The sequence below is a fragment of the Danio aesculapii genome, chromosome 17, assembly GCF_903798145.1.
Source record: "Danio aesculapii chromosome 17, fDanAes4.1, whole genome shotgun sequence".
In the NCBI taxonomy this organism is placed as follows: domain Eukaryota; kingdom Metazoa; phylum Chordata; class Actinopteri; order Cypriniformes; family Danionidae; genus Danio; species Danio aesculapii.
The window spans coordinates 14,725,159-14,797,247 of record NC_079451.1 but is presented as its reverse complement, the minus strand read 5'-3'; the positions used below and the strand labels follow the sequence as shown (position 1 = coordinate 14,797,247).

The window sequence follows — 72,089 nt, the reverse complement described above, 5'->3', positions numbered from 1 at the left end:
CCGTATCCTGAGCAGCTACTGTGGTGGTCTTGGAGAAGTGGAGAACATGAGACTGATTCCTGTGACGCTCCAAAGACAGACGAGTCTTCGCTGAGGCCAGCTTCCAGCCTTTGCCGCTGAGACTGCAGCTCTGCACAAGACGTTTGGCCAGCGGAGAAATTAAAATGGTCATGCCCAACTGAGTCTGTTTTTTTTTCTTCACTTTCGCCAATTACTGAAGTTTTTTTTCCCTCTCCGCTGTCGCCACTAGCTTGCATAGTTCGGGATCTATAGAGCTGCGCATCGTTGGTTTTGCTCTTCAGTGTTTGGACTCTCAGTTGTGATTTTTAAACCACACTGAACTGAGCTAAACTGAACTGAACTTAAACACTACAAACTGAACTACACTGTTCCAATTTACTATGACCTTTTATGTGAAGCTGCTTTGACTCAATCTACATTGTATAAGCGCTATACAAATAAAGGTGAATTGAATTGAATTGAAGTGACACGCCTTTGCAGTTTAACAACTAAGTTTGCAGTTTGTACTAATTGTTTTGAGAAATGCATTAACTGTTGTGCAAATGTGAATAGTGTTGTGAGAAATGCACCAAAGCCACTGAGAAAAACTGTAAGTTGACTTAATTTTTATAATTATGCTAATTTACCTCACTTTTTTAGTCAACTAATCCCTTTTTAAAGTGTCAGACTACTTTAGCACGCCTGTTTTCAAATAATTATTGTAATTATTACAATATTACATATTTGGTGCTTCATTAAGTTTATAAAATCTACAATTATAGCCTGTATGGAATTTAGAAGATACACTAGAGTCTGGAATAGCAGATTTATTTTACAGTATGTCCCTTTGCTAGATACAGAAAAACAAACAAATATAATAAAGGTGTGTTATAAAAAAGTGATTAGTTTACTTTTATTGTTAAATAGTGAGTACAATTAGCATAATTACAAAAATTAAGTCGACTTAACAGTTCCAAGTTACAATGGGTTTGCTCGCTTTAAGTAACTAATCACTTTTTACAGTGCAGATAGACAGACAGACAGACAGACAGACAGACAGACAGACAGACAGACAGACAGACAGACAGACAGACAGATAGATAGATAGATAGATAGATAGATAGATAGATAGATAGATAGATAGATAGATAGATAGATAGATAGATGAAAATCTTTAGTGTATATAAATTATGTTATTCTGCCTAAACTTTCTGTTCACAAACAAGTATTGCATAAAAAATATGTATTGCGAGTCTGTCCTTTTATTAGAACCAAATAAAATCTAACATGCTGAATTCAATTTTAAGACGCAAGTGTTATTTGTGCGGTAAAATTGCATGGCAGGCAATTCAATTATTCTCACTCACCACCGAAATACGAAGCGCCTGAGAAATTTCAATGCTTTCCCTCTCTACTAATCACATAACAGAAATCGCTCAATTTGCCCCAATGACTGAACTAAACTCAACATATCTGCACTTTTTTTGTTGAGCGGCCACTGAAAGCAATGAATTGTCCATACTGAAAATGTTTAGCATAAAAAAAAGCATTCTAATTCTGTAGAGGTGGATTTCTTCAAATATGTTTAGAGGGGACTCTGAAGTCTTAGTTTAAAATGGAGATAAACTATAGATCGGGTTTTTAAAAACTCTGCACGTTTCCTCACAGTTGGAGACAGAGTAATATATTCTATTGAGCTGGAGGGAATCTTTTCATGTGACAGGGCAAATCATATGCTTGTTATTCAGTGTTTGGTCATTTAAAGTGGTTTCTGTTGAAGGGGGAAGCTGCTTGTAGGGTTAAGAATATGTACTTGGGAGATTTGCACAAAAGTGAAAAACTTTAGAGTATCAGGTCTACGTTTTTTGGTAAAAATTATGACAATATAGTCAATCAAAGCAATATTTGTAATAAAACTGAATCTGGGTGTATACATAAATCATGGAGTTAAATTTAAAAAATTTGAACGACTCATACATTCATTTTCTTTTTGGCTCAGTCCCTTTATTAATCTGGGGTCGCCACAGCGGAATGAACCAGCAACTTATCCAGCACATATTTTACACAGCGGATGCCATTCCAGCTAAATGGTGCTCACTGCAGAGCCACTTGGGCAGAGCTGAGCTCCAGCAAGTGGGAGCTTAAGCTCCAGCTCTTCCTTCCTTGCACTTCTTCTACGAGTGATGTCACTGGGGGTTGGGGTTAGGGGTGGGGTGGTTGTACGCATTAAAACAGCTTATAGGAGGAGTAGCTCAAGCTCCCCCTCGCTGGAGCACAAGTGGCTCTCACTTGTACACTGCGGACAATTTAGCTTACCCAATTCACCTGTACCACAGGTCTTTTAACAGTGGGGGAAACCAAACACAGGGAGAACATGCAAACTCCACACAGAAACACCAACTGACCCAGCCGAGGTTCGAACCAGCCCCCTTCTTGCTGTGAGGCGACAGCACTACCTACTGCGCCACTGCATCGCCCTGACTCATACATTTTAGACCTAATCACCTTCTAACTGGTTACATCGATTAGATTCGTAATAGCATTTTTCAATTCATACGTATTTGATTTAGTGGCTAATAGGGCTGTGTGATTAATTGAAATCGAATTGAAATTCTCCTGCAGTATGCTATTTGTACCAATCATAATGTCATACCTGTCAACATTTGTCTCTGAAAATCTGGGAGACTGGGGGTAGGGGGTGAGGTCTCTGAATAACACTGTTGAGAACCGGGACAGGGAAGTAACTGTACTGTGTTAGTAACTGTGTTATGCAGTGGGTTTTGGCAATAATATCCAGCTGCAGCCCCGCACACGTTTCAGGCACACACAATCCAGCACACACGTTCTAGGCAAACCATATATGGTTACGACGGATGTTAATGTTATTAATGTCTTTTTGGATGTTATATATATATATATATATATATATATGTTCTTAATAAATATTGTACACTATAAACAATAGTGTATACTATTTCACAAATATGGCGATCGAGATGGGCGAATACGGAACATTTTTCCCAATCGTAATTCAATATAATAGATGGAAGTTTTCTATCAGTCATCATAGTTGATCAATCATTATTTATCTGACAGAGTCAGTATAGTAAATTCTAGATTGCTGGCTTTGCTGAAATATTTTTTGAGATATATATAAACAATCTGAATTGTGCAGGTTTAATTAATTTAATGGATTCATTATAATGAAGGAAATAATAGCAAGTTCATATGTATAGGCTATAATACATATTTATATGTATCACAATTTTTTTTACATTTAATAAATAACACTATATTAATAATCACTCCAGCGACTGAATAGTATTTATTTGCTTAATTTTCTAATAACTTTTTGCTAATGTATTCCCATGTTAAATACTATAGCAATTTATAGTAAGTAATATATTGTTTTTATATTATATAGTGTTTTAAAACCATAAAGTACTGGTAATATTATTTATATATATATATATATATATATATATATATATATATATATATATATATATATATATATATATATATATATATATATATATATATACATATATATATTACTAACAGTTGCTACAGTTTAGCAAAAGATAAAGTAGTTTATCAGTTTAGAACTATATTAATTTGAAATTATTAACTATAGTAATTAATTTTAATGTGACACATTCATTGTTTGTTTTATATATTTTACAACAAAACAATTTTAACTAAGTATGACAACATTAAGATGCTGAAATAATTTATTTTCTTAATCCTACAATGGGCAATATGCACTCAGACTTTTAATTTTCAGCCAGGCAGCCTGGTGGGTTTACAAAATTGTCTTTCCATTACAAAACTGTCAAGTTTAAGATCTGATTTCTTTAAAAACCAGTGATCTTAACTGCCTGTTAGACATTTGATATGAAATGGGTCTCAGATCAGACAAGAAGCACTGCATTAAATTCCATTTCCCCCCGCCATGTCTTTAAAATATGACAGTTTATTTTACCCCAGTATATTCAATGGAATTTCTGCACTAGCCTGTTGATACTGATGACGCTTGGTTGGTGCTCCATGATGACGGTCAGTTACAACGGTTACAACGGTCTTTCGTCTCGTTTTACGCTTGAACAACTAAATGATTGCTGAAGTCTATTTAACTGAATGTAATTAAATTACAACGTTAATGCTATAAAAAACAACCATGCGAAATTGAAGAGTCACATTAAGCTTTTACCGGAAGTTTATAGTTGGCTTAAAAACTCCAGCTGTGCATAGAGCCCATTAGACGGTCTATCGTGTTTTCTTTGTGTATGTGGATACGTGAATAAAGTCATAAGTGTTTAACTAATTATTTTTATTTACATACTTTGAGTTCCAAAACTGCACATATGTTAAAATGATTGTTACGATATCATAATGAAATAATGACTGAAATAGGAAACCCTAAACTGTTCACAGTCTGAATGGCAAGCGTAGCACAGGCGGTCTCGATCACCATATTTGTGAAATTCAGTAGGTGGCGCTAATGCTAATAAGCAGTTAGTCTTCATTAACCATATATGGTTTGCCTAGATCGCATGTGCTGGATTATGTGTGTGCCTGAAACGTGTGTGGGTCTGTAGGGCTGCAGCTGGATATATCTCGTTTTGGTCAGCCGATGCGATCGGATACTGTACCAAAGTTGGCGACCCGGGGGTGTTACAGACTGTACCAATAGAGGGGGGGGGGGGGGGATGTGAAATTACGGGAGTTTTCCGGGAGAAATAAAAAATTGGAAGGGTTGCAGGAGATTGGTCTGAAATACAGGAGACTCCTGGGAAAAACAGGAGTGCTGGCAGGTATGTAGCGTGCCTAAACAGAGCATGAGAACAGGAGACTGAGCTTAATGACAAATAGCCTGCATAACAGGGATGATGAGTTCAGCACAGGAGGACTTGGTGCCCAAAAACGTCAATATCTGTGATGTGGGAATACTCTGGGTACAGGAAGTCTGATGTATCGCAAAACCAGGTCATTTGTAAGACCTGTCAGTCACATATCATGTCTAAAAGCGCATGGAAATCACAAGCACGTGGCTTCTTTTAGCATTTTCAACGCGCTTTGTGCTCTTTTGTCATTTCAAGGCAACCATTAACTGTTTTCTCAGAGGATGACAAACTAACGAAACATGCTGCAGCTCTGATACAAGTTTTATTCAGGGAGAGTGCTGTGTTTGTCAGAGGTAATTAGTCTACCGAAAGGTCTTCTACACAAAGTATGAAGCTAATCGGTCAGTTCTTGTTATGTGACTTGCGGTGCGACATGAAAAGTGAAAAGTTGAGATGTTTACAACTGAGTGCACCTGGAACACACAAGTCAATATGTGAGCGCAAGCCCTGCTCCTCCATTGGAATTAACGAACTTGTGCTCGTAGAAGACATAAAAGAAATGTGAACGGCCTATTTCAATGCAGTGTCACAAAGAGGTGTATGATCTATGCATGGCAAAAATCTGCAGACACGTACAAAAGCACTACTTCTGATATGTGGTCAAGTAGAACATCAGAGCCTTACTTGAGTTTGACGACGCACACACACAGTAGCCTATTTATTTGTTTTGCTATAGGTCTGTTCTAGAGATAAGTTATTACACCTTTACTAGGTGAAGGTCTGTTTTAGAGACCTGTTACAGGTCTTTGATAAAGATCTAATTATTTACCTTTGGATATATGTTTCAGATTCACACTGTAAAATGTCTGTGTGTGTCAAAATTGCAATATTGTTCAAGAAAATCATTACAGGTTTATTTTTGTTTTGTTTTTTCCCCAATTTCTGTTTAACTGAGAGATTTTTTTCAACACATTTCTAAACATAATAGTTTTAATAACTCATTTGTAATAACTGATTTATTTATCTTTGCCATGATGACAGTAAATAATATTTGACTAGATATTATTAAAGACACTTCTATTCAGCTTAAAGTGACATTTAAAGGCTTAACTAGGTTAATTAGGTTAACTAGGCAGGTTAGAGTAATTAGGCAAGATATTGTATAACGATGGTTTGTTATGTAGACTATCGAAAAAAATTAGCTTAAAGGGGCTAATAATTTTGACCTTAAAATGGTTTTTAAAAAATTAAGAACTGCTTTTATTCTAGCTGAAATAAAACAAATAAGGCTTTCTCTAGAAGAAAAAATATTATCAGACATACTGTACTGTGAACATTTCCTTGCTCCATTAAACATCATTTGGGAAATATTTAAAAAAGAAAAAAAATTCAAAAATTCAAAAAAAAACTTCAACTGTATATATTATTACGGCGTAATGTCTTGCCTGTTTTTAAAACATGGTGGTTCCTTTGTTTTCATTCTGGCTTGTTGCACAAGCGAGTGGCATATCTCTATAAACCAACAGCATTCAGCTGCTTGTCTAGCTCTGCCTTCTGTTACCCTTTTGTTGTGCTAGGTACCCTTTGCAAAGGGTACCCAAAAAGTGGTACAGTACGGTTCGCTCTTAGGTACCTTTTGACAGTGGAAACGGCCATGAAAGTGTACTGAACAAAATCATACCATACCGTACCACTCAATGAAAATGGGACATAAAAGGTAAAAACAACAAAATTTTTAGAACAATCCATTCAAGTCTTATGTCTCTATGTGCATGTCTTTATTACAGTTCCTAATGCAACATAGTTCATAAGAGTGAGAACAAAATCACAAGAAAATGAATTGAGTGACAAACCCAATGAAAGTATAATAATAAACAAGAAACAAGATTTACTCCAATAAAGCAGGGCTTAAGCAGATTCCAACTATTCACCTTGATTAAACCTCTACGCATAAAACCTCTTTTGAATATACAGTACATATATAATAAAAAGATTAAACAAAATTGAATAGCCTTTGAACCCTTTTCATAATGTCCATATAAAATTAACCATTTAAAAAATGAGAACTTTAGTTCTGCTAACCGTTTTTATGAAGAGCGTCAACTTACAATAAACACTTTACTGCAACTTTGCTCTAGAAATATCAGCTACGTGGAATCAAAGTTACAGTGCATAGTTCAATAAGAAGGCAGAAATACCTAGCGCATTATGACCTTTTGTCAGCACAAACGAAGGCTTTTCATATATTTTTTTAAAGGTTAAGGTTTGTGATACTGCCCTTCAAATACAATGCAGCTCTACAAAAGAAGCCAATGAAGATGTAACACAAAGTGAGTAGAAAACCTTTAAGGTAGCGAACAGCAAGAGTGAAATCTTTTGATTTAAAATATACACAGCCCAAAACTGTATCGACGCTGAAACTACACTCTAGAGTTTAACATTTGGGTTTTTTAATGACACTAAATTATTAAAAACATTGTAAGTTCATTTAGAATCCTTTTTGAGACAGAAAGTTTCAGTTATTGGTTGAATCTCGCATCAAGTTCAATACATTGATGTATGCATACAGAACAGCCATAAACTATAAACCCTAATACCTCCACTTAAGCCGGATGAACACATTGTGAATGCTGATAGTCATATGTCGAATTCTGGGAGGTCATATGCACACGCACACGTCACAAGTGAGTTTATGCAAAATTTGTTCTGATGCAGTGATGGAGGACATGATATTATGATTTCATGCCAAGCAATTGTATGAAATTCCACACCAAAAACAATAATAGGAAAAGATTTTGCTTTCAGAACAACTTTCACTGGATCTCTCTATCCTTCTTTCTCATAAAAGCTTAATAATGAGACAAGCTGCATTTGCTACACATACAGGCTATTTTTCAGCACTGGGAACCCACGTGTGTGTGTGTGTGTGCGTGTGTGTGTGTGTGTGTGTGTGAATTTTAAATCATAGATCGCTGTAAACTATCATCTCTGAAACATCATCCCACACTCAGAGTATGACATGGTAAAAGTCCATACGAACATCAATCCGATGGGAAAAACTCGCGCGAACTCACGAGGAAACGTAACAATTTTATATATTGTCCAAAAAAAGGCTAATTTGTACAAGTTCATTTATATGAAAATGTACATTTATAAAAGGGAGGCCCTAAAACCCCAACTCTAACCAGTGTTTAATTTGCAAATGAATAATTTCCAGAACAAAACTAGCCAATGTAGTGATAATTGGATTTATCACAAATATTAACATCAATATTTTAGTATTGATATTAATATAGATATTTTAGCCTCATACGTGGGCACCAATTAATGTAGTGATGTAATTGGATTTATCACAAATAACACATAAATAACTCCTTTTAAATGGGACACCAGACAACTTTGACTGTTAAAATAATTAACAAAACAATATTGTTAATTGAAATTTACAAATGTAAAGGTGTTTATTGGCCGATTCTGAAGGATTATAAGATTGTCTGACTTGTAGAGCCTTTTACTGTATTATCAACACAAGAATGTGTAATAAATTTATATTTCAAGAGTTCACACTTAGCTGATGATTGATAATAAAGCTTGTTTGGCATGCTGTCCCGGGAGAGAGCCCTGAGCTTATAAGATCCTCGAGGCCTGGGCTCCCTCCTGTTGCAGGGCGAGAGGGGAGTTTGAGCACAGGTAGATCTCGATGATTCCCCCTTGTTTATTTGTAGCTAAGTGTCAGATATGGATGGCTGAGAAGAGGTGTACTCAGACCTTGGCTGTAAATATTTTGGATTATTTGTTTAGGGTGCTTGTTTTTGAACTGTGGGAGGAAACCGGAGTACCCGGGGAAGACCCACGCGAGCATGGGGAGAACGAGCAAAACTCCGCACAGAAATGTCACTAGGGAATTAAACCAAGGGCATTCTTGCTGTGAGGCAACAGTGCTAATCACTGGCCACCGTGTCGCCCGTTTGAAAGGAGGGAAAGTAGGGTTGGGTGTGGGGGGGTTCTTCAAGACGAGCTAATGCTGAAACAGCTGTGAACAGTCATAAGCACGTGAACCTCTCGAAATTTGTTTATAAATAAACTTCACTTATTAACAAAATAATAAACAAGGGTAACTAAAATGACTAATTGTACAATAAATGAAGTGCATAGGCGAGTCATGGAGGTGATTAAGGATTGTGATTAATAACTCTGTTATCTTTTCTAAAGACAAACTAGAGTCTGATAAGGTAAACCATATTCTAAAATTAGATTAGATTAGATTAGATTCAACTTTATTGTCATTACACATGTACAAGTACAAGGCAACGAAATGCAGTTTAGGTCTAACCAGCAGTGCAATAGCAGCAAGGGCAGGATACAGGTATAAGTTAAAGTGGTATCAGCAGTGCAATAGCAGCAAGGGCAGGATACAGGTATAAGTTAAAGTGGTATAAAGTGTAAGTATAAAGTGCAGTTATAGAAAAACTATGGTGATATTTACAGATGGATGTACTATAAACATTGTATACATGTTGTATTAGCTATGAACAGAGATTTACAATAAATTAATATATGTACAGGTTGCTATTAGTAATTAGAAGTGTGCAGATAGATAAACATTTACAAATGTATATGAACAGTGGGTGTGTACATAATTAGAAATGTCCATGTGCACTGGGTATGTACAGTTCAAGTAAATGAATCAGTGGAATGTAGTGCAATGAATATGTGCAAATTTTAAATGTGCAAATGTTAAACAGTGCAGTGATTGTGAGGAGTATAAGTTAGAGGAGTGTGGGGGGTGTATTGGAGGGGGGGCAAAAGAGACAGTGAGGGGCAGAGTTTAAAAGGGAGATAGCTCTGGGGAAAAAGCTGTTTCTCAGTCTGCTGGTTTTTGTCCGGGGGAGCCTGAAGCGCCTGCCGGAATGCAGGAGTGAAAACAGTCTGTGAGCAGGGTGCGAGGTGTCCCTAAGAATACTGCGTGCTCGGCGCAGACAGTGTCTCTTTTGGATGTCCTCTTTGGCTGGCAGTGTAGTCCCTGTGATGCGTTGGGCATTCACCACCCGCTGCAGTGCCTTACGCTCCGCAACAGAGCAGCTTCCATACCAGACTGTGACGCAGTTGGTCAGGATGCTTTCTATTGTGCAGCGGTAGAGGTTCACCAAGATAGCTGATGAAAGCTGGTTCTTCTTAAGTTGCCTCAAGAAAAATAGGCACGGGTAAGCCTTCTTGACCAGGCTAGAGGTGTTTGTGGTCCAGGAAAGGTCCTCTGAGATGTGGGTCCCCAGGAACTTGAAGGATGAGACAGGCTCAACGGCCATCCTATTAATGTGGATGGGATCATGTGAGCCTGTTCGTCTCTCTTCCTGAAGTCCACAATGAGCTTCTTGGTCTTGTTGGTGTTAAGGAGCAGATTATTGTCAGTGCACCAAGTGGCCAGATGCTGTATCTCCTCCCTGTAGGCAGTCTCATCATTGTTGCTGATTAGACCAATCACTGTGGTGTCATCTGCAAATTTAATTATGCTGTTGTACCTGTTCACAGGCCGACAGTCGATTGTGAAAAGGGAGTAGAGGAAGGGGCTCAGCACACAGCCCTGTGGTACACCAATGTTGTGTGTGATGGTGGTGGAGCAGATGTGGCCTGATCTAACATTCTGAGGTCTGTTAGTCAGAAAGTCCATTACCCAGTTGCAAAGAGAAGTGTCGATATCCAGGTCTGTAAGTTTGATCATTAACTTAGAGGGTATGACAGTGCTGAATGCTGAGCTGAAGTCAACAAACAGCATTTGTGCATAAGTGTTTTTGTTGTCCAGGTGTGTAAGTACAGAGTGCAGTTCTATGGAGACGGCATCTTCTGTGCTCCTGTTGCCACGGTAGGCAAACTGATGTGGGTCCAGAGTGGATGGCAGAAAGTCTTTCAGCTGTGCCAGGACCAACCGCTCGAAGCACTACATGACAATGATTAATGGAACGAACAGACTTACTGTAGCTCTCTTAAGCTTTGAAAAGGAGAAATCTGGAGATTCTGGAACACGCAGAACTGGATATTTCTGGAGGTGGTGGTTCTGATGTCGGACATGGCGACGTCTTTATCCTTGAAGGCAGAGTTCCTGGAAATCTTGGACACGTCGATTTCTGGAGGTGGTAGTCCTGAAGCAATAATTTCAGATGCCTTGGGAAAAGCACTGTGAATTCAATTACCAAATTTTTGCTGGAACATGCAGCAAAGTCCTAAAGTCTTTGAGCAATTTGGATAAACTTGGAAGTTTAGAGAATCCTTTTGTTTCGTCTTGCAAATATTCAGTGGTGTAACGCTTGCACTGAAAACCACACAAATTGTGTACCACCACACATGGTGTATCACCACCATGTGCCTTCCTTCTTAATACAACCTTTCCTCCTCTTTGAGAGAATGTTTTTAGCCTTTCTCTGGAAGGCGGGATTGGAAAGATGTCGCCTTTCAAATCCAGCATTGTGATTGGACTGATCCTGTGAGTTGGTTAGTGGAAGGTGTTATCCATAGCGTGACCGGGATTTGCATACTCATAGTCCACAATTAAACTATTATTAAGTGTCTTAAATATTTTCCTATGCATAATTCACTTTCCAAACCACATCTAATTTACCCAAGGCATTGTTTTCAATATATAGAGTCTAAACATCACTATTATTGTTGATCTTTACCTAAGCATTCATATATAAACATTAATAGGCAAAGTTTCATATACTCCACTGTATCAAGCAGTGCATATTAAACATATACATGATCATTTGAATCTACAGGTACAGTTTCTCTTTTTTAAATAGTTCCCAAATGATGTTTAACAGAGCAAGGAAATTTTCACAGTATGTCTGATAATATTTTTTTCTTCTGTAGAAAGTCTTATTTGTTTTATTTCAGCTAGAATAAAAGCAATTTTCAAAATTATTAGCCCATTTAAGCTATTTTTTCGATAGTCTACAGATCAAACCTTGTCTAAATTACCCTAACCTGCCTAGTTAACCTAATTAACCTAGTTAAGCCTTTAAATGTCACTTTAAGCTGTATAGAAGTGAAATCTATCTTGAAAATTTAAAAATATCTTGAAAATATCTAGTCAGATATTATTTACTGTCATCATGACACAGATAAAATAAATCAGCTATTAGAGATGAGTTATTAAAACTATTATGTTTAGAAATGTGTTGAAAAAAAATCTTCTCTCCGTTAAACAGAAATTGGGGGAAAAATAAACAGGGGGGCTAATAATTCTGACTTCAACTGTATATGAAGAGCAATATTCTATTTTGTGACATGGAAGATTGCAATCCATGTCTCTCTGTGTCTGAAACGGTGTAGAATGTTGATTAGATCAAGAAGCCATTTGCAAGTTCTGGGCTCTTTACAGCTTTGTCCTTCAAATGAACAAAGGACAGATGGTTCTCCAATTGCAGATGGTCTCAATTGCCATTGATGACGAGCCAGCTTCACAAAAGGGCCAGAGTTGAGCTAACTCTGCAGTATTTGTTTATATTGAAAATAAATTTCCACAATTTAATATCCACAAATTCCTGACTTTACTGCTGATCACTACACCAGTAAAAACAGCGGTGATTGGTGATAGCACACGTAATGCTGGTGTCACACCAAACGTGGAATTGAGTAGCCTATTCATGTAAATAAGTTACATACAAAGCAAATACGAATAGACAAATTAGTGCAATATAGCACAAATGGTGCAAAATGTGCATGAGGGGAAAAAACATCCTGCGAGTAAACTAGAGCAAGTGATAAGGTTCTCCCAGCATAGGAGTTTCTGAATGGACAGCTAAACACAACCTCTAAATGTCTGTATAAACCCATACAACTTTGCACACTAATTCTCATACACACACATGCAGATAGACACTAGGCACATGTTTATGCCAGGTAAATAAAAAAAAAAAAAGCAAAACGAGAAGGTCTGATATTTTCCGGAAGAGTATGCCGCTTAAAGTAAGCACGGCCCCTAACCCTACCCCTCATGGGGGATGAGCAAATCTTACAAAAATGTATGAATGAAATCATACAAATTATCCACTAAATTAAAAACGATATGAGCTGCTATGAGATTATCTTGGGAAAAAATACATATGAGCCTGTGCGGCAGCAAAAATCACACCATATATGTCCACCTTATTCCTTCAAGTCTACCAAAGCCATCGGTCAGAAAGTCAGCACCACCATGTGGTACCATCACAGAGAGCCACTGAATCACTCTCCAGAATCTTTTCATTGATTGTACCTTGCTGGTGAATGAAATTATCTCCTAAATTCCATGAAAACCAGATAAACTTGACGACATTCATTTTTTTTCCTTCACGTTGTCAATTGGTGAAGTTTGTTCCTCACTACTGTCGTCACTGGCTTGCTTGCTTTGGGACTTGTGGAGCTGCGCATCGATGGATTTGCTCTTCAGTGTTTGGACTTTTAGCAGTGAAAATTAAATCACACTGAACTGAGTTAAACTGAACTCTAAAAAAAACTGGACTGACACATTTTCAATTTACTAGGACTTCTATGTCAAGCTGCTTTGACACAATCTACATTGTAAAAGCGCTATAGAAATAAACATGAATTGAATTGAATTCAAAAGGCAGCTAAAAACTCATCTCTTCTGTGAGCCCTTAAAAGCAACTGCTAATTTACTAAATTACCTTTGTGAACCTTCTAAATTGACTTACTATTACTATGTGGTCTTTGCTAAGATCTGTATATGTAAAATACTGGACTTTTAATGCTCAAAGATTAAAAAATAAGTCATGATAAGATCTAGAATTAAAATGCCCTTAAAATGTTATGAATCTGATATTTACTTGACTTAGTAGAGAGATTCCGTTGTTGTACATATTTGATCTACTTTGTCAAATTATATTTGCATGTATTCATTAATTTTCTTTTTCGGCTTAGTCCCTTTATTAATCAGGGATCGCCACAGCGGAATGAACCCCCAACTTATCCAACATATGTTTTACGCAGCGGATTCCCTTCCAGCCGCAACCAGTGGTGGAAAAAGTACCGAAGTCATACTTAAGTAAAAGTACCATTACTTGCCTAAAAATGTAGTGCGAGTAAAAGTATCTGTTTTAAATATTACTCAAAGTATGAGTAAAACGTAGACCTTTCAAAAGTACTCAAGAGTAGTGAGTATTACGTTGTAAAAGCTGTTGCATTTACATGTAATTTGTGGATGTGTGTAAACGTAACATTCTGTAGTGCATTTAGTCATCATTGCCCAGCAGGCACACGACGTCATAAGATGTTAATATTAGGTTAGATTTAGATTGTGATGTCAGGTGACCAAAATTTGATGTCTAGCCAGCTTCTAAGGACAATGTTATTTTGATGCACAATAACAATGTCAAATGATGTTGCTACATGGTTGATTTTAGGTTGTTAGAAAGTGACCAAAAACCAAAGTCATATTGACGTCAAATACTGACATTTATTCGTCAGGTATAGCTACCAAAATCCAACATCTGATAGACGTCATAGTGGTGTAAAAGCTGTAAAACCATTAGACGTTAATATTTGGTTGATTTTAGGTTAGACGTTGGACATTGACGTCAGCCTAACATTGGGTTCTGATGTCAACCCGATTTTCATTTCCAAACAAAATGCAACGTCCCCACAACATTGGGGTAAAACTTCAATCTGACGTCATGTTGACGTCTTGCGCCTGCTGGGTGTTTATGGCCATTTCAGTCATCATACAGTAAACATCCGTCATCTTCTCATCAGTGACATGCATCTTAACAATCTTTATTTCTTCAAAGTAGGGCTGCACGATATTGGAAAATATTCCAATATGGAAATACGATATTTTCTATTTCTGCAATAAATATTGTGATATAAATACAGTTTCACAGGATATTTCACTATTTCATGGTTTTCTGGGAAGTCTATTCAGGTTCAGAAATTGAATAATCACAATGCAAAAAAATGCTTTTATTACTTTGTTTTGTCTAGTTTCTAGTCTAAATGTCTATATAAAATTGTTAGAGCAACTAAAAATAGTGTTTTGTATTCACCGTCAAAGAAATGAGTCAAAATTAAGAGTATTTTTTTTCCTTAAAACAAGCAAAATTATCTGCCAGTGGGGTAAGTGAAATAATCTTGCTATCTCTTTGAAATGTAGATATTTGGACTAGAAACAAGACAAAAATTCTAAGTAAGAAAAATGTTTTTGCATGAATCACAGAAATTCAACAAAAATACAGTAAATACAATTCCGTAGCTTCTGCTCAAGTATAATTCAGACTCAACGTTGCATATCTTTTGTGATATCTATGCTGAAACGATATATTGTGCAGCCCTACTTCAAAGTAATTTTATAATTGTATTTAAAGAGTACAGGAAGGGCATCTGAAAGTAAAACGTTCCAGAGAAGTCGGTGGTTCATTCCACTGTGGCAAAATTTAAAAAGTAGAGATGCATTTTCTGGGTGACAGTTGAGTTGTCTAAACAACTGAGCACTTTTTAGACAACAAAGTGGATCGCTCTTTATGTCATTATTAAATTAGTGAATTTTCCCCTGAAAGGTCCCCTAAAGTGACATGAAATGTACAACTTCGACATCTGTCTCAATTTGAAACGCAAAGACATGGTAGGACATATTATGTAACTCCTCCTTTAAAAAAATAGCCCATAAAGTATTGTTGATCACAACTCTACCAGTCCGAGTGATTGAGCTGAAATACATTTGATTCATAGTAGCCACAGGTGCCATTTACACTAGTGCGTTTTTGTCCATACTACATCAGCACCATTGATCCACGGAAATGAAGTCATGAAAACACTGAAGACCCCTTTTCAGTATATGAAAACCGAGTTTTGAAAGTGGTGGTATGGCAATTCACAATTCCTCTCTAACTGGTTTTCTGGAACAAGGGACAAACCATTTTTCTGAAATGCAGTATTAATGGTTATGTAGATGAGAAGCCAATTTAAAATGAAAATGCACTAATGTGTAAACACAGACACAGGTTATAATGTGAAGTCTAACCAATTCTCTACTTTAGGGATGTGCTTACTAGTGTGTTTGCATTTTAAAATGAAAGCACTTCTCATCTACACTCACCGGCCACTTTATTAGGTACACCTGTCCAACTGCTTGTTAACGGAAAATTCTAACCAGCCAATTAAATGCCAGCAACTCAATGCATTTAGGCATGTAGACATGGTCAAGACAATCTGCTGCCGTTCAAACCGAGCATCAGAATGAGAAAAAAAGGTGATTTAAGTGACTTTGAATGTGGCATGGTTGTTTGTGCCAGACAGGCTGGTCTGAGTATTTCAGAAATACTGCTGATCTACTGGGATTTTCATGCACAACCATCTCTGGGTTTACAGAGAATGGTCAGAAAAAGAGAAAATATTCAGTGAGTGGCAGTTCTGTGGGCGCAAATGCCTAGTTAATGCCAGAGGTCAGAGGAGAATGGCCAGACTCGAGCTGATAGAAAAGCAACAGTAACTCAAATAACCACTCGTTACGACCGAGATCTGCAGAGGAGCATCTCTGAACACGACGAACCTTGAGGCAGATGGGCTACAGCAGCAGAAGACCACAACAGGTGCCACTCCTGTCAGCTAAGAACAGGAAACTGAGGCTACAATTTACACTGTCTTACCAATATTGACAATAGAAGATTGGAAAAACATTGCCTGGTCTGATGAGTCTCTATTTCTGCTGCGACATTCGGATGCTAGGGTCAGAATTTGGCATCAACAACATGAAAGCACGGACCTGCCTTGTATCAAAAGTTCAGGCTGGTGGTGGTGGTGTAATGGTGTGGGGGATGATTTCTTGGCACACTTTGGGCCCATTTGTACCAATTGAGCATCATGTCAATGCCACAGCCTACCTGAGTTTTGTTGCTGACCATGTCCATCCCATTATGACCACAGTGTACTCATCTCCTGATGGCTACTTCCAGCAGGATAACACATCATGTCATAAAGCGTGAATAATCTCAGACTGGTTTCTTGAACATGACAATAAGTTCACTGTACTCAAATGGCCTCCAGTCACCACAACTCAATCCAAGAGCACCTTTGGGATGTGGTGGAATGGTAGATTTGCATCATGGATGTGCAGCCGACAAATCTGCAGCAACTGTGTGATGTTGTCATGTCAATATAGACCAAAATATCTGAGGAATATTCCCAGTACCTTGTTGAATCTATGCCATGAAGGATTAAGGCAAAAGAGGTCCAACCTGGTACTAGTAAGGTGTACCTAAAAAAGTGGCCGGTGAGTGTATATTGCCATTTATACTGCATTTCAGACAAGTAATCCCTGCCAAGACTAAACAGCCAAACACACACACACACACACACACACACAATACATGACCATTCACACACTGTACATTGGAACACAATAGCTTAAAAGTCACATTGAGGAGCATGTGTGTCTGTGAACACAAATGAATTAAATTTCATGATTATATAACAACCTGCCATGAGACTGGGTTAAACATCTTGCGCAACACTATAAATCACCTCTCTTTTACTACACTCACAAGCATACATAGTTGTAAGCATCTTCAAGCCTTGTAGATACAATTACATGTATCTTCTACTTAAGTCGTGAACATTAACTTTCCATTAAGTGAGAGGACTTAAAAGGAAATGGCAACTGCCACCGGAGATGAGTAAAATGGATTACTCTCTCCACTCAAATACAACTTGTTCACAAAGCAGCGTGCTCAGTAAAAGCAGACACAGCCCAGCGGAATATTGAACACCTGGAATGAGGTTGTGGGTAAAACTGAACCGCAGTCTGGAACTAAATAGAGTTCAGTGTGATGCACTACTGCCCCCTGCTGTTTCGGTGACCAAAACAGAACCCTGTAACAACATCTAATTCAACTGCAGATGAAGTTAGAAAGCAAAAAAAAGGTGTTTTTTGAAGATTGACGTCATGAACACATATTAAAACTATTACTTGTTAAAACTATTACATACTACAAGACTTTTTACTTGTCTGTAGTTTAAGAAGACCATTATGCAATGTTATTGTACAATAATAAACATTAGAATAATAATTACTGATTTATTATAATGGATGTCACATGACAGCCCATGTTTTTTGTGGTTCCTGAGCATTTCATCTAATTTAAAGCCACTAAAGAGTGGACAACTGTCATCCAATCAAATGGCGGTAAGACTTGACATGTTGTAATTTGAAAAATATCCACTACACTGAAAAGCAGCATGCCATCACTTCACTCCAGACACAGACGTAAGCCACATTCACAATGATTTTATTCAGATTTATTGATATGTTTGCTAATATTTCATGGATTGTATGTAAAAACGAGGGATTGCACTTACTAATATAAATGTAAAATATTTTGTATACATGCAAGCTTTAGATCAGGATTTCTTTTACAAATATGTCTGTCCATTAGGATGGACAACAGGTTCAAAATCTGTAAGTGAAATTTAATCTCCAGTAATGCTGATTGAACTTTTTTATATATAAAGACTATATTGATGTACTAATTTATTGCTGAAACAATTTCATATGCAGAATATACAGACCTTAAGCATATAGCAGTTGGAAATATTGTGTGGAGTGATGAGGAAGATGAAGATAAAGATTGTTATAAACAAGATGCAATCTATACAACAAAAACCTCAAAATTAAAGTAAAAATGTTACAATCTTAATCTTTGTGACTTTGAAAATAAATGTCAAGATTATACCAGTAATAATGTATGTTTTTTATTTTTACTTTATGTTGGTATAATGTTCGGGAGGTACAACTGTTCTGACCTGATGTCCATTGAAATGGACAAAAAAATCTATATACAGTTGAAATCAAAATTATTAAACTCCCTTTGAATTTTTTTTCTTTTTAAATATTGCCCAAATGATGTTTAACAGAGCAAGGAAATTTTCACAGTATGTCTAATTATATTTTTTCTTCTGGAGAAAGTCTTATTGTTTTATTTCAGCTAGAATAAAAGCAGTTTTTTTTATTTTTTAAAAACCATTTTAAGGTCAAAATTATTAGCCCCTTTAAGCTATATTGTTTTCTGATCAGAACAAACCATCATTATACAATAACTTGCCTAATAACCTGCTATTTACGGTCATCATGGCAAAGATCAAATAAATCAGTTATTAAAAACAAGTTATTAAAACTATTATGTTTAGAAATGTGTTGAAAACAATCTCTCCATTAAACAGAAATTGGGGAAAATAAAAAGGGGGGCTAATAATTCTGGGGGGTTAATAATTTCTTCAACTGTACTTAAAGAGTGTTGAATTTTTATTATTATAGTTTGGTCTCATTTACTGGAGCCTCAAGAACTGTGAAAACACTTACATTTTTCAGAAACTTGGAACATAATTTAGGTCTAAAAGGGATAATAAAATTAGTAATGTTTTCAATTAGTAGAGTATTATGTTTTAAATGTGCTATAGTTAACTAGTTTCGAGACTAGTTTCGAAAACATCAATTATTTATTTAATTTAGTATGAAGTTAATTGCATTGTTCATGTGATTTATGTGATGATATTAAATGTAGATACAGTTGAAATCAGAATTCTTAGCCCCCTTTTGAATTTTTTTCTTTTTTAAATATTTCCCAAATTATGTTTAACAGAGAAAGGAAATTGTCACAGTATGTCTGATAACATTTTTTTCTTTTGGAGAAAGTCTTATTTGTTTTAGTTAAGCTAGAATAAAAGCAGTTTTTAATTTTTTTTTAAATCCATTTTAGGGTCGAAATTATTAGCCTCTTTTAGCTATATTTATTTCGATAGTCTAACAAACCATCATTATACAATAACTTGCCTAATTACCCAAACTTAATCTAGTCTTCAAATGTCACTTTAAGCTAGTAGCAATCTAGTATAATATTATTTACTGTCATCATGGCAAAGATAAAATAAATCAGTTATTAGAAATGAGTTATTAAAACTATTATGTTTAGAAATGTGTTGAAAAAAATCTTCTCTCCGTTAAACAGAAATTGGGGAAAAAAATAAACAGGGCTAATAATTTAGGAGTTTAATAATTCTGATTTTAATTGTAAATTTAGATTTAAACTTCCAATTGTTGATAATAAAAAAGTCAAGTCAATTAAAAAGTGGAACTTTATAATCATTTATTTACGAACTAAAATATTACAGTAATTTGGGCAGAAATGTGTTTATTTGCCATTCAAAATAAAGCCACAACGCAAGTACAAATACTCTGACTATACAAATAAGGATCTTGTTGAAATATTACCTAATAGAGATGCTTCTAAGACCCATTGAAGACTAAGTACTGAAACATATGGAAGATTATTTCTGCAGTCAACATTCATGTTTTGCTTTTCATCGAAATGCCCTTGAAGTGGCCACTGAATGCCCACACGGTTTCATTTAAGGATGCTGTGAGATAGATTTCTCGTTTTCTCCTTTAAATTGAACCTCTGGAAACATTGCTATGGATGAGTAGCTACATTTTCACTCAACCAGTATTTATTTGCTTACTTATTTTTTTAATTGGAAAACTGTTGTGGTACAGGTGTTTAGGAGACAATGCCTCCGCTGTGACGTCTGGGGCTGTGCAGGTAAATGAATTGGCCTGCTTATTTAGCATGCAGATTTATGCATGCTGTAATTAATTTGCCATTACTGGCTTGATTGATGTCCCTGTGTGTTTTGAAGCACACATCGGGCTATAATTACTCTCTATGTTGTGCTCCCTCCATTGTTTTGGTACAAAAAACAGATGCTAATTTCGCTCTGGCAAACAAGTACAGTTATTGTCCTATTCCATAATTAGGTAAAACGGTGACCGCCTGGCATTTGCTGAGGGAGCGTTCAACCATGCCTGTCATTTGTCTGTTTCGTTTAATTTCACTTAAAACATCCATTCAAAGGTAGAATACCTATCTAGTCCCAAAAGAGGTTGAGACCATGCATCACAATGACTGTGAAAGTGCTTTCAGTCTCTTAAATGAAAGGGTTAGTCCACTCATAAATGACAATTATGTTATTAATTAGTCACCCTCATGTCGTATCCAAACCTTTAAGACCTTAATTTGTCTCAGAACACAAATGAAGATATTTTAGGTGAAATCCAAGAGCTCCCACATCCTTCATAGACAAGAAGGGTCTTTGATTCACTCAAACTTGGGTATAATACCAAAAAATATCCTCAGAAACATCCTCAGGGACATGCTCTGGAATATTAACTGAATTTTATCAAGCTATAACGATACTTTGTACGCAAATAAAACAAAAATAACAACTTTATTCAATGGTTTTACTCCTCAGTGTCAGTATACTGCGCATGTTTACAAGTTGAAACTTGTGCATCTGAGGTAAAACATCAGAAGCCAAATGCGATGTGAGACGAGACATGTCCTATACTGACACTGAGGAGAAGAAACTGTTGAGTATTTTTGTTTCATGTGAGCACAGTATTGATAATATTAAAGTTGAACCAATGAAGCCATATGGTTTGTTCTGAGGATGTTTTTTAACAAGTCGGGAACCTTGCTGCCTATGGAGGATGAGGGAGCTCTCCGATTTCACCTAAATTATCGTAATTTGTGTTCTGAAGACAAACAATGGTTTCAGGGGTTTAGAATGACATGAGGATAAGTATTTAATGACATAATTTAAAATTTTGGGGTGAACTAACTCTTTAAATGACAAAACCACTATACTTTTCTAATTCGTTTCTTTGGTCGCTGAGCAAAGGGTGACGTGCCCATGAGAGAATCTGGTGAGTGGGACATGTAGCTTCCTTCTGATCCACCAGGGGATGGAGGCAAGCCAGCTTCACTCATGGTGGACATGGGGCCCTCTTCAAAGACGTCACTTCCCAGAACCCCATGACCTGAAACCTGGCCCTCCTCGCTATCCTGAGGTTCCATTTTTACCTGAGCCAAATGCCACAAGGGAGGGCTGTTCCCCGCTGCTCCTGTTGAAGAGAAAATCAAATTGCTGTATTAATCTAGAACACAGGTGTCAATCTCCAGTTCCTAGAGGGTTGCAGCTCTGCACAGATTAGTTCCAACCCTAATTAAACACACCTAATGAAACTAATTGAGTGCTTTAGGCTCCAGGAACTGAGTTTGACACCCTTAATGTAGATCATTACCAAAACAAAAGTATTCTTGTCTAATTCTAACCATCTTCCATTCCCCAAAAAAAGTAATGAAACAACTGATGGATTAGGTGGTTGAATTAATTTGTTATTCAAGTTTTATTGCTGTTATATGCTTGGCGTTTAATAAGAGAGTTATTTTTATTAACCCCTTAATGGACTTTAAGCATAGATGTGAAAATGACACATTCAACTTACAGTAAATTGTTGCAAATCTTTAATGCTTTAGTGCACAGATTTACAGAAGATTTTTTAAGAAGATACTTGTCAGATTGTAGCTGAAGTGAAAAAAGTTTTTTTTTAAACATACGAGTTTATGAAAATAATAAAAATATATAAATATTTTAATCATATTATTTAAAATTTGTATTCAAAAACAATTTTACTATAAATTTGACAAAATATATTATAACAACTGATATACCAAACTTAAAATTTACATCTTAGAAGCTTTTCAGTAAGATTTGTTTGGGTATACAGCACCAAACATCACCAGCAGATGACATTCAGTTTTCACTGGTGATTTTATAACAGCAGAGGGTGCTCGCTGGAGAGCCATTCGGGTGGAGCTCACCTCCAATGAGCTCCAGCTCCTTCTTCTATGGACTGATTTCACGTGGCCGCCATTTTTATCAGCGAAATCGAGGCTGCGGTGGGAAAAAACCCGGAAGTAGCGCCTGAGTCACACAGGAATGTTGTGTACCTGGCTGTATATCTTATCAGTGATGAGAAATCAGCACAAATTTATACGTTCACCGCCTTCCGAGTGACTCAAAGGTCCTTTGTCACTGAATAGTGAAAATAAAAATGGATATTGGACCTTATTTTCAGCTAAGTTAAAGGAAATGGCACTAGTTAGCTAACGTTTTCTTTCCCAAACACACATTTTAGATGCCATTCATCAAGCTCAAGTTAACAAACTAATTCTTTCACTGTATTAGACTTGTCACTATACTGAATTTTGGTACAGAAATAAAAAGTCCATTCCAAGTTAACATTTAAGGCACTGTTGATGGCGTTCTTAAACAGCGCTGATTTGCCATTGTGTTCACATGCTCAACAGAAATGACTGTGATTGGCTGTGAGGTCATCAGTTCACCGCTCTTCACCGATGTTTACTGAGCACAAACACAAACAAGCGATCCACTGATGAATCGACTGATCTTTACGGCTTTAAATGCTCCAATGTCCACGTATCTGTGTTTGCACTAGGTGAAGAGCGGTGAACTGATGACCTTCATGGTCATTTCGGTTGAGCACCCGTAAATACTATGGCTAATCAGCGGTGTTTAAATGTTAGCAGGAATTGGATGTGTTTAAAACACCAGTACCAGAACAACACTATTACAGACAACATGAGGGTGTGCTGCAGAGGACTGCATTGCTTTACTGCTCACTGGGTTACATTGGCTGAAGCTGGGAAGCGTCCCCATGGTGTTTACCTGCAGCCATGAACTGAAGCCTAGGAAGACACTTGGGCGTATTACTCTGAAAGAGATTGTAATGTTGTTAGATGCCTAATATGCTATTAATTGTTTAAATTAAACTATATGAATGATATTAAATTGATGTTTACACCATATCTAAATTTTGAAATCGTGGCAACAGCTTGGGGTTTGTAGTACACAGCATGTTGCTGCAATGTTTACAGTGCTGATCCTATACTTCCAGGTTTCTTCCCACCGCAGCCTTGCTTTCGTGTTTTAAAATGATGGCTGTGTGAAATAAGCGTATAAGCTGTTTTAGGCCCCGTTTACACTAATACGTTTTAGTTTTAAAACGCATAAGTTTTGCTACAGGTACACCATTCGTCCACACTACGGTGGAGTTTTCAAGCTCTGACAACTGAGCTTTTTGGAAACGATGAAGTGGCCGTTTTCATTTTAAAACGCTACTGCTCCGTGTTAGTGTGGATGGGGGAAAATGGAGACATCTGAAAACGGAGGTGTGGCTGCAGACATTAGTCTATCTGATTGGGGCGTTTTCCTCAATATTAAGTAGCCTACACAAAGTTCAGTCTTGCATGCTCTCCTTGTAAGTTCGGACTTGACAAGTTTGATATGGGAAAATAAACTCCCGAGGACCTGTTGGGTAAATCTTCAAAGGGAACAGTGTACTGTATAACTTCATTTACATCACCCTGGCTACGTTGTTTCACTTTCTTAACAATAAAATGAAAACATGATATAAGGAAGTGCCTATTTTCATTTTGATATTAGCAACTTAACAGAAACCAAAAATGTTGAAGCGCCGTATAGCTACATATTTATATGAGCATCATCTTCACTGAATGCATATTTATAACAAAACGGAGCCTATAACATTACTTCCTCCTTTCATTTTCATTGAAAATACGAAACATACCCTGTCTCTTACCTTAACTTTTTGGGTTTTACAGTACACTGTAAAACCCAATAAGTTAAGGTAACTCAAACCATTTGAGGAAACAGATTGCAACAAACCATGTAAGTTCAAAAACTAATCCTAATGTGTGCAGTGAACTTACTCGATTTGAGTAAATGAAGCAATTTGAGCACAGTAAAACCCAATAAATGAAGAGAACTCAAATCAACTGAGTACTGTACAACCCAATAAGTTAAGGCAAATCAAACCATTTGAGGAAACCGATTGCAACAAACCATTAGAGTTAAAAAGACTAATCTATATGAGTACTGTGAACTTACTCTATTTAAGTTGAAGTAATGAGGTATTTAATTCACTCATTACCTTCAACACCAAATGAGTAGAATAACTTTCAGTAAATTGAGTTAACTACACTCATTTAATTTGATAAAGTTGACTGTTGGGTTTTACAGTGTAAAAATAAAATCTGCAGCCTGACCATAAAGCATTCAAAGTCACTGAACATTAACCGAAATCAAAATAGCAGTAACATATGTAGGTGTAGAACAGCAAGCATGTGAAACTATTCAACCAGCAGAAATAATGCATCATTTATCAGCTTAATCTTAATATCAGTGAGAGTGTAAATATCATTTATAGGCCGTAACCGATACGGTCGCTGATATATTGTGCATTGATACATAGAAGAAAAGAAAATTAGCATCTCCACTGGGAATGAGAGGGATTTTGCAATAAGTCATGTAAACATGGTTGTTTACTTGCATTGCGTTATTTATTTGCATATAAACAGATTAAATGGGTTATTTCATTTAAGCGGTAGGCTGGCGGTCAGTTCAATTTATATTTAGTTATCAGTATATTGGGATGTTAGCCAAAAAGGACAGCATACTGAGCCTCCCACAGTAAACTCTCTCAGAAAAGTTTCGCCTTAACTTTTTCTTTTGATACTAAAACCATTACAGCCACAATTTGTTGCCTAAAAATATATATTTCAAATCAAATCACAGCTGGATTTCAAACTGCCTGCAGTGAACAATGGTTAAGCAAAATTCGCATGTTTACTAGACAGATAAAATGTTTGTAGACAGATAAAAGGACGACGTTTCGCTAAAGTTCTGTTGCTGATTATTTTTGGTGTGTTCCTCACTCCCGAGTTTCTGTCAGAAAACACAAGCAACTGCTTTAAAAAATGGATGCAGTAGAAAGAAGAAAAAGGCAAACAAACAGCTGGATGCCACAGATTAGATGTTCTGCATGCAATGACTCTAATCAAACAGTTAGGAATTTTTGATTTCAGGGCAACAATCGCTCTGTGAGTCCAAACAAACAGGTTGCATCTCATTATTTTCTGAATATATGTGGAATATATGACAATAATCAATTCAGACCAAGGGTCTTCAAACTGGGGACCTCCACAGGGCCATAATTAAAATTAATTACTATGAACTGTCTTTTACAAATGAAACTAAACTGAAAATGTACATGATTTTTTTTAACAATATTGTAATATACACAAACAGTAGATTCAAACTACTTAGGGTCATATTTGAACAACAGAAAATCTAAAACTAAACAAATAATTAAAATTAACATTGTGTTTGGGGTGAGGATGGCACAACAATGAGGGGTGTCTCTTGGTAATTTCCAAAAATCAAATACATTTTATTAAGTTATATAATAAAAGCCATCAGCCTTTTGAGTTTTTTTCCATTGGATTGCGACCCCTGGAGTGAGTACATTTGAACTATGACACCACAATCAGACTGACTTTATATTTTAGATTGGTTTTATCTTTTAATTTGGTGTCATGGTTTGGGAGCCTTTCTGTTGAGTGGTCAAGTAAGCTGACTGGGGTGTCACTAGCCAATCTGGAGGCTGTGTACCCCAGGCAGCTAAAGAGAATTATAAATTAAATTTCAAGTGCCACCGATAACGTAAACGATACAAAAATAGTTTCATACCAGCAGCCATTAGACATTTGAATATGGCATAGACTAAAGCAGAGGGGTTTCTGTGACTTTTATAATTGAAATTTTATAGATTGGGGTTTTTATTTATTTTATTTTTTTTGAAGAGAGTGTTTTGTATGTTTATGTCTTCATGTCCATTTGTTGTTGTCATTATGTGAGTTTTTTGTGAAATGAGGTATGAAATGAGGACTCTTGACTGCAAACCAATTTTGGTATTTCCTGCATTTCGTTTTTCCAGTATTGCTACTGTTGCGACCCGAAATGTTTGGAGCTTCCTCACCTGGGTCCAGTATGCTTGGGTCATTACTATTAGCGGTAACACTTTATTTTGATGGGCTGTTAGAGTGTAGTAGACTGTCTGCTTAATATCTGTTGATACTGCTCCTTCAACAGACATTTGACTGATTATAGACCTTTTTCTTAGAATGCAAAATTACCCATTATGCTTTGGTGCATGCGCTCGGAGAATGCTAAGAACTTCAGGTCAGCAGCTGATGCGTATAAAGAGTCACATGTGGACAGCTTTGATATGATAGATATCTATTTTATTTGCTTTTAACGTCTTTGAACTAATACTGCTGTCGATCAGCACCACCTCCTGGACTGTTTATAAAAAAAAAAGCGATCTAATAGGATGGAAAACAACTGCTGTGAGGCATTTTCTCCTTGTTGTCAGACGGCATCTTGTGCCATTTAAATGAAGCCTCGTCATCGCTGAAGTCAACATTTTCTCTTTCTTTCAAATATATAACCAGCCCAAACAAATGTAATTCACCAAAATGTTTGACACACACACGTAGCCTACTGTACTGTCCCACATAAACGGCTCCCGATTAGCATCAACATGCAAATCAGACTACAGAGTATCAGTAACGGACTTTTATTGGTAATTTTTGAAAATTGCATGACTTGCATACCTGTTAAGTATCATGCCAGTAATCTCTCTAATTCATTCATTCATTCATTCATTCATTTTCTTTTCAGCTTAATACTTTTATAATTCTGGGGTCGCCACAGTGGAATGAACCGCCAACTTATCCAGCACATGTTTTACGCAGCGGATGCCCTTCCAGCTGCAACCCATCTCTGGGAAATAATCTCTATAATGCAGTGAAGTATTGTGTGTGTGTGTGTGTGTGTGTGTGGAGAGTGCATGCTTGCATTGAAGAGCCGCTGAGCTAACAGCTGACGGGAACACACACACACGCAAACGCACGCACACACACACACTGTATTTCTGGCGGCAGACACGTGAACTAAAAGAACGTTTTTTCTCGCGCTTGAACCAAATCTGACAGATTATAATGGCTTTAACACACACCTTTTAAAGTTATGTCACAAAAACACTCCGTAATCCACTCAAAATGCTATTAAAACCCATTTTACGGTCGCAAATTACCTGTTGTAAATGGAAGTTCTAAACATTCCACCGGAAGACGCTGGTCGCTATGGTGCCCTCCATGCAGCAGCCAAGAAAAAGGTCTATAAGAAACTTTGCAAGTACCTGTCAACTTACACTAACCCTAACCAGTCTACTTATAATCTATTGAGAATTAGTTGGCATGTAGATGCAACATAACTTAAATTCAACAAACGGACCATCAAAATAAAGTGTGACCCTATTAGCTGCTGAAGGCGAATCAGTAAGACACTGTCTTTTTTCTTTTTGTGGAGATACGAATTACAAATTTATCCATTGCTCAACCAGAGGATCAAATGAATTAAGGCAACATGATCATTTTCCTAATAGAGTGGAGGGACTATGACATCACCTTGTAGGCTAATTGGCTGCTAGCTTAAAACTGGTTCCCAATAAAATCCCCATGATTTTCCCTTAGGCTTTTCGAAGATTGCAAATAATAAGCTCTGTGTTCAAACACAGCTCATTACACTTACATGTTTTGTCCAACTGTATAATTATCACACAAAAATACAACTTTTATTACTTTTGAGTTTTAAATGCGAACGCAAGAATTGAAAAGCTAACATTAGGCTATAAACGGACTACAGTGCCTTCAGGGCGCTCGGCTGTGACGTCAGCACCACCATGCAACAGACCCCTTTTCAAGCTTATTTTTAGAAATATGGTCAGTGACAAAGATTTACTCTCTCGGTTTATTATATTATAATCCTCAATATATATTATGAACAAATAAATACGCAAAAACACATAGACCTACGTGCATTTTGGATAATTTTTTATGTGGGGAAATACATTTTGTTTTGCTTTACGGTTATTGTAAAGGTTTTAAAACTGTATGTGTAAATGTGCCTACATAGTATTATCATAAGACATATTTAAATAAGTGTAATCGCTCGCGTGCATACAGCCCTCTTCCCTTAGACGACAGAAATGAGGCGTGAGGGACAAGTCTATACGCCTGCAAGTTCCATCATGCACACAGAACAACATTCAATATTCTTTTCTTGTCACGAAATACAGCGGAAAGCAGCCAATACAGTCACATATGCTATACATTTTAAGGAGGAGTGATCAACAAATTAATCTGTCTTGACAGTCTTTACAAGTGAAGGAATGATCTACACACAATATGAATTCCCAATTAGAAAAATACTACAAAATATAAAATACTAGTATTCATGAAAATACTTAAATAACACACAAATTCAATTGCCCAACACAAGCGAGCTGCGCTCCAGACCAGATCAGCTCGATGATGTATAATGTCTCTGACACCGCCTGTAGTCTCATTTAGCAACTTGATAGCAACAGTCTTATTAAAGAAGTGTAACTGATTTAAAAAAATCAAGAGTGTGATGTAACTGATGTGTTTTATGTTGTAGAATAAAACGTGGAAGTTTGTATAAGCCACGAACCTTATTTCAGCGATTTAACTGAAATCCCATTGGAAAAGCCCATTGACTTTGGGACGAGGAAACCGGAACTGCTAATATGCTAACTCGTTCCGGGTTTTTGCATACAAATTGACATCATAGTTCCTCCACTCCATTGTCCACAGTTAAAAAAATTCAAATTATGATGTGATCCTCCACAGAGCTCGCTGAGGCCCCCTTGTGGGCCGGGACCCCTGTTGGGAACCGCTGCAAAAGAGCACCTTTGGGATGTGGTAAAACAGGAGATTCGCATCAAGAGTGTATTTATAACCACTTCCGAGGACAGTGTGATTACGGGGGGTGGGGTGAGGGTGGGGGGTGAGGGTGGTGTCACGAGCCCATGACCTTGTTATTTTGGAGGTCGTGGGCTAAAAAGTTTGGCAACTGCTAATTTAAGGAACAAGTAATGTAAGAATCAACAGTTTGATGTTAATTTATTTTCAACCTTTAAGTTAGCCTTAGCAGAACATTAATAAGTCCCATGAGAACTGAATGAGGCATACCTGATGCATGAGGGGAATGTCCTTCCTCCAGTCTTTCACTGGACGTGCCCAACACACCAATAGGCAAGGCCTGATCCCCTGAGGCCAGATCTGCTTCTGGCTCCTCGCTCAAAGTAAACGCGATGTCACTTACTGGCTCCTCTTTAACCTTCAAGGGTTTGGAATCCTCCAGAGCCTTTTCTGGGTTCACAAGTATATCATACTCTTCAGAGAGCTCATTACTAACCTAGAGTCAATAGCATTACATGTCAGTTTGCTTTTTTTGTTGACAAATGCGAAGCATACAGTAAATTGTTGAAAAGGTCAAAACACCGGGTCTCATTCACTAATAACTGCGTAGGCTTTTTTGTATTTATATGCACATCTGAACTACTCATGAAAACTTTCCACCTAATTCACAACATGTGCGTACACACAAGAGCTTGTTCCTAAACTCTAGATGTGTTACAGCTGCAGCCGGAGGTTAGTTAGCTAGTTACTCACTCCCAGGGCCGTTTATATCGAAGTTGATAGTTAGCCGCACCATGTTGGTGTTTTGTAACATCTAATTATTATGAGGTGGGTCGTTAGCCGAACGCTCAATCCCCAAACTGGAGGACCAGGACATACACACACACTATGGACAATTTAGCTTACCCAAATCACCTATAGCGCAGGTCTTTGGACTTGTGGGGGAAACCGGAGCATCTGGAGGAAACCTACACAAACACAGGGGGAACATGCAAACTCCACACACAAATGCCAACTTACCCACCCGGGGCTTGAACCAGCTACCTTCTTGCTGTAAAGTGACAGCGCTATCCACTGCGCCACCATGCCGCCCAGACGGAAATTAATAAAAACTATTTATATAATTTCAACAATACATTTATTCATTCATTTTCTTTTCAGCTTAGTCCCCACAGCGGAATGAACAGCCAAGTTATCCAGCACGTTTTACGCAGCGGATGCCCTTCCAGCTGCAATCCATCTCTGGGAAACATCCATACACACTCATTCACACACATACACTACGGACAATTTAGCTAATTCACCTGTACCGCATGTCTTTGGACTGTGGGGGAAACCAGAGCACCTGGAGGAAACACACGCGAACGCAGGGAGAACATGCAAACTCCACACAGAAACACCAACTGACCCAGCCGAGGCTCGAACCAGCGACCTTCTTGCTGTGAGGTGACAGCACTACCTACTGCACCACTGCACCGTAAAGGGGTAGGTTTAGGGTTGGGGTCAGGGTAGACATTAATAAATTACACTTTAATAGGTAATGTAATAAAAAATAAAAATAATTCTTGTTAAAACTACTGTTTTGACATTTCTGTGAGGTGTGGGTTTATGGTTTGGGGTGCAGGTAGACGTTAATTAAATACAACTTAAAGCGTAATTTAATAAATAACGTTCGGCTGCAGCTGTATCTCTTCAAGCAACAACCCTTAAACTTGTTCTTCGGTTAGTGAATTTGAAGTCATCTAAATATGTCCTCGCATAAACTAGGTTATTATTTTGTATAATACATTGCCAAACTTGCTCTATATAAGGGAAGATTACAAGAAAAAAGAATTATGGCACCAAAACAAAAGACGAAAATGGAAAAACTTTAACAATACTGAATATGAGGATTTGCTGTTGAAGACGGAAGCCAAAAAAAGTGCTATTTAAAAAAAATACAAAACAAAATAGGCCCCAAAATAGAACCCGAAGGAATCCCTTTAATTAGGTCAAGAAAATTATGTGATCATTTTCATGCCCCTGGTCCAAAATCAGCACTGTTAAGTTCAAGTGAATCAAATGCCTTGGAGAAAGAGCCACAAATAAGCCTGCACCTTACGCATTTGTGTACGCATGTTTAGTGAATGAGACCCAATATTAGCCATATCTCACCTGCAGCATGTAGCTGTGATAATCTTTGATACGGACTTGCCAGAAACGCTGTAGCGCCAGGACGCTGCCGATGCCCAACTCGTGAAAAACCTGTTCCAATACATCAGGGAAGGCGGTAGAACCCTGGCAGGCCTCCCTGTCAACAGCCACACGCAGCAACTTGGTGAGCCGCAGATAGTGTTCATGGACCAGGTCTGTTAAAGTCTCCAGTACGCTCTCGTTGGCTGACTCGAATCCAATATGAGCGAGCACTGTGGCCACTGACTGGTACAGAAGCTGACGGCAGGATGGCCAGCTAAGCTCAGTGACTGGCTCACCTTTACCTCTAAAAACAGTAAGATGTAGAGAAGGAAAACAGATGAAAGATAGAAAGGAAAAGACATTGAATAAAGAGTCATAGACCAGTGTTTCTCAACCATGTTCCTGGAAGACCACCAACACTGCTTGTTTTTCTCGTTTCCTTAACCAAACACACTTAATTTAAATCATCAGATCATTAGCAAAGAATGAAAGACCTGTAATGTGTGTGAAAGCAGGGTTTCTGCAGGTTTCACCAGGTTAAATTTAAGACTTTAAGACATTTTTAAGACCATTATAAATGAAATTTTAAACTCCTAAAGGGCTAAATGCTAGGGTACTTTTTAAAGGGCCCAAATGGAAAAGATTTTTATTTGCCTTATCAAAAAATGTATTATAATTTAATACATTTAACAATACAAAAAATAATTGAATAATAAAAAGCTAAAATATTTTTGATATTTCTTATGCCGAGTTCAGACTGCATGATTTTCAAAGTAGTCGTGTCACATATGTTTTCACACTGCACGACTATCTGAGCTAGCATTTTGTCGCTGCTTTGTTTACACTGCAAGATGGATCTGCGACAGGCAGTTTTTACACTGTATGACTTTACAATAGGAAGAATCGCTGACAACTTTGTCCAAACTATGTCTCACAACCAAAAACACGTAGTATATCTTTTGTTATTAACTACATAACGAGAAAGAAGCCTTTAGTGGAGTAGAAAATGTACATATTTGCTCACCTGTGTTTGAAGGGAATTAGCAATTTCCCCTCAACTTTTTTCTTTTTTGACCCGGTTGTAATATTGTCCACATGACACGTCAAACAGACACAGGTGCTCCTGCCAAATTTTTACTAGTATTTCCTCCATATCTTGGGTCCAAATAAACTGAAAAATGAGCGCTTTTAACTTCTACCCCAACCTTCCGCTGGTCTGCAGGTACCCACGCCAGTGGATACTGCTCTCTCATTGGCTGTAGCTGATCGCCGATATTATTTTCAGTCAAAACTCATTTCACACAGCAAGATTGGAATCGCCGACAGCTACAGATATTTAGCATGCCAAATATCTCATTGGCATCGACGACTCATCAGTGATTCTCTCAGATCGCGTCTTTGATAGTTCACATTGTGTGAATGTTACTCGTGTGAATGAGAACCGATTTGCCTGGGATTTCAGGCATTTATTAGCGATTTCTCAAAACCTCTCAGCGAGTCAAAATCGGGGCTAAAATCATGCAGTCTGAACTCAGCATTAGCAAAGCATAGTTTTTTTTCCAACATAAATTTTCTTTAAAATAAAAAATAAAGAAATGTTTTAAAAGTTTTCAAAACTATAATAAACAAAATCTATACACAAAAATATATCCAGGTCTGTGTCCTCAGCTGTAAATACATGGAGTTAAAGTTACCAAAGTTACCTTTTTTAATAAAAAGTTTAAAGTTTTACTGAGATGGACTGTTGGTGATTGTATAGGTTTTGGCCAGATTGGGTAGCAATGCATGAACAAAGGAAAATTAAGACCAGTTTATAAAAGATTTAAGACCTACAGCACAATATTTTAGTAAATTTAAAATTTTGGAGGAACGTGGTCGAGAAACACTGATATAGACCATTTTGAGGGATGCAAACAAAAACAACGCTCCCAATGTATTTCCTGTTTTACATTTTTAATTTCTATAGCTTCCGAGAATCCAAAAAGAGCCACACATTGACAAATAATGTTATGATAGCTGTTTTAACATTAAGTTATGATTGTATTGCCTCTTGTATAAAAATTTTGATTACAGAAGTTTGATACCAAGCAGAAAATGTTCATGGTCCAATGACATGATCACATTGAAATGGTCTATAGTGTGGACAAAAAAAATTATAAAAGAAATGTTTTAAATAAACATGGTTACGTTTGTGGCTGTCCAGTGTTTCGCATATATCACTGGAAAGTGAATTTGCTGACATGTAAATATACAGAAAAGTTTAGATTTTTTAAGGTTCATTCACAAGTACTTGATAATCATAGAACTTTTACAATTGATTGTAAAATTATTGTGGCTCAGTGGTTAGACCTGTCGCCTCACAGCAAGAAGGTTGCTGGTTCGAGTTGGGCCAGTTGGCTTTTCTGCGTGGAGTTTGCATGTTCTCCCTGTGTTTGTGCGGGTTTCCTCCGGGTGCTCCAGTTTCCCCCACAGTCCAAAGAGATGTGCTATAGGTGAATTGGATGAACTAAATTGGCCGTAGCGTATGAGTGGGTGTGAATAGCGGATTGTATGGGTGTTTCCCACTACTGGGTTTGCAGCTGAAAGGGCATCCGCTGCGCAAAGCTTATGCCTCAATAGTTGGCAGTTCATTCTGTTGTGGCAACCCCTGATCAATCAGGGACTAAGCCGAAGGAAAATGAAAAAAAAAAAGATAAATTTGATTATGTCCAGAGATTGTTTTTGTATTCTGCAGGTTAAAGTTTTGACATATTATACAATATATTCTACTTATTATACTGGTATATTCTACCAAAGTAAACAAACGAGAGGTGTGGATGTGTGTGGGTGGGTGGGTGTGTGTGTGTGCATGTGTGTGGGTGGGTGGGTTGTGCGCAGCCAGCAGCTGTAACTGTTTTTGCTTCCATAGTAACAGTAGACCCTTTTTACATTTCTGAGTTTCTCAGTAGTGGAAGTCGTCAAAGTTGGGAAAACTTAGACGGCAGTGAATGGGAGAATACAACAAATAATATTTTTACAATCTTATTTGCTCAAATAATAAAAGAAAAACTCCTCAATGATGTAAATTTTCATAAAAAGGAAAAAAATTGTGTGAGACTGATGACGGCAGCCAGAGGGGAGAATAATGTTAAATTTCCTGTCCTTTCCCATAGATGCTGCATTGGAAACGCCTCGCATAATTGGTAATTAGTTTTATGTAATTTGAAGCAAAGATGATAGAATACATACATAAATACATATAAATGTTCATACGTTTAAAAAAAAATCTAAATATTAAAAACTTTTAAGGATTTAAGATGCTGATGACCGTTAAATGCGTTATAACAGTCTTGTGAAAAGGGTTCGTTGCCAGAACTACCTGGGAATTTTGCTAAATAATAACTAAAACAGTATATTTCATTGAATCTTTATACCTTCAAACAAAAGTAATTTTTAAAAGAAAATATGTTTAATGTGAACAGTGATGTAAAATATATTCAAACAGCTCTAAAAAAAAAGCATCAACAAAACCAATTGAAAGATTTGGTTCATCAGATGTCAATCTGAAGGTAGGATGGTTTTATTTATAAAAATCTAATGTTTACAATTACCAATATACAGTATGAAAAAAGTAAAAAAAACAATATATTTCATTCAATAATGTAAAATAGTTATTTTTATGTATGGGAATGTAAATTTGAAGTTTAGAGATTGGGGTTGTTTTGGGTTAGTTTGATTGCCAGTTGGGCTAATTTCGGACTAGTTTGGATGGCCATTGTACTATTTTTGTTGTGAAAACCTGGCAACCCAACTTATGACTTACTTGTAGAAATCACTCTCTGGGTCACTGTGGCGTAGCTGGAAAGGCAGTCGAGGAGCTTTACTGTCTAGTGGAAGCAAATCATCAGGTACAGTGGGTGTGGGAGGTCGTGGAGGCAGAGCATCTCCTTCCTCAGGTTTAAAGGCACCCTGGGCATCTAATAATGTGGGGAGGGGTTGCTGGCCCTGTTGGGCAGCAGCAATGAGACCCCGGAGACGACGAGCGTGCTGGCTCAGCTGCACCGTATGGATTGTTAGGCTGCAGGGCTCAGATGGGATATCCAGCATGGTGGTTGGACGAGGACGCTGTGCAGAAGGTTGATGTAAAGGAGGGTCCTGCATCTCCACCTGCCGGAACTCACGCTGGAGAAGGTCAAAAGAACTGCGGCCTGATGAAGCCGAAGCCACTGGGAGCTCACCCCAATAACGCATCATCTTCACACAGTGCTGTCGCTGCTTCTGTTGTCAAAAATGTAAATCTTGAGGAGTCTGAAAAACAATATCAATCATATCTCTCATTATTAATGCACTGTTTATGGATATACAGTCACCTGTCACTTTATTAGGTACACCTGTCCAACTGCTCATTAACGCAACTGCTCGTTCTAATCAGCCAATCACATGGCTGCAACTCAACGCATTTAGGCAGGCAGACAAGAACAATCTGCTGCAGTTCAAACCGAGCATCAGAATAGGAAATTAAGTGACTTTGAACGTGGCATGGCTGTTGGTGCCAGACAGACTGGTCTGAGTATTTCAGAAACTGCTGATCTACTGGGATTTTCACACACAACCATCTCAAGGGTTTACAGAGAATGATCTGAAAAAGAGAAAATATCCAGTGAGCGGCAGTTCTGAGCACGCAAATGCCTTGTTGATGCCAGAGGTCAGAGGAGAATGGCCAGACTGGTTCGAACTGATAGAAAGGCAACAGTAACTCGAATAACCACTCGTTACAACCGAGGTATGCAGAAGAGCATCTCTGAACACACAACACGTCGAACATTGAGACGGATGGGCTACAGCAGCAGAAGACCACATCGGGTGCCACTCCTGTCAGCTAAGACCAGCTAAATTGCCTGGTCTGACCAATCTCGATTTCTGCTGCGACTTTCGAATGGTAGGGTTAGAATATGGTATCAACAATATGAAAGCATGGATCCATCCTTCAACCAATAGAGCACCTCTGGGATGTGGTGGAATGGGAGATTCGCATTATGGATGTGCAGCAGAAAAATCTGCAGCAACTGTGTGATGCTATTATGTCAATATGGACCAAAATCTCTGAGGAATATTTTCAGTAACTTGAATCTATGACACGAATGATTAAGACAGTTCTGAAAGCAAAAGAGGGTCCAACTCGGTACTAGTAAGGTGTACCTAATAAAGTTCTCCCATGACAAAATGTAACTTTTTAAATTGTATATATATGCATTTTGATACTGTAAACAATCTCCACTTCTTATGTGTTATATGTAATCCAAGATCACAAAACCATTCTGTTGTAGCACAGACATATTTTTTGGGAACAGCTTAAAATTCATTTTATGAATCAGAATTTGTAGATTTTTATTTTATTGCAGAAAATAATTCGAAATTAATGTTTTTTGAAGACATTTGGTTTTAGAGGGTTTTTGGCCATTTCCAGACTGGCCTTTGCTGGTCAGGCTGGGAGATGACCAACTGAAACCAGCCAAAACCAGCTTAAACCAGGCTAGTCAAGCTCATTTTAGCTAGTCATTTTCCAGCCTGACCACCTAAGACCAGGCTGGAAATCAGTCTGGAAATGCCCAAAACCCCTCTAAAACCAGGCTGGTCGGCCAGCTTAAACCAGTTTAGGCTGATTTAAGCAGTTTTTTTCAGCAGGGTTGATAGTAATGTGCATTACTAAGAAGAGAATTAGTCGATTTTAAAACACAATTTTCTCAGTATTTAGATTTTTTGGAATCAGACGAATATTGTCTTTTTAAACCAAACATCAGTAGAAAGATTATTTATTCAGCTTTCCGATAGGATAGATCAGATCAGATATATTGTTGATATATTGTCCCTATATTGTTTACTATGTTACTTTCAATATTCGATCGGAATTAGCATGCAAGGATGACTTCAAAACAACATTATCACTATCTAATTCACTGTGAACAATCTTGTACTTTGATAGTCATTGGCTGCTGTTATGATTTCCCTATTTAGAATGCAAAGGATACTTTTCTGAAGTTATATTATTAGGGAGAATGTCTGAATATCCGAATATAAAACCAACTTTACCTCTATGATCCAGATATTTAACCAGATATGTAACGTTCAGATAAATTATATACAGTGTTTGTTGCTGTAGTGCTTTAATTTGACTTAAAAACTACAAATATTTCATAATGAGAGTATAATAATTAACCACTTAATTCCTAAATATATGCATTTCTTTATCCTAAATATAATATATTTTACTTTTAGTATAAAACATGGATTTGAACAAGAAAACTATCAGTACTGAAAAGTACTACACTGCTAGGTGATACATAATCATAAACCATCAAATACACATAATACGCTTTGCTTTATATCGAGATTAAATGTAACCTTAATTTATTCAAAGACTTAAATGTGAACTTTTACACTGCACAGCGTTAATACCCAGGGTATAAGAATCGTGAGGCATAAGTATAATAAATCGTATGGATTACCTTTCATACACAGATGATCATAAAGGCGAAGATTAGTAAAACAACCCAATGCGTATCATTTATTTCTGTTTCAAAACGACATATAAACGATGAACGTTTGTGAGGTACAACACTAAAATGTGTCCGAATCCTTGAAAAAGAGTAAATAGTTCCTAGTTGTTTTAGCCAGCAGATAAATCTGCATTTATGTAGAAAAGAAATATTAGGCGTCAAAAATAAAATATGCTGTGGCATTTCTTGTTATACTCTAAAATAGATAAGCCTATGTCTCAGATTGGCGTCTGCAGGAAGGGAATTATTAAAGTGTAACACCAAACACACCAGATCGCGTTGTGCGAACACATGATGGAGTTTGAAGGCAGCGAACTGACAGAAAACAATCCCACTGAAACGATGGAAACAGAGAAAAGCCAGGACCCTGAAAATGGACAAATTGGCGATTCTAAACAGGACATCCCCAGCACAAACGAAACCGCAGACGATCCGTTTAAGAAACCCGCACTGACCCCTTCTCTCACGGTGAAGAAATCATTAGGACCAAGTAGGAAACCTAACGTTACAGAAGAAGTGAGCAGCAGCGTATCAGAAAATACAAACGCAGATCATGATACTAAACACCTGCTGTCAACTGCAAAGGCTAAAGACACCAAAATAGACCCGTCGGATCATCCGCCATCCGAGAGATTTAAGGAACAGAGGGCACAGCCGAAACCAAAAGACATCAAACCCAAGGTCCCTCCGGCTGGTAAATTCCCTCCGCTCCCGTACACCGAGCCCCCGTGGGGAGCTGTCCCTGACATCAACTACTCATTTGAACTGCTGAAAAACGGAGCTATCCTAGACACCGTCCCGCTGACCCAAAGGAGTTATTTTGTGGTGGGTCGGTTGCCGGTGTGTGATGTATCTCTGGAGCACCCGTCCATCTCTCGCTATCACGCCGTGGTCCAGTACCGGGGCAGAGCTGGTCAGGAAGGTGTCGTGGGAGAGGAGAGAGGCTTCTACGCTTATGATTTAGGGAGCACTCATGGAACTTTTATCAACAAGAACAAAATACCCCCTAAAACATACATAAGACTCCGAGTGGGGCATGTTCTGAAGTTTGGGGGGAGCACACGACTTTTTATCCTGCAGGTATGTGGGTATAATAGTGTTATAGTTCGTCCAAAACTGAATGTTCAATCACTGTTTACTTACCCTCAAGTCCAAACTTTGCAGTTTCTTTCTTCTGTTGAACATAAAAGAAGATATTTTGAAGAATGCTGAACATCTGTAACCATTGACTTTGATAGTAGGAAAATACTGTGGAAGTCAATGGTTACAGGTTTCTTCAGAATATGTTTTTATCGTCAACAAAAGAAAGTCTTGTAGGTCTGGAACAAGTGAAGGCAGAATAAACAATAACAGCATTTTCAGTTTTGGTCGAACTATCCCTTTAACAGCAGCATAATTTCTGAAATATGTTGCAAAGCTACGAATGTTACAATAGCAGTGTAGTGTGTCAATTCAGGATCAAATATAGGATCTTGCACTATAGAGGTAAAGTTGGTTTTATATTCGGATATTCAGACATTCTGCTTAATAATATAATTTCAGAAAAGTATTCTTTGCAAATTCAATAGGGAAATCATATTAGCAGCAAATGACCATCAAAGTACAACATTGTTCACAGTGAATTAAATAGTGTTACTGTTGTTTAGAAGTCATCCTTGCATGCTAATTTTGATTGAATATTCAAAGTTACATGGTAAACAATATAGGGACTTCTAAATGAACGAATGTGCGAATATAAAACCAACTTCACCTCTAATCTTGCACTGTCCCGCTAACCTAGAGTAATTATTCTGTGGTGGGTCGGTTGCTGGTATGTGATGTGTCTCTGGAGCACACAACCATCTCTTGCTATCACGCCGTGGTGCAGTACCGGGGCAGAGCTGGGCAGGAAGGAAGGCATTGTGGGAGAGGAGAGAGGCTTCTACGCTTATTATTTAGGCAGCGCCCATGGAACTATTATCAACAAGAACAAAATACCACCTAAAACATACATAAGACTCAGAGTGGGGCATGTTTAGAAGTTTGGGGGAGCACACGACTCTTTATCTTGCAGGTATGTGGGTATAATAGTGTTATAGTTCGTCCAAAACCGAAAGTTTACTCGCCCTCAAGTCCAAACTTTGGAGTTTCTTTCTTCTGATGAACATAAAAGAAGATATTTAAAGGATGCTGAAAATCTGTAACCATTGACTTTGAAGTAGGTAGAACAAATACTATGGAAGTCAATGGTTACAGATTTCTTTAGAAAATGTTTTTACCTTCAACAAAAGAAAGAAAGTCTTATAGGTTTGGAACAAGTGAAGAGAGAATAAACAATGACAGAATAAACAATGACAGAATTTTCAGTTTTGGTTAAACTATCCCTTTAGCAGTTGCAAATTTTTTGAAAGCTACAAATATTACAATAGCAGCGTTCTGTAGTGTGTCAGTTCAGGATCATATATAGGATCTTGTACTGTCCCGCTAACCCAGAGTAGTTGTGGTTGATGCATAAACCAAAAATTGAGTTTTTATATATTTACAGTCAGAATTTTATAGAAAATATCTTCATACTCTAATGATTGTCGTCGTAACAGAAGAATTTATCTTTTTAACCCATACAATATATTTTGACTATAGTCAAAAATGTAACCATGCAACATGCTTTTGGGGTCCAGGGTTGCAAATTTGTTATCAACGAACATGACATAAAAGTAAACTTGTTCAGTTGTAATAATTTACAATAAATGGTAATAAGAATAAATAGTAACACTTTAGTTTAATACCAATTCTCACTATTCTCACTATTCTAACTAGTGGCTTGGGGCAACATGGTGGCTCAGTGGTTAGCACTGTCGCCACACAGCAAGAAGATTAATGGTTCTAATCCCAGCTGGGTCAGTTGGCATTTCTGTGTGGAGTTTGCATGTTCTTCCCATGTTCGTGTGGGTTTGCTCCTGGTGTTCTGGTTTCCCTTACAATTCAAAGACTCGGTATAAGTTAAGCTAAATTGGCCGTGGTGTGTTTGTGTGAATGAGTGTGTATGAATGTTTCCCAGTACTGGGTTGCAGCTGGAAGGGCATCTGCTGTGTAAAACATATGCTGCTTAAGTTGGTGGTTCTTTCCGCTGTGGTGACCCCTGATGAATAAAGGGACAGCTAATTAGGAGTTTAAGCTAAAATTCATAGTTAATAGTTTGTTAATACCGATAATTGTGCCTTAAAATTAAGTGACCAAATAAATTAGTTATTAAATTACTTACCATGCTTTTTAGCTTGATATTTTGATTATTTTAAGTTGTAACAGTAACATATGTAAAATGAATATGCTAATTGATTAGATTCAGAAATGTAATTTGTTGTTTTAACATTTATATTTACATTTTAACTTTTTATCTGTTGAGCTTATATAATGTCATATCAGGGTTCAATGCTAAGGATTTTTGAGGATCATGCCAGTAGTTCAGATTTTTACTTGCCCTGCCAAAATTTTAACTGGTATTTATATGTGAAAATGTGCACTTTTGACACCCACAGACACCATCACCAAATATATACAGTATCAGAGAGGTAAGCCTTTCTCATACACAGCCTCATTTCAGTTGTACAAATCTATCTATTAAATCATTCATTCATTTTCTTTTCGACTTAGTCCCTTTATTAATCTGGGGTTGCCACAGCGGAATGAACCGCCAACTTATCCAGCACATGTTTTTACGCAGCGGATGTCCTTCCAGCTGCAACTCATCTCTTGGAAACATCCATACACACTTTTTCACACTCATATACTATGGACAATTTTAGCCTACCCAATTCACCTGTACCGCATGTCTTTGGACTGTGGGGGAAACCAGAGCACCTGGAGGAAACCCACGCGAACGCGGGGAGAACATGCAAACTCCACACAGAAATGCCAACTGACCCAGCCGAGGCTCGAACCAGCGACCTTCTTGCTGTGAGGCGACAGCACTACCTACTGCGTCACCGCGTCACCCTTTAATCAATCAATTAAAAAAAAAAAACATTGGCTAGAATTATGTGTTATGCTTAAGTTATAGAGAGAAATAACAGATGAAGTTAGACTGCAGTTGGATCATTAGGCAGATCAATGTTGATTTTGTTTTGAGGTGTCAGTGCACAAATGGACAAAACAAAAGGCCTAATACAAACTATTAGAAGATTAAAATATGAAAAAATTATCAGATGGTAATTTCTGTCAATATTTCTAATGGAGAAACGGCACTCGGTAATGTTTCAGTATGGTTTCACTTTTCGTATTCGACATGAAACACGTTTGCTGCTCATCATTCTCTCTCCATATAGCTCTCTCCATATATATATATATATATATATATATATATATATATATATATATATATATATATATATATGGCTATTACATATCCATAATACACTGTGATATAGCCTTTCCCACTACAAGCTATTGACAATTCAATTGAGCCGAGACCACCTCATTCAGGCGATCTCGGATCGATTGATTTGGTGCAGATCCGAGTGCGATTGCGGGATTCAAATATACTGAAAGAACCGCTCTAACTAGGCAAACGAGACAGGTTCTAAAACAAACGTCTAGGTGTGAAAGCCCCCTATTTGCACACAATTGACAAACAGCCAAATTAAACTTTAGTGAGAAGGCAGCACTGGCCTGATATGGCCAGTAACAATTCTGTCTACTGTCCCAAGCGTCTTGCACATTGGCCCTGGACACCCTGCAGTCCTTATTGTTGAGCCCTGCATATGTTTTTATGTTGTTGTATTTATTGTCGTTTGTTTCATAAATGTATTTATTTCATTTTATTAGGGTCCAGAATTTGACGAAGAAGCCGAGTCTGAAATGACAGTGACAGAGCTCAGAGAGCATGCTAGAAAACAGAGGGAAGAGCTGGAAAAGAGAATGATGGGGGGTGGCTCAGACGAGGAGGAAGAGAAAGAAGAGAGTGAAAGCAGTGCTTCAAAAAACACCTCAGAAGATGCTGGCTGCTCTTGGGGAATGGGTAACAAAGACAACCTGTTGACCTGCAGTCCATTATAACTAGCTATTTCCAGACATGTGACACTTGTCTGCATTCTTTTATTAAATAGCTGAAGAGGCAGCGCCAGAAGAGGATGATAATGAGGAGAATCCGTTTGCCACCGAATTTCAGGAGGATCAAGAAGCAGCTTATTTAAAAGATCCTAAAAAGGCCTTGCAAGGTTTTTATGACAGAGAAGGTAAAATATTAACTATTTCTCACACACATATTGTATCTTTTAAAGTTGCGTTTATGTATGAAACTTTTTTTGTTTTGTTTTAGGAGAAGAATTGGAGTTTGAATATGAAGACAAAGCCCATGGCACCTGGCTCTGCAGAATTAAGTATGCTTTTCCTCCCGGTTTACAGACTGTAACACCGTTTCTTTTTTGTTTTATGGCCATTTAATGTAATCTACCGAAATTGTTGCCATGTTTTGTGGCAGAACTTGCTATTAAAATAGGCAGACTTTTTCATCTGAGATAACTATATAGTTTCCAGTTATTAAAAATAAAATTTGTGATATTTATTACAGTGGTGGAAAGAGTACTGAAACATCATACTCTAGTAAAAGTACATTTAAAAAGAAAAAATAGTAGAGGTAGTAAAAATATCTGTTCTACATACTACTCAAAATGAGTAAAATGTATCCCTTCTAAAAGTAGTGAGCATTATGTTGTAGGGCTGCACAATATATCTTTTAAACATTCTTATCACAATGGATAATATGGATGATATGCAGCATTTGATTATTGGTTAAACATTAAAAGATAAAGATATTATTTCTTCTAAATAATTTATGGATTGAAGACCATGTTATTTTATGTATGATTGTTCCATTCCAGGAGTGACATTTATTTTAAGCGTGTTTTTAAGTGCAATTTATATAATTTTCTTTGAGGACTAAAAATTTAAAATGAGACCATTTAATTTGAGAACACAGTACATTAATATACAATTGAAGTCATAATTATTAGCCCCCCTTTTATTTCTTTTTAAAAATATTTCCCAAATTATGTTTAACAGAGCAAGGAAATTTTCACAGTATGTCTGATAATATTTTTTCTTAAAAAAGAAAGTCTTATTAGTTTTATTTCGGCTAGAATAAAGCAGTTTTTAATTTTTTTAAAATTCATTTAAGGTCAATATTATTAGCCCCTTTAAGCTATATTTGTTTTCGATAGTCTACAGAACAATTCATCGTCATACAATAACTTGCCTAATTACCCTATCCTGCCTAGTTAACCTAGTTAAGCCTTTAAATGTCACTTTAAGCTGTATAGAAGTGAAAAATATCTAGTAAAATATTATTTACTGTCATCATGGCAAAGATAAAATAAATCAGTGATTAGTAATGAGTCATTAAAACAATTATGTTTAGAAATTTGTTAGAAAAATCTTCTCTCCGTTAAACAGAAATTGGGGAAAAAAAATAAACGGGGCTAAAAATCCAGGGGTGCTAATAATTCTGACTTCATCTGTATGCTGTGGGAAACCTGTGTGATCTAAGTGGCAAAAATCACAATATGTGACAATATGTTAATTACATCATATAAATACGTTATATTTGAAAACGTAACATTCTGTAGTGCATTTAGTTATTGTTTAAGGCCATTTTGGAGATTTCAGTCATCATACAGTTTGCATACTTCTCATTAGTGACATGCAGTCTAAACAGTCTTGCGTGTAACAATTTAGCATCTTATTGAACACTTTAATGCATCCACATTGTCAACTCTTGCTGCATTTTCTGCATGCTATTTTTTTTCTGCATTTATAAAATGTCTGTGTCTTGAGGTCAGTCTGTGACATCAGCACCACCCTGCTACAGACAACTTTTCTAGCTTATTTTTAGAAATATGGTCCATGACAAAGAGTTAATCTCTCGGTTTATTATATTATAATCTACGATATATATTATAATCAAACAAATGCGCAAAAACACATAGACCTTCGTGCCTTTTGGATTGTTTTTACATGGGAAATGCGTTTTGTTTTGCTTTACGGTTGTTGTAGAAGTTTTAAAACGGTGTGTAAATCTGCCTACATAGTATTATCTTAAGAAATATTTAAATAAGTGTATCGCTCATGTGCACACAGCCTGCTTACCTTAACAGATGACAGAAATGAGGCATGAGGGACAAGTCTATACGCCTGCAAGTTCCATCATGAATCAAGAACAACATTCAATATTTTATTTATTTATTTATTTATTTTTTTTTTTTATCATACAGCGGAAAGCAGCCAATACAGTCACATATGCTATACATTTTAAGAAGGAGTGTAAATATTGCAGTTATGATAGAGCTAAATGTGTTCAGATAAATAAAAAGAACCGACGAAAAATCACTTGATCACGTTAAAATGACAATTAATATGTATGTATTTTACCCATTTATTCACACATTTGCATTACTGAGAGCAGGAAAGAGACAGACTGCACTGGTGAGCAGTATCTTCATAATATTGTTTAATTAAAATAAATGATCAATAAATGAATCTGTCTTTACAAGTCAAGGAATGATCTACACACAATATGAATTCCCAATTAGAAAAATACTACAAACTATAAGATACTATTCATGAAAATACTTAAATAACACACAAATCTAGTTGCCCAACACAAGCGAGCTGCGCTCCAGACCAGATCAGCTCGATGACGTATAATGTTTCAAAACACCGCCTGTAGTCCCATTTAGCAACTTGATAACAACAGTCTTTTTAAAGAAGCGTAACAGATTTTAAAAATCAAGAGTGAGATGTAACTGATGTGTTTTATGTCGTAGAATAAAACGTGAAAGTATCTTGAGCTTGTGTAGGCCACGAACCTTATTTCAGTGATGACTTTGGGACGACAGAACCGGAACTGCTAAAATTCTAACTCGCTTCCGGGTTTTTGCATACAAATTGACGTCATAGTTGCTCCAATCTATTTGTTAACTGACATAATTTGTCACTCAATTTAACAGTTTAGATTATAATTTTATAGGTTTTCACTTTAAGATTACATATGCTTATTAAATATTTTTTGATTAATGTTTGCAGATAATGTTTTGTACTATTATTTTATAGACATGTAACCTATTTTCTGATATTGTAATCTGGCAAAGCATTTGCTGACAATTTAAACGTGACTTAATTTCTCTCTCTCTACAATTTAGCTTGAAAGAAAAGTAAATCAACAATTATTTAAATTCATTCATTCATTCATTTTCTTTTCGGCTTACTCCCTTTATTAATCAGGGGTCGCCACAGCGGAATGAACTGCCATTTTATCCAGCATATGTTTTACGCAGCGGATGCCCTTCCAGCTGCAACCCAAAGCTGGGAAACATCCATTCACACTCATTCACACACATACACTCTGGACAATTTAGTGTATCCAATTCACCTGTACCACATGTCTTTGGACTTGTGATAGGGAAAACCAGAGTACCCGGAGAAAACCCACGCGAGCATGGGGAGAACATGCAAACTCCACTGAAATGCCAACTGACCCAGCAGGGGCAAGTGTGCTAACCACTGCGCCACCGTGACGCCACCATTATTTAAATTACATTTACAAAATGACATCAAAATCCTTGATGTTGGTTGACGTGGAGCGCAGGGAATGGTCTGTGTTCAGCATGTTTTTTCTGTAATTTACATTCTTTGGCGAGATATGCATTCTCCACCAGGATTTCATCATGTAATTGTCTTGAAGGGCAGCGAAAGAAGATGCAAGATTAAACCGCTCAGGCGGTCACGGTCATCAATGTTTATTAAACTGAAAATATTGTGTTTTATTTCTCTCTTTTTAGGTTACCTGTGGATGATGCTGTGGGCAGGCAACTGGTTGCTGAGGTGACCCACACAGGCAAAAAGAAAGAAGCAGCAGTCCAGTGCTGCCTAGAGGCCTGTCGCATATTGGAGGCTCGTGGTCTTTTGAGACAGGAGGCAGGTAAGTGGACATTAAACATCACTAAAAAGGGCAGCTTTTAGTGAAAAATTCATGACTAGGCTCAGATTCTTAGCATTGTTCCATTTAATTATCTTAGATATGCTCCCTCACCCTCCATAGACAGCAAAGAATCCAAAGGATATGTTGACCCAAAAATTTAAATTGTCACATTTGTGCACCCTTGACCTGTTCCATTCCGGTTTGTGGGTTTTTTTTGTACTGTTGAAACACAAAAGAACTTCCATAGCATTTGTTTTTTCTACGATGAAAGTCTAATGGTTACAGGTTTCCAACATTCTTCAAATTACCTTCTTTTGTGTTCACCAGAACAAAAAAAATCCAATTTTTGGTAGAACTATCAGCTTTAAGTGACTTGATTTAAATAACATTTTGTCTTTAATGTACCTGCTATAATGCTGACAGTTCAATTTAAAATGTGTATATATATATATATATATATATATATATACTGTTGAAGTCAGAATTATTAGGCCCCCTTTAAATTCTTTTTTCTTTTTTAAATATTTCTCAAATGATGTTTAACAGAGCAAGGAAATGTTCACAGTATGTCTGATAATATTTTTTTCTTCTGGAGAAAGTCTTGTTTGTTTTATTTTGGCTAGAATAAAAGAAGTTTTAAATTTTTTTTTAAACACCATTTTAAGGTCAAAATTATTAGCCCCTTTAAGCTATATTTATTTCGATAGTCCATAGAACAAACCATCGTTATACAATAACTTGCCTAAATGCCCTAACCTGCCTAGTTAACCTAAATAACCTAGTTAAGCCTTTAAATGTCACTTTAAGCTGTTTAGAAGTGTCTTTAATAATATCTAGTAAAATATTCTTTGCTGTCATCATGGCAAAGATAAAATAAATCAGTTTTTAGAAATGAGTTATTAAAACTATTATGTGTAGAAATGTGTTGAAAAAATCTTCTCTCTGTTAAACAGAAATTAGGGAAAAAACAAACAGGGGGGCTAATAACTCTGACTTTAACTGTATAAAGTCCAATAACAGGCATTCTAATGTCTTTGTACAGTGTCCCGCAAGCGCAAGAAGAAGAACTGGGAAGATGATGATTTTTATGACAGTGATGACGACACATTCCTTGACCGGACAGGTGTGGTGGAGAAGAAGCGAACAGAGCGTATGAAGAAGGCCGGAAAGATTCAACAGCGTCCTGATACATATGAGTCACTTGTAAGCAACCTGCTTCATATTTACTCTAAAAAGGGTTAGTTCACCCTAAACTAAAAATTCTGTCATTTTCATTAGTTTCTTTACCTTTTCCAAACCTCTCTTTCTTCTGTTAAACACACAAGAAGATATTCTGAAGAATGTTGGAAATCTGTAACCATTGACTTCCATGGTATTTGTCTTTTCTTATTAAAGAAGTCAACAGTTACAAGTTTTCATCTTTCTTCAAAATATCTTCTTTAGTGATTAACAGAAGAAAGAAACTCATAAATGTTTGGAACTACTTGTGGGTGAGTAAATATTCATCCTTTTTTTTAAATTTAGTTTTTTTATTGCAGTTTTTAAATTTACATACAGATAGGGTTTTCCACAATGTATTCACAAAACAACCAAACATCGGATTCCCAAAATTGTAGTAATAAATGAAATTATAAAATACAAAAAAATTTCCATTAATAAATATGGAAGTTACATGGTAACACTTTATAATAACTACACACTATGAATCATTTACTAAGCAATAGCATCTAGTGAATTCATTATTTGTTAAGCATTAACTCTACATTAATAAGCATTAGTAAGCAGTTTATAACTGCAGCTACAAATGCAGACATTAAAAACATTTATAATGTGCTCAATAATTGTACTTTTATACTTTAATGATTTATTTTTCATGACTAAATTAAGTATTGCATTATTTACAAACTATTTATTTTAAGAGTAGTTGGTGGTTGTTAAAATTATTCAGAATGAGTTAGTAAATGAATTAATGATTTAATAAACTATTGAAATTAACATTTATAATTTTTATTATTCAGGCATATAGTAATGGTTACTATGTATGTTAAATGGCACATAGTTTACCTCTTTTTTTATGATTTAATATTAATATTATGGTTCTTCTGAGTGTGCCAGTTTAGGTTCAGTTTAAACACAATTCAGATTTTTTTATTATAATGTGTTAAAAAGTGTCATGTTGGGGGCGTGTCCACAGTTCGCTGATTTATGGGTGTGTTGCTTCACATGTAAATTAGTTTCGGCTTCCCGCCAACGTAACAAGGGGGCGGGGCCATGAGCTCACCTGCTCTGCATTTGCAACAGAGTCTGACGGGCAGACTGAGAGGAGCAGGAGTGAGAGGATCCACATTCAGTTGTACATGTACGACTCGGACACAGACCAAGCAGAGAGTACAAAATCATTTGTGTCTTTGTATAGTTTTACAGCCAACTGTGTGCTAGTTTCAAGTGCCGAGCTTGTACACAGAAACTAATACCACGGACACTGAATTAACTTTGACTGAGGCACCGAATGCGCTGCTCGAAGCCACTTGAAAATGGCTGACGTGAATTAACAAACTGAGGATATGATGACGCGCCTGTCAATCAATATTGGTGGGCGGGGGGACTGGACTCCTACGTAAAGTTGCAGTCGGTTTGAAAATGGCTCCAATTGGTCCACTGTTTTTTATGTTGTTAAATTGAAAAAAAGCACTGGGTGTGCTTATATCACCCCAATATGACGGTCTATACACCATACATGCACATATATCTGTCCAAACAGCTTGAAAAGTAGATTTTTTACCATAGGTGCCCTTTAATAAATCCTTTATTAACTCAACTTCATCCAGTTTTGTGACCTAATCTAAAGTGGGGACAATTTATGCTTTACAAATCCCTTATAAATGACAATTAAAGACTCGGTTTCAAATGAACAATAATCTTTGCAATCTTATCTAAAAAATGTAAAATTACTTTAAAGTTTAAACATTGCTGAATAAAAGGAGTCAAAATATGACATAAAATTGGATAAAACAACAACAATATAATAATTTAACAATAAAATAGGATGCAATGTTTAAACTGTACAGTCATTTTATTTTAGATAAAGTTGCACATTTATTATTTATTATTTAAATCACTTTAGATTAGGTGACAAAACTGGATAAAGTTGACTTAATAAAGCATTTAATAACACAAATTAACTATTAGTATATGCCTGAATAATAAGACATATAAATGTTGATTTCAATAGTTTATTATTCATTAAATAACTCATTCTGAATGATCCTAAAAACCACCAACTATGCTTAAATAAATGGTTTGCAAATAATGCAATACTTAATTTAGTCATGAAAAATAAATCATTAACAAAGTATGAAAGTACAATTATTAAGTTCATTAGAATACAACACTTGCAGCTGCAGTTATAAACTGCTTACTTACGTTTATTAATGTAGACCTAATGCTTAACAGATAATGAATTCAATATTTGGTAATGCTTAATAAATGGTTCATAGTGTGTAGTTATTATAAAGTGTGACCAGTTACATTAATGATACAAGGACAATAAAAGAAACAAGAAAAACAATACACTCATAATTGTTTTATATATCATCAGAAAGAAACAGATAAAATTCATTTGTTGTTTTTCAGTTACAATTCAATTGTGTACTTTTTTTTAACCATATTGTGGCACCCAGTCTACCCTTTTCTTTCTTTCTTTTTTTGATGCTTAAACGTATGAAACCATGAGGATGGTACTTTTAGGACAGGGCTATTCAATTGGCGGCCCGCGGGCCGATCCCGGCCCCCGACGCAAATTGTTCCGGCCCTGCAAATTGTGTGACCAAGACATAAAAAATGAATTTAGTTCAGTCGAAAAATGGCCGATATAGTTATAATGTGACGTGCGTCTGTTCAATACAGCACAAGCTGCAGAGACTGCACAGAGCATGAGTCACCATAAGCGAGTGGCACGGGCAGCCGAAAACATTTGGATGTGTTTGTAGAAAAGGCCTTTTGTACCATGCATGGATATCGTCAATAGGGATGCAAAGATTAGCCGATTTCACTATTAACTGCGCTTTAATTCGTCACTTTTAATTAATCGGAAAGGCTTCTCTGAGCTGCATTTCTGTTGCACGGAACAAAACGAAATTGCTGCAATTAAACAAAGTTATGCCAAGTTGCCAACTGTGCGCTAGTTTAGAGTTCCAAGTATGTACACCGAGGCTAATACACATGTACACCAGATTAACTATAGCAGCGGCCATTCCCATATCACGTCTTTTCCGCTTGCAAGTTTGTTATTTCTAATATGCGCGCACAAGCAGAGCAACGCGCTTGCGTCTTTCCGGGCGCACGCAGTAGAAATCATGTCATGTTGAGATTTGTGTTAGACGATTTATTATTAAAATGATTATGTATGCATGAACGCAGATGGCAACAATAGTTAATCTAAATAGCTACTTACCTAATATAAAGCTTGAATTTACATTAGATGTGATAACCGTGAAACCATGATTATTCTTTAGACTATATAATCGTACAACCAAAATATATAATTGTTGCATCCCTAATTGTTATATAGTACAAAACATAACATATGAATGTGTCTGAATGTAGAAAAAGCCTACTTAAGCAATTCACTGGTTTTGTTGTGCTCTGAAATACAACACTTGAACATGTTTGTAAAAAAAGTCTATTGTACAATGCACTGATATTATGTAGTTTCAAAATACAATATATTAACATTTTAATGTAGAAAAGGCCAACGTGGGTGTCTTAATGAAAAATACAGCATATGGGCTCTTTTGTTATCACTCATAAAGCAAGTCAAATCTCTCCGGCCCTTCGTTTGGAATGATTTTCATGAACCGGCCCCCATGACAAACTAAAAGAATAGCCCTGTTTTAGGATCTTACATGTAAAAGATTTATTAGGTATTGTTCTTCTCACTATCTTTCTGTTATGTTTTCTCTCATTACTAAAAATAATACACCAAATAAACAAAACAAAAATTCACATCTTTCTGACAAATCATTCTATAATAAATCTGGTCTTAATGGAAAAATATATTCTACCCATTTTCTCCATGTCTCATCAAACTCCTCAGTCTGTAAACGACGGTTCATTGTTAGCTTCTCCATCTTATAGATTTCAGAAATTATGTCAAACTAGTCACTAATTTGAGGTATTCCAAGCTGTAACTATTTTTTGGTTAGGGCTTCTTTACAGGCTATCAGCATAATTTTCAGCAGTTTTTTTTTCAGATTTTTCTTCTAACATAGGATTTTTTAGGCCTAAGTATTGAGTTGAGAAAGAAAAATCAATGGGGATATGGATATATTCTCTAAATATTTATGAATTTCCTGCCAAAATGCCTGGATTTTTAAACATTTCCAGAAAATATGTGAACGATTCGCTTCATTTGAGCCACATAGTCTCCAGCAGACTGCCTTTTTGTTTAAGTATCTCTTCTGCTCAGGGGTGATGAAAAAACCCAAATTCCCTCCAGATTGAGGAGGATGTTGATTTCCAGTGCGTTTTAAAAATTATTTTCCACTCTTCCTCAGTAATTTCAATATTGCATTCTTCTTCCCATTTATTTTTTATATAATATGTGTTTTCTAATTTATTGTCTTGTAGACTTTTATATAATTTAGTCATTATTTTGGTCTTGTTGGCTCCTTTATAAGCTGAGATAAATATTGTAAGAAGACTATTTTTGTTTTTATCGCCGTTTCTAATGTTTTTAATATTGTGTCTTATCTGTAAATATCTATGAAAGTCATGATCACTCAGTGAATTTTGATAATTGAATGTTTCAAAATCCATTATGTAGAAAAGTGCAGTATGCTGTGAGTCCTTGCTTATTCCAAACTTTAAAACTAGTGTCTATTTTTTGGGGGGCAAATGTGGAGTCAAAAGCTGGCCATCTCTGTATTGATACTTATTCTGTTAAACCATATTTTTTTTTTTATATGTCTTGCCAAGTTTTTAGTGAATTGTTTGTCCATATGTTAATATCTTTTTCATAGAAAATATTAATTCTTGGATAAACTTTCCCTTTATTTACCCTTGCCTGCTGTATGTGCTATAACTGGTATTAATGTAGAATATGTTCTTTCTTAGCTTTCCAAGCTGGCTGATGTTAAAAAAGAGCTGGCTGACACTGAGAAAAAGCTCAATTTATCTGGGAAAGGTGAGGCAGTGGAAAACTTTTCCAGTTTATCTCAGTATTTCATCATCTGTAAGGTAAGGTCACACTTGTTTTTTTGGTATTGTTATTCAGGAGGCTCCGGTTCTTCCACTGAGGATCCTCTGGATGCTTTCATGACCGCTGTACGGAGCGAGGTGGCTCTGGATGGGGTGGAAAGAAAGAAGCTGCACTTACATATAGCTGACTTAAAGAAGGAAGGTCAGAGATTGAGCAGGCTAGTGGAGCTGGCTAAACCCACACAGCTGCCTTCATTGCTGTCTAGCGGGTGAGATCATGAGATCAGTGTTTTCTTTCTAAACCTGTCATTCTATTTATACCATTTATAAACTGATTTATTCTGGAAAAAAAGCCACTTATCAGGGTTCTCTGGGTTCCTTGAATTTCAGACATATGGATTTAAGGCCTGAAAAGTATTTAAAAACCAACATGGGGCCTTGAAAGTGCTTGATTTAAAATTTCATGTAATTTATCAAATTTATTAATTAATTATTTATTTATTTATTTTTGTACATTTAGATCTCATACACAGTGTTCAGACTCTGACAAACCTAAGAAATTATCTTTACCGATGTTTGGAGCCATGAAAGGAGGGAGTAAATTTAAACTGAAGACTGGAACTATTGGAGTAAGTCTTTCTAACTTTTTTTATTTTTACCAGCAATGTAGGTCATTGCTTTAAGCTCTGTAAATAGTTGCATATAACTTTGTTTCTGTCTTACATAAATAAGTAGAATTTACCACCCAAGCGGACCAGTTTGCCTCCGGAGCTCTTCAGTATGAAGGAAATGCCCTCTGGTGGCGAAGAAGAGGTGGAGGAGGAAGAAAACAGCGAAGCGGAAGATGTGGTCACTGATGGGGACATGGAGGTTATACAGTCTGCAGAGAAGGCCATCTCAGAACACTCTGCAGACAGTGCAGAGTCTCTGACACAACAACCTAAAGGTTAAAACCTTTACCTAAATAACTACATGCTGCCTTAACCAGTGCTGAAGAGGTATATGCCTTTAAAGGGACAGTTCACCCAGAACTGACAATTCTGTCATCATTTACTTACCTTTTCAAACCCTTTTGAGTTTCTTACTTCTGTTGACCACAAAAGAAGATATTTTGAAAAATGTTAGAAACCTGTAACCATTGACTTCCGTAGTATTTACTTTCCTACTAGGTTTCCTAGGTTTTCAGCTTTCTTTGAAATATCATCTTTTGTGTTCAGCAGAAAAAAGAAACTCAAAAGGCTAGGAACCACTTGAGGGAGAGTAAATAGTGATTACATTTTCATAATTTTCATTTTAAGGGATAGTTCACGCAACAAAAAGAAGATTTACTCACCCTCGAGTGGTTTCAAACCTTAATGAGTTTCCTTCTTTTGTTGAACATACACAAAAGAAATATTAGAAACCTGTAACCATTGACTTTTATAGCATTTGTTTTTCATACTATGGAAGTCAATAGTTACAGGAATTCAGCTTTCTTCAAAATATTATCTTTTGTGTTCAACACAAGAAAGAAACTCATAAAGGTTAGGAACCGCTTGAGGGAGAGTAAAAAGTGAGTACATTTTTTATTTTAAGGGATAGTTCACCCAAAAATAAATTAAATTTACTTACTCTCGAGTGGTTTCAAACCTTAATGAATTTCCTTCTTCTGTTGAACACAAAAGAATATATTTCGAAAAATGTTAGAAACCTGTTACCATTGACTTCCATTGTATTTATTTTCCTGCTATGGAAATCAATGTTTGTAGGACTTCAACTTCGAAATTTCTTCCTTTGTGTTCAACAGAAGAGAGAAACTCATAAAGTTTAGCAACCACTTGTGGAGAGTAAATTGTGAATCAATTTTTATTTTAAGAGATATTCACCCAAAAATAAAGAAAATTTACTCACTCTCGAGTGGTTTCAAGCCTTTATGAGTTTTTCTTCTGTTAAACACAAAAGAAGATATTTAAAAAAATTTAGAAACCTGTAACCATTGACTTCCATAGTATTTGTTATTCTTACTTTGCACGTCGATGGTTAAAGGTTTTCAGTTTTCTTTGAAGTTTGTTCTTTTGTGTTCAGCAGAAGAAAGAAACTCAAAAACTTAGGAACCACTTGAGGGAGAGTAAATAGTGATTACATTTTCATAATTTTCATTTTAAGGGATAGTTCACTTAACAAAAAGAAAATGTATTCACCCTTAGATGGTTTCAAACCTTAATGAGTATCCTTTTTCTGTTGAACACAAAAAAGATATTTAGAAAAATGACCATACCTGCCAACACTCCTGTTTTTCCTGGGAGTCTTCAGTATTTCAGACCCATCTCCCGCCACCCTCCCATTTTTTAATTTCTCCTGGAAAACTCCCGTAATTTCATCCCCCACCCCCAAAGTCCGCAGCTTTTTGGTACAGTCTGTAACACCCCCGGGTCACCGACTTTGGTATAGTATCCGATTGCAGCGGCCACCCGAAACCCAGTCCACAGTACAGTTACTTACATGGTTCTCAGCTGTGTTATTCAGAGCCCTCCCCACCCCCTTCCCATGTTCTCCCGGAGACAAATTTTTAGACAAATGTTGGAGACAAATCAGAGAAAAAAACTGAGAAAATGTTGGCAGGTATGCTTTAGACAAGAGAGCATACACCCGGAGCTATGAAACCATTACTTCCAGCACCCTGGGAGAATTTAGGGGTTAGATGACTTGCTCAGGGACACCTCAGCTGAAAAGAGTGGAAAGAGTGAAGTTGGAAAGAGTGCCCTACTCCCCCACCTTCCAGGGAATCTAGGAATGGAACCTGTTACCTTTCAATTACAAGTCCAACTTTCTAACCATAAGCCTGGTTTATACTTCTGGGACAAGCGATCAGCGTGACCTACGGCGCAAGCCTTGCACGTAGCCGTGCATTTATACTTCTGCGCGCTGTTTCTGTTGCTCTGCAATACACTTCCGAAACGCTAGCTGGCAGTAGGTGTCTATGTTTCTCGGTGTCGAGTTCCTTCGCTGGTGTTTTATTTTTTCTGAACGCTTCCTTAATGTACAAGTGGCTGAAATTCGTGGCCATCTAATGAATGGAAAAATATGAATGGCCGTCGGTGTCGCTGACACGCACCTCTCAAAAAATGTAATGCGCACACATAGTGCAAGCTCTGTGATTAGTCGGTTTGGTAGCGCTGACGAGTGTCGGCAGAGGTGAGAGCCGTGCGAGCGTGATGCAGCGGGTGTTTACAAGTGTGGAGTCCCGTGAAGGAGCTTCGGTTGGAGAATGCTGTTTTGCGTTTACCTTGTGATTAAAGTTGTTGCACGTCCGCCGGTTCCCACCTCAAAATGAGCGAATTTAAGCCACCTGTACATTTAAGGAAGCTTTCAGAATAAATAAAACACCAGCGAAGGAACTCGACACATAGGAACATAAACACCTACTGCCAGCTAGCGTTTCGGAAGTGTATTGCAGAGCAACAGAAACAGCTTGCGTGAAGTATAAATGCATGCCTACGTGCAAGGCTTGCGCCATAGGTCACGCCGATCATTTGACGCAGAAGTATAAACCGGGCTTAAGGCCATAGCTGACCCTCCCCCACCTTCCCTCCTCTCAAGGGTTGTGAAGAAAATCTTGAGCCAAGACACCTCCAAGGGGCAATTGCTTGATCTTAGCCAAAGGACCAAGAAGCGAGAAGACTTCAAGGTTGACTTGTTTTCTAGCAAGCATCTTATCAGAATAGCAAAATAAACATCCTCTACTACAGCAGACAAGAACAGAAACAGTTTCCTGACAAAGAAATCACTCCACAGAATGAACAAACTGTAAAGTCAAAGTAACAGCTGTTCTGGTCACTCATCCGCAATTTTTGGTAGTAAATGATGACAGAATTTTCATTTTTGAGTGAATTATCCTTTTAAGAATTGTACAAGTACTTGTAATACATCATTCCCAGAGTGGTGTATTTGTATTTTCGACCACAAGAAGGCAGTGCTGAGTGCTTTGCTTTTTTGTGTGCTTTTCTTTATTGAAGAATGTTACTTGTTCACCTTTGAAATTGAAGTTACTTTTTTCGTTTAAATGGATGGTTCACTTAAAAATATAAATTTACTCATCGTCATGTGGTTCCAAACCTTTCTGAGTTTTTTCTTTTTTTCCCTGTTGAACACAAAAGAAGATACTTTGAAGAATGTATAAAACTGGTAACCATTGACACCCATGACAGGAAAAACAAACATTAATCATGTCAATGATTACATTAAATGTTTTTTTTTGTGTTCAACAGAAAAAAAAAAGAAACTCAAACAGGTTTGTTACAAGTGAAGGGTGAGCCAATGATGACAGAATCAGTTTTGGGTGAACTGTCCCTTTAAAATAGTTTATAGGTTCATAGCTAACCTATTTTTTTTTTCTTTAACATTTATGTTTGTGTCTAGAAAAAGAAGAGCATGAGGACCTGCCTGCTAAGAAAGTAATTTCTCCTAAAAAAGATGACCCTTCTCCAAAAGGTAGATAATCATGTATTTGCAAGGTTCCTATTGTAATATAGTATAAAATGTGATTATTTTTTTGGTTGCAACAATTGATTATGTATTATAGTTATGATTCATGTTCCAACAGGAGTTAACAACAAAGCCTCCAACATCCAGAATCCAAAGACATGCGCAAAGAAGAAAATTATTGGCCCTAGCAAGGTATTTATTTTAGTAGTAGATAGTTACAAAAAACATTTGGACATTTTCTATTTATTAAATAAGATGTGTCCATAATAAATGTAACTCATTACGTGACAATAAACTTCCTATGTAATTTCTTCTACTTTCTGCACTAGCATGGAATTTTAAAGGCCTAATGCAGCTATTGATAGTCAGGGAATTTTGTTTTTGTTTAGCCGTGTATTGGAGTGTCAGGGATTTTTCTTTGGCAGTTTAAGTATCTATTTCCTTTTATCAAAATACAAATTTTCTATATCATATGTTGAGTTCAGTTTTTTTTTATTAAAGATTTCTTTTTAAACCTTTTAATTAAGGCTAAGATTTAAGGATAATATCAATTTTATGAGCTTTGGCTTTAAAATGACTCTTCAAAGACTAGGCGTTAAAAGGTAAATGACAGAAAAACTATTCCCTGTTGTTCACATAGTGGCTTTTAAGGTCATGTAAAAAAGTATTCAAGCTAAAACCATTTTAATATGATGCTATTATTTAAAAAGTATTTTCAATTGTATATTTTTTAATATATTGGCACAACAGCGACCATTTCCATTCATTAGATTTCATGGATATTCCGCTTTTTAGTTGGCGAAAGTCAGGATATTCCACTTTTTTTTTTACAGTAGAATGATCACTAAAGTATTGATTACATTTGCCCCTGAAGAGTACAGTAAGGACCTATTCCCACAGAACAATGTGAAATATGATTTACATATATATATATATATATATATATATATATATATATATATATATATATATATATATATATATATATAGTATTGTGTTTTGTTATGTCCATCCCACTATATTCATATTTCTACCCTTCTAGCCTCCTGTGACCATGTCCAAGCAGTACCCAGAGGACGACCCAGACTACTGCGTTTGGGTTCCTCCATCAGGTAAACATATACTTTTCTTCACCCTTGTTGATGATATTAAACTATAGTTCACCAAAAAATAAAGATTTACTCTCCCTCAAGTGGTACCTAACCTTTGAGTTTTTTTCTTCTGTCTAAAGAAGATATTTTGAAGAAAGCTGAAAACCTGTAACATTGACTTCCACTGAAATACAGATAGTACGGAAGTCAATGCTTACAGGTTTCTAACATAATTTAAAATACCTTCTTTAGTGTTCCGCAGTAGAAAAAGTCTCCTAAAGGTTTGAAACAAGTAAAGGATGAGTAAATCATGAATTCCTTCCATTATGAGAAAACACATTAAAGACTGCACAAATGAATTTACTTTAAAGGCTGGAGGTTATTACAAAATTAGATTCCAAAAGAGAGAGAAAAAGAGATCCTGGATTTTGTTAGTATGTTGATTATGTTGGAATAATGTTAAGCTAACATAAAGAAAACAAATATTTCTCAGTATTATACTCTGTTAGCCATATGGCAGTCAATGATGTAAACGATGCAAAAAATTCACCATTGGCCTAGAGTACAGTTGAAGTCAGAGTTATTAGCCCCCCTGTTTATTTTTTTCCCAATTTTTTTAACAGAGAGAAGATTTTTTTTCAACACATTTCTAAACATAATAGTTTTGATAACTCAATTCTAATAACTGATTTCTTTTATCTTTGCCATGATGACAGTAAATAATATTTGACTAGATATTTTTCAAGACACTTCTATACAGCTTAAAGTGACATTTAGAGGCGTAAGTAGGTTAACTAGGGGGGTTAAGGTAATTAGGCAAGTTTTGGTTTGTTCTGTAGACTATCGAAAAAAATTATAGCTTAAAGGGGCTAATAATTTTGACCTTAAAATGGATTTTTAAAAAAATTTAAGCTCCTTTTATTCTAGCCAAATTAAAACAAATAAGACTTTCTTCAGAAGAAAAAAATATTATCAAACATACTGTGAAAATGTTCTTGATCGATTAAACATTATTTGGGAAATATAAAAAAAATAAATAAAATCAAAAGAGGGCTAATAATTCTGACTTTAACTGTATATTTTATGGTCTTTAATCTGCTATGAAATACTTTTCACTCTGTGTACAGTATCATTGAGACAGAGCAATAAACCTGACAGACAACCTATACAAATATTGATCCCAAACTATGTTTTTAATGCGATTTATCAATATCTATACATTAAGGTCACTCCCATTTATTTTATCAATGGATGTACATTGGAATTATGGAAATTATTTATATTGCAGATGTCATTTCATGTTGGCTTTTATTTTATCCTGCTTTGAATAGGTCAGACTGGTGATGGGCGGACACATCTGAATGATAAGTATGGATACTGAAAACCACAAAGGGGAGACCGTCTTCACTAAAATGGAGTCACAAAACATTTGTTCTAGACTGGTGGTCTTAATTTCAATTGCTGGAGGGCTGCGGCTCTGCTTTGTTTAGCTTCAACCACCTCCAACTCACACCAGCTTTATAGTCTCTAGTAGTCTTGAACACCTTGATTAGTTGGATCAGCTGTGTTCGAATAGTGTTGGAGAAAAACTGTGCAGAGCTGTGGCCCTTCAGGAATCGAGTTTGAGACCTGTGTTCTAGACCTTGAAAAGTGAACATCATTTTCTCTCTGTATCTGCGTTTTCACTCCAAACAAGGAACATCGAGGAACACAAGCAGCACGGATGAGCTGAGATGTTATTTGGATTTTAAAAAATGATTTTCACATCATTAAAAGTACATTATGAATTACATTAAAATGCATACATTGTACATATCTGGCCTGGTAGCCCAATGTCAAGGATATTTTTGGGGGAGTTTTGGAGTGGGCATTGCTTAAAGGGTTAGTTCACCCCAAAAATAATGAAAATTATGTTATTAATTACTAATCCCTATGTCATTTCAAATCTCTGAGACCTTCGTTTATCTTCAGAACACAAATGAAGATATTTTAGGTGAAATCGGAGAGCTCCCTCATCCCCCATAGACAATAAGGTTCGCGACTCATTCAAAGCTCAGAAAAAAAAACATCCTTAAAACAGACCACTGTAAAAAAAAAAAACATTACTTGAAAAAAGTGAGTTAATCCATCTCTTTAAAAGTGATAAGTTGATTTTACTTCAAACATTCAAACATTTAAGTAAATCTGTTGTAACTTAAACTCACTTAACTTATTTTTTTAGAATAAGGCACATAGATCATTTACTTAATAAATTTAAGGCAATTGTATACTGTATAAAGTGATTAGTTGAAAAAGAGAGTAAACCAATTGCCTTCAAATTATTAAGTAAATGAGCTATGTGCTTAATTATAAAATTAAGTGAACTTAACACTTTTAAGTTACAACAGAAATACTTACATTTTTTAGGTAAAATCAACTTTATTAAGTAGTTGCTTTTTACAGTGCGCATTCAGCTCTTCAATTGAAATATTATCATGTTACGAGAAAACGTTATCGCACACATATAGCAAAAATAACATCTTTATTCAACATGTTCTTATTCTCAGTGTCAGTATATTGTGCGCATTTAAAAGTCCTGTTTCTAGCCTCCTGTGACTATGTCTTAAGCAGTACCCAGAGGATGACCCAGACTACTGTGTATGGGTCCCTCCATCAGGTAAACATATACTTTTCTTCACCCTTGTTGATTGTGATGATATTAAAAGAATAGTTCACTCCAAAAATGAAAATTCCCTCACTATTTACTCTCCCTAAAGTGATTCAAAATCTTTATGAATTTCTTCTGTTAAACTCTAAGACAATATTTTGAAGAAAGCTGAAAAACTGTAACCATTGACTCTGCACACATATAGCAAAAATAACAACATTATTCAGCATTTTCTTATTTTCAGTGTCAGTATATTGTGCGCATTCAAAAGTCCCAATTTCGAGCATATCATGCTTACCCTATACTGACACTGAGAAGAAGAAACTGTCAATATTTTTGTATTTTGTAGCTTGATATAATTCCGATTGAACCACTGAAGGCATAATGACCTATTTTAAGGACTTTTTTAAGTACCTCTCTTGTATTGGAGGATGAGGGAGCCCTCAGTTTACACCTTAAATATCTTAAATTGTGTTTGGAATGACATGAGGGTGAGTGATTATTGACATAATTTCCTTTTTGGGTGAACTAACTCTTTAAGGTTTGCAAAAAGGTCTATTTTCATATAAACATTTACTTCCGCATTCTGTCCTATATGCTAGCAAATCAAAAACGTTCCACTGGTGTAGAAGAACTCATTTCTCAAACTGTATTTTTGATTTTATTTGTTGTTTTGCTGCTCTGTCAGATATAATATATTTCGTTGGTGTCAAAACTCTAGCCACAAATTTCCGTTCTGGGATCATTTTAATAAGCTTAAAGGGATAGTTCACACAAAAATGAAAATTCACTCACTATACTCTCCATGAAGTGATTCCAAACCTTTATGAGTTTCTTTCCTCTGTTGAAATCTAAAGACAATATTTTGAAGAAAGCTGAAAATCTGTAACCATTGACTTATCGCACACATATAACAAAAATAACAACTTTATTCAGCATTTTCTTAATGTCAGTGTCAGTATATTGTGCACATTCATAAGTCCCACTTCCGAGCGCAACTTTCTCTGTTTGAAACAAAGCACAGGCGTATTCGTGTTAAAAATGATATGCGAGCATGCGCCCTATACTGACACTAAGAAGAAACTTTAATCAAGTCATTATTTTTGAATTTTGTAGCTTGATATTATTCCGATTGAACCACTGAAGACATAATGACCTATTTTAAGGACTTTTTTGGTACCTCTCTTGAAATGGAGATTATTGAGCTCTCAGTTTACACTTAAAATATCTTAAATTGTGTTTCGAACGACATGAGGGTGAGTGATTAATGGCATAATTTCATTTTTTGGTGAACTAACCCTTTAAGGTTTGCAAAAAGGTATATTTTCATATCAACATTTACTTCCATACATACTGTTCTATCTGCTAGAAAATCAAAAACGTTCCACTGGTGTAGAAGAACTCATTTCTCAAACTGTATTTTTGACTTTATTTGTTGTTTTGCTGCTCTGTCAGATACAATACAATTCATTTTGACGTTATATTTTCTTCATGACAATATCATGTCAGTTTACCTATGTTTGATCACTGTCATTGGTGACTAAACTCTAGCCACAAATTTCCATTCTGGGATCATTTTAATAAGCTTAAAGGAATAGTTCACACAAAAATGAATGAACTCATCCACAGGTCATTCAAGATCAAGGCGCCTTCCTTTCTTCAGTAGATCATTAAAGACGATGAATCCGTGGTGATTCTTATAATGGCAGTCAATGGGGACAGTCTTTTAAGATTAAAAATAAACACAAGTCCAAATCGATAGCCATGGCTCCCGATGACACACTGAGGTCCTCTGAAGCTAAACAATCAGTCCGTGTACATTATTTACAAGATTCTTAGCTTTAATCCACAGCCTGGTCAAACAGATCTCCGCGCAATTGTGCAAATGTGGTCCGATTGTAGTCCTGTCGCTTTAAACCTTTCGGACCCTGTAACATGTCAGGTCATGTTATTTTCCCAGCGCATTTCACCAAGTTTAAAGCCTGCTGTACATAATCAATTAAAATTGGGGATTTTGTCACTAATCCTCATGTACTCGTCATCAAAACATCAGGACTACATTCGCATATGCTGAGAGCTGTTTGATCAAGCTGTGGATTAAGTCTCATTATACTGTAAATACTGTTTAATTTCTTACACAGAGCGACTGTTTTACTTTAGAAGACGTCAGTGTGTCATCAGGAGCCATGGCTATTGATTTGGACTTGTTTGTATGTCTTTATTTTTAATCTACCACCATTGAAAGCCATTATAAGGATCTATATATGGATGATCTATATTGGAGGAGGAAGTTAATAGAAGTAAATGTTCATTTTTGGGTGAACTATCCCTTTAAGCAAGCTCATTGACCACTTCGTTCGCTGTTTGGTCAGTGACTACACACACACTCACTCCTCAGATTGGCTGAGTTGACACGCACACAGTATGGCAAGAGCTTGTTTTTGGATGCAGTTCTGTTGACTACTAACGATGCCTCCTCAGAGAGAGGTGGCTTTACCAGCCATCTGGACACTTGCTTGGCATTCTAGGATTGGGAGCAAGCTGTTAATGAATCAGTCTGTCTGTGTGTGTGTGTGTGTGTGTGTGTTTGCATAAAAGGGAGTGAAAGTGAGCTCAGTGCACATTATTTGTGTGTATTCGCCTTTTCTTGATATTAATGAAGAGTGACTCTGTTGGTGATGTGTGAGAGTGTAAGCTGGCTTGGATTTTTTTAGGCCTCAATCACTGGTCTCTCTGTTTGTTCATCACTTTTAGTTCTATTGAATTCTCCATTTGTTTGGAGACTTTTTGTACTTGGTGTGTACGTCTTGTTAAATAAACTTTTTGTTTCTGTCTCTTATTTGTGGTTGCATGTTTGAGTGTTTTTGGTCCTTAAAGCCTTAATTGTGTAAAGCCTGCTCTGTGATATGTGACAAACACACACTTCTTGCTCTTTGCATAAGCACTTTATCCATGAAGCATGCTCTATTATATTGTGTTGGCTTTCATTCTGTCAGGTTTTGTTATTTTTTGATGATATTTTGACCAAATACAGTGTTAAAGTTTTAATTGTTAAAACTTCATATAACAGAAAAACATCGTTCATTGGATTTACTCAATTTTTTAAAGGCAATTGGTTGCAAACAATTTATATGGGCCGAACTTAAACAAATTAAGCTGAACATTACTACATTTAATTTGTTTGTTTAAATTCAGCCCATATAAATTGTTTGCAATTACAAAACATTTAGTAAATTCAATGAATAATTTTTTTCAGTGAACATACCGTAACCACAGTCTACATTTTCTGAGTAAGAAAATAGAAGCTGGCATGATGTAAAATACAAACATCAGCACACATTTCTATGGCCTTTATGTTAATGTCAACGTCAAAACATTTGCTGAAAACCTGTTGTACACCACTGCATTCCTTCTGTCATTTTATTGATTTTACTTTAGATTATTGGCAAATAATGATTTTTTTTTTTTTGTAAATTGTAAAAAAAAAAAGTCCACCTTTGGCTCGTGATAGATGATTTATTTTTACTATAACATTAGAACAAACCAGCTTAGCTGATTGTTCATTATAATCCACATCCATTATCTTGCTTGGTCGACATTGTATTGCATTGTACTTTGTGGTGTACTTAGTTGCAAAAACTAATTAAGAGTTAAATCCACTGAAAAAGTAAAGGATTATTTTAAATAATTGAAATACTTCTATATAAATCAATTCAGAGAAGCAGAGTACTGTGTTTGTTTGTTTTTTAATATATGTGTACAATGTCAATACTTTTGAAAATGCCTTTAATGGTAATCAGCGTGCAATTTCTACACTCAAACATAAATAGTTGAATGAACTTAACAGAATTGAATTATTTCAACTGATTTGAATTTTGTTATCTAAACTTAAGGCAAAAAGAGCCTGCAATCAAAATTCATTTTGAAGTGATTATGTCAAATATATTTAATTTGGAAATACACTGTAAAAATGCAGAGTTCCACAATTCCTTCTTGTTGTCCCAACAAAAATCCATTAAGTTGACTTTTTTTTTAACGAATTTAAGTGGATTGAAAATAAAACTGAGTTCACAAAAATACTCAAGAATTGTGTTGTTTTATCTAATTTCTAATAAGTAGTTTGAACAGGCAGCAAAATATTTTATTTGGCCATACCTTCCCAAAACAGTTTAATTTTGTCAAAGAGCATAGAATCAAAAAGAGGTGACACTCTAGTGCGATTTGTAAAACAGCCACTAGATGGCGCGGCAGCCATTTTGGAATGAAAGTTCTAATAGAACGACAGCATATTATAAGTTTGCAAAATAAACTATTAAAAGTGCTGATGATTGTGATTGTAAGTGTTGTATTGTCATCTTTCGGGTTGTATCTCAGCTTTAATGCACTTTTAAAAAATAAAAAATAAAAAAATGCAGCTTGTTTTCGCGACAGCAATAAGATCCAATGGACAGCCAATCGCTTTCACTCCAAAATGGCGGAATCCAGGGCTGTTGCTGGGCGCTGCTGTTGCAATGGAACGTTCTATTGAGTGTCGCGTCTTGGTCATTCTAAGCTCTTTGCTTTTGTGGAGCCAATAAAAGTCAATCCCTTGGAAAAAAAAAACTGAATTTTCTGTTGTTTATTGCAATTTAAACTGCAACTGTTAAAATAACGCCTACAGTAGATGGAGACTGAACTAAGAACTGGCATTAGAGCAAGTTATGGCTCACTGAGTGAACTAACAAACAATATATTTTTTTAATGAAGCTGCAAACACACCAAGCAAGATTGCTATACTCTTCTTCAATGTGTTAACCTCAGAACTCAAATCCAAACTCCTCTAAATCTTTTCCAAAATCTAAAACTGAAAACCCCTATAATTAATTTGTTTTCAAGATTTCCCCCTCTTAAAGCAATTCCTCTGAAAACATTCGGGGAACTGCATATCCACTAACCAGTAGTTACACCAATCATGTTTCCTTCATGTTGTCCCACACAAACAAACCAATTAAGTTAACTTAATTGTTTACAAATGTAACCCTTGTGTGCTGTTGATGTTTTCATCCACTCTGGGGTGATTTTACATCTTAATTTGGCCACAACTTTCTCTTTGTTTCAGCAAATGGGATGATTTTTGATGACAAATCTTATGTTGACACATATTTTGAGAAAATGCTTTGAAATTTTTCAAAATCTCAACAACACACTCTTGGCAAGTTGACCACCTTTACGTTATGTTCAGGCTGTTTTTACCCCATTTACTTCCATTATAATGTAATTTTTGGATTGTAAAGCCATGACACCAAAATAGTCATAGATTCTTGGTTATTGGTGGCTTCCTTTTGTTTGTGTGTGTAGTAGCATAGTAAACATGCACACACATACTATAATTTGTTGTTATACTCTATAGAAATGACAAAAATGACAAATTTTACCTCATCCCAACAAAGACAACCTCCAACAATCAAGAATGCAGGATTACATGGTGTCATGGCTTTGCAATAAAAAATGTTGTTATAATGGAAGTCAACGGGGCAAAAATAGCCACAAACATAACAGAAAGGTAAAACAAGGGTTAAGTGGGTTCAACATAAAACAAGTGAACTGTCCAAAGAAATGACAAGAATTGTGGTGTTTCATGAGTTGTCATATTTCATTTCATTTTTTTATTTATTTTTTTGGGACAGGAATTTAAAGAGGACCAGAAGTTCAGTGTGTTCAACTGATATACAGTATAGCAGTATGCTAATTATTGATTTGCTGAAACACACCCGTGATGTCTTCATTCCTGGCTTACTTCCTTCATAACTGGCCGCTGATGTCACTCTCTGGTTCCCTGTACACAAAGATGTGGTTTATTGATGGAATCAGCCCACGCTGGAATGAGAACGCTCCTTTGAGATGGATATGGAACATGCAATGTTGGCAGATTCGCTTATTGGCTGACACAAACAAACAAGCACATACGCATACAAAAATAAGACAAGATTCACATAAATTCTATTGCATGATAAATCAACTTTTGTGGGATTGGAAAGTTTAGAGAAGCATGATCATGCAGTCAGTAAAATGCAGACACCTCCTGCATACACACCATCATCTTCCTTAAAGCCAAGGTCCCCCAACAGGTTTGTGAGTCAGTAAAATGTAACAAGTAATACTATTATGGATTAAGAAAAGGTCTTATTTTAGTTTTGGGAGCTCAGTAGAACAGGCTGACATACATGCAAGATCAAAGTTTTTACACTGTAAAAGAAAAGTTGGGTCAATTTAAAACTGTAAGGCAACTTGCTGCAGAGCTTTTTTAAATTTGACTCAACTTACATCAAGTCAACTACAGCAGTGGTCTTCAACCACCGGGCTTGTCCGTGGATAAATTTGTACCGGGCGACACAAGAAATGATGAATTATTTCCATTTTATTTATTATCTGTCTCTCAACAATCTTTTATTTTGAAATTTGAAAAAAAGGCCATATTATCTCACATCTTGGCAGGGCCGTGCACATGGGGGTGGCCCGGTGGCTAGAGCCACTGCCCCTTTGCCCTCATTGGCTGAGGTGCCCCTCTTGCTCAATCGACCAAACCCCCACCACTCTACACTTTGCGATCGCAGTACCATAAAAAGGTTGGGGACCACTGAACTACCAACACAATCTCACGGCAATTCGTAACTTTTTGATTTAGTGGCTAATTCGTATGAATTCGTACGATGTAATTCGTACGATTTAGTACGATTTGCTCATCCCCCAATAATGGTTGGGTTTAGAGGTGGGGTTAGGTGCCACGCCTCCTTTTTAAAATCGTACAATTTCATATGAATGAACTCGTACGAATTAGCCGCTAGACTGACAAAACGTAAAATACTTACGTTTTCTCGTGAGATCAGGCTGGAACTACAGTACTTTGGTTAAAAGTTGAGTGAACTCAAAAAAGCTGTGCAGCAAGTTGCCTTACAATTTTAAGTTGAGACAACTTTACTCGGATCAATTCATCTTTATTTATATACACTCAAAGGTGCATAAGTTGTCACTGGGGTGGTACCTTTTTAAAAGGTACACATATGTACTAAAATGGTCCATATTGGTACCTCAAAAGCATATATTAGTACCTAAAAATTTTGTACTTTTTAGGTTAACTGTTAAAAAGGTACCACCCCAATGACAGCTCGCGTACCTTTATTACTAAGAGTGTAGTGCTTTTTACAATGTTGATTGTGTCAACGCATATTACCATAGATCATGGGTGTCAATTCCTGGAGGGCCGCAGCTCTGCACAGTTTAGTTCCAGCCCTGCTTCAACACACCTATCTGTAGGTTTTAAACAAGCCTGAAGCACTCAAGTTTGATTAGGTGTGTTTAATTAGGGTTGGAGCTAAACTGTTTGACACCTGTGACATACACTCTCAGAAATAAAGGTACACGAGCTGTCACTGGGGTGGTACCTTTTCCAAAGGTACACATTTGTACTTAAAGGGTCCATATTGGTACCTCAAAAGTATACATTAGTACCTAATAATTTAAGAGGATCACTTTTGTACTTTTTAGGTACTCTTGAGGTATTAATATGGACCTTTTAAGTACAAATTTGTACCTTTTGAAAAGGTACCACCACAGTGACAGCTCGTGTCCTTTATTTCTGAGAGTGTAAGCTGCATCCAAAATCACATATTTCCAATCTATTCAGTACGCCAAAAACAGTATGCAAGCAGAGTAGTAGGTCCGAATTCATAGAATTTGAAAAACAGTATGAGAGAAGTTCCCGGTTGAACTACTACTTCAGCCGAGTATCTGAAGTGTGCATCCGATGGATGTTATGCTATCCCAAGATACATCGTGAGAGAATTCCTGAATGGGAGTGAAGCAACACAAATGACGTGGGTAGGTCACGTGATCATGACAAAATGTTCTAGTACCTCTGAGTTCTATTCATACTTCTTACATTCATACTGTATAAAATGCACGTTTCTAATGGTCGAATTGTAAACTCAAATGCAGTATCAACTGAGTAGTAGGCGATTCCAGACGCAGCCATGGATAAAGAATTAAGAATAAAAAGCCATAATTATTCAAACTGTGGAACGTTTCTGCAAGTCAGGCAGGCAGTGTAAAACGCTGGTGTCGTTCTAGTTAAATTGAAACTGATTCAGTTCAGGTTAGTATTAATGTCACTGTTGAAGTTCAGTTCATTCAGATCACTGTAATGTTGAAGGACAGTCCACTTCATTTATTTTTTACCTAATTTGGACACATTTTTTCTGTGATGCCAATCTGTGATGATTGGTCTACTGCATGCAGCACATGTTGGAAGGATAACGCCCATCCCAATTACTGGATTTTGGAGAGATTTCTAACTGCAGACACGTTTCAGACCTCTAGCATCCAGACACAAGATTATATATGGGTAATGACAGATCAGTCATAGTTATGTATGAATAAATGAGCTAACCCAAGAATGTCAACGTGAATTACATGTACAGCATTTACTGAATTACTACAAATACATAATGAGATTTTAAAATAAGATCAATATAATGAGCCATAACATTTTTGACTGTACATTGAGGTATTTAGTTTGTGTTTGTTCAACGGTCTACACCGGGGTTGCTCAACCCTGCAACTGGAGATCTCCTGACCAAACACAACTAAACAAACTTAAGCTGCAGTCACACTGCACTTTTCTCCCCATAGACTTCCATTCATATGCACGCGAAGGCGTGAGACCAGAAACGCAAGGTCATGCGTCAAGTTTCGCAGGTCTCTGCGGTGCAAAGTTCAAGCTTGGTGAACTGACCTGCGAAATTGCATCACTTCGGATCAAAACATGACCTCTCTGGACAGAAATTTAAAATGAGCAATCGCTCGCTTTTTTAAATGTCTAATTATCTTGTTTAATCCTGCCTCTTTTCGCAGTGCTGCACGACAGAATTTCGCATTATCAAACTCTAGTGTGACCGCAACTTAAGTAAGATCTGAAGGAGCACTTGAGTACTCAAAACAGGTGTGTTTGATCAAGGTTGCAACTAAACTCTGCAGGGGAGATCTCCAGGAACAGGGTTGAGCACCGCTGGTCTACACCTACACCAACCCTAAACCAGTCTAACTCAGTTCATAAAGCGCTGCAGGTCTGCACAGTTTAGCTCCAACCCTAATTAAACACACCTGATTAAACTAATTGAGTTCTTTAGGCTTGTTTGAAACCCCCAGTTAAAGCTGCGGTCACACCAGAGTTTGTGTGTGCGAAATTCTGTTGTGCGGCGCTGCAAAAAGGGGCGGGATTACACAATATGAATAGACATTAAAAAAGAGAGCAATTGCTCCATGTTTTAAATTTCTGTCCAGAGAGGTCATGTTTTGATCCTTGATTGGTCTCACGCAGTTAAGTGATGCGATTTTGCAGGTCAGAGTTCACCAAGCTTGAACTATGCACCGCAGCGACATGCAAAACTTGACGCATGACCTTGCGTTTCCGGTCTAACGCATTCGAGTGCGTATGAATGGAAGTCTATGGGAAGAAAAGTCAAGTGTGACCGTAGCTTAAGTATGTTGAAGCAGAGCTGGAACTAAACTGTGCAGGGCAGTGGCCTTCCAGGAACTGGGTTTGACACACCAGACCTACTGTGTTTTATTAGCGTCTTCACCATGGATGGGGAAACTTGTGCTGCATCCGAAATCGCACACTTCCATCCTATAGAGCAGGCATGTCCAAGCTCGGTCCTGGAGGGCCGGTGTCCTGCAAAGTTTAGTTCCAACCCCAATCAGACACACCTGGACTAGCTAATCAAGCACTTACTAGGCTTTCTAGAAACATACGTGCAGGTGTGTTTAGGCAAGTTGGAGCTAAAATCTGCAGGACACCGGCCCTCCAGGACCGAGTTTGGACACCCCTGCTATAGAGGAACCTATGTCACCTATGTCACACATGACGTCACACAGGTCCCTGGTTGCAAAAAAAGACCAGTTGCAATAGCAAGCATGAGTTGTGCAGTAGGATGTTAAATATGCTAAATAAAGTCCAAAAATAGAACACCTAACTTTTACTGTACACCACAATGCTTTTAATGCCACCTGCAGACGTCTTTGGCTAAAAGGGAGCTGAACGTAGTGAGGACCTAATTAAAAATGCTCGACTCTGCAGTTCTCATTTCATATCAGGTAAGTTCACGCTATGCTGGATCATACACAATACTCATCTTTGATTGCAGCAATCTATGATTTCAGCAAAAACAGTTAAATAAGGTTAAGTAAACTGCGGACACGGAATGCTTAGAATGAAATGTAAAAATGTAAGTTCACATACCCTGCCGTACAGGTGCAGTTTGCTGTCAGAATGCAGTTGTTTTGCTTGTTGATGATTACCCAGGCCTTGTTCTGTCTTCTTTTCTTGTCTTTGGCTAGGCAGAACCTCGGTTTTTAGCATTACAAAGTTTTGAATCTGGTAATCATGGAACATTATTTCTTGCACATGACCACACAGAACACAATTGTTGGCCTCCAAAGACTTGTAGGCATTGTCTCTCTTGTAAAATCACATGGAATTTCAATGAGATAGTTGTATATTTGGGGCTGGATGCTTGGCCATTTCATCTAATATCCACTGGGAGGGTGCTATTGCAAATGGACCTGTCAGACAAACACCGCTCACTTTAATGTT

At 36.6% G+C, this 72,089-nt stretch overlaps 2 protein-coding genes across 3 annotated transcripts; one reads left to right on the top strand and one right to left on the bottom strand.

Moving 5' to 3' along the window:
* Nucleotides 1–19,946: 19,946 nt before the first annotated feature.
* supt7l (SPT7 like, STAGA complex subunit gamma) lies at nucleotides 19,947–38,176 on the bottom strand. 2 transcript variants are annotated; one of them, XM_056477581.1, is made up of 5 exons: nucleotides 38,059–38,176; nucleotides 35,376–35,860; nucleotides 31,553–31,877; nucleotides 29,669–29,894; nucleotides 19,947–21,789 (listed from the first exon to the last, which is right to left on the bottom strand). In XM_056477581.1, the coding sequence occupies exons 2-5, from the start codon at nucleotides 35,804–35,806 to the stop codon at nucleotides 21,527–21,529; spliced, it is 1,245 nt and encodes a 414-aa protein (XP_056333556.1). In that variant the 5' UTR covers nucleotides 35,807–35,860; nucleotides 38,059–38,176; the 3' UTR covers nucleotides 19,947–21,526. The 2 variants fall into 2 exon arrangements, with proteins under 2 accessions (XP_056333556.1, XP_056333557.1); XM_056477582.1 differs by having other exon boundaries at nucleotides 35,376–35,830.
* Nucleotides 38,177–38,373: 197 nt separating this feature from the next.
* On the top strand, nucleotides 38,374–60,926 carry slc4a1ap (solute carrier family 4 member 1 adaptor protein). The gene is made up of 14 exons (XM_056477580.1): nucleotides 38,374–39,189; nucleotides 42,910–43,102; nucleotides 43,191–43,319; nucleotides 43,403–43,463; nucleotides 46,920–47,059; nucleotides 48,102–48,262; nucleotides 53,174–53,243; nucleotides 53,334–53,526; nucleotides 53,778–53,886; nucleotides 53,993–54,203; nucleotides 57,656–57,727; nucleotides 57,840–57,913; nucleotides 58,764–58,833; nucleotides 60,144–60,926. Exons 1-14 carry the CDS (start codon nucleotides 38,401–38,403, stop codon nucleotides 60,191–60,193), a joined length of 2,322 nt encoding a protein of 773 aa, XP_056333555.1. The 5' UTR covers nucleotides 38,374–38,400; the 3' UTR covers nucleotides 60,194–60,926.
* The last annotated feature ends 11,163 nt before the right edge of the window (nucleotides 60,927–72,089 follow it).

Excerpts from the sequence above, each read along its gene's own strand:
- supt7l (XM_056477581.1), bottom strand. The coding sequence starts at position 35,806 with ATGATGCGTTATTGGGGTGAGCTCCCAGTGGCTTCGGCTTCATCAGGC. Across the intron at positions 29,895-31,552 it reads ATCACAGCTACATGCTGCAG|GTTAGTAATGAGCTCTCTGA; the intron begins GTGAGATATGGC and ends TATTGACTCTAG. Across the intron at positions 21,790-29,668 it reads ACATTCCCCTCATGCATCAG|GAGCAGCGGGGAACAGCCCT; the intron begins GTATGCCTCATT and ends TCTCTTCAACAG.
- slc4a1ap (XM_056477580.1), top strand. The coding sequence starts at position 38,401 with ATGATGGAGTTTGAAGGCAGCGAACTGACAGAAAACAATCCCACTGAA. Across the intron at positions 43,464-46,919 it reads ACCTGGCTCTGCAGAATTAA|GTTACCTGTGGATGATGCTG; the intron begins GTATGCTTTTCC and ends CTCTCTTTTTAG. Across the intron at positions 53,527-53,777 it reads CCTTCATTGCTGTCTAGCGG|ATCTCATACACAGTGTTCAG; the intron begins GTGAGATCATGA and ends TTGTACATTTAG.